The 71,354-nt window shown below is 36.4% G+C and overlaps 5 protein-coding genes and 3 long non-coding RNA genes across 25 annotated transcripts in view; 4 read left to right on the forward strand and 4 right to left on the reverse strand.

Annotated features, from left to right (window-relative positions):
* Positions 1–9,480: 9,480 nt before the first annotated feature.
* Positions 9,481–10,949, reverse strand: LOC110892034. Its single transcript, XR_002565781.2, has 3 exons — positions 10,701–10,949; positions 9,965–10,032; positions 9,481–9,797 (listed from the first exon to the last, which is right to left on the reverse strand). It is a non-coding gene; the product is annotated as an uncharacterized LOC110892034 (long non-coding RNA).
* A 2,720-nt stretch (positions 10,950–13,669) lies between these two features.
* Positions 13,670–15,350, forward strand: LOC110892033. The gene is made up of 2 exons (XR_002565780.2): positions 13,670–14,129; positions 15,152–15,350. It is a non-coding gene; the product is annotated as an uncharacterized LOC110892033 (long non-coding RNA).
* Positions 15,351–17,072: 1,722 nt separating this feature from the next.
* LOC110890313 lies at positions 17,073–30,248 on the reverse strand. 13 transcript variants are annotated; one of them, XM_035979269.1, is made up of 22 exons: positions 29,857–30,247; positions 29,571–29,787; positions 29,357–29,440; positions 28,667–28,741; positions 27,864–27,933; positions 26,956–27,256; positions 26,770–26,835; positions 26,608–26,703; positions 26,372–26,501; positions 26,101–26,205; positions 25,897–25,985; positions 25,424–25,818; positions 25,215–25,334; positions 24,248–25,104; positions 23,719–23,953; positions 22,778–22,947; positions 22,319–22,461; positions 22,027–22,204; positions 20,577–21,153; positions 19,596–19,708; positions 19,220–19,463; positions 17,073–17,539 (listed from the first exon to the last, which is right to left on the reverse strand). In XM_035979269.1, exons 14-22 carry the CDS (start codon positions 24,436–24,438, stop codon positions 17,312–17,314), a joined length of 2,079 nt encoding a protein of 692 aa, XP_035835162.1. In that variant the 5' UTR covers positions 24,439–25,104; positions 25,215–25,334; positions 25,424–25,818; positions 25,897–25,985; positions 26,101–26,205; positions 26,372–26,501; positions 26,608–26,703; positions 26,770–26,835; positions 26,956–27,256; positions 27,864–27,933; positions 28,667–28,741; positions 29,357–29,440; positions 29,571–29,787; positions 29,857–30,247; the 3' UTR covers positions 17,073–17,311. The 13 variants fall into 13 exon arrangements, with proteins under 13 accessions (XP_035835162.1, XP_035835158.1, XP_035835164.1 ...); XM_035979265.1 differs by having other exon boundaries at positions 26,372–26,542; XM_035979271.1 differs by having other exon boundaries at positions 25,424–25,529; positions 25,627–25,818; positions 26,372–26,835; positions 29,857–30,248.
* A 4,829-nt stretch (positions 30,249–35,077) lies between these two features.
* LOC110890312 (probable helicase MAGATAMA 3) lies at positions 35,078–44,042 on the forward strand. Of its 2 annotated transcripts, none has more exons than XM_022137902.2 (21): positions 35,078–35,566; positions 36,385–36,492; positions 36,575–36,728; positions 37,406–37,554; positions 37,651–37,842; positions 37,929–38,120; positions 38,275–38,310; positions 39,063–39,148; positions 40,518–40,568; positions 40,720–40,831; positions 40,898–41,003; positions 41,091–41,188; positions 41,557–41,670; positions 41,749–41,841; positions 42,371–42,424; positions 42,514–42,572; positions 42,656–42,740; positions 42,822–43,190; positions 43,265–43,387; positions 43,471–43,557; positions 43,678–44,042. In XM_022137902.2, the coding sequence occupies exons 2-21, from the start codon at positions 36,391–36,393 to the stop codon at positions 43,864–43,866; spliced, it is 2,451 nt and encodes an 816-aa protein (XP_021993594.1). In that variant the 5' UTR covers positions 35,078–35,566; positions 36,385–36,390; the 3' UTR covers positions 43,867–44,042. The 2 variants fall into 2 exon arrangements, with proteins under 2 accessions (XP_021993594.1, XP_021993595.1); XM_022137903.2 differs by having other exon boundaries at positions 35,078–35,546.
* Positions 44,043–54,117: 10,075 nt separating this feature from the next.
* LOC118483738 lies at positions 54,118–55,662 on the reverse strand. The gene is made up of 2 exons (XM_035979272.1): positions 55,299–55,662; positions 54,118–55,236 (listed from the first exon to the last, which is right to left on the reverse strand). Exons 1-2 carry the CDS (start codon positions 55,627–55,629, stop codon positions 54,752–54,754), a joined length of 816 nt encoding a protein of 271 aa, XP_035835165.1. The 5' UTR covers positions 55,630–55,662; the 3' UTR covers positions 54,118–54,751.
* Positions 55,663–57,669: 2,007 nt separating this feature from the next.
* On the reverse strand, positions 57,670–59,064 carry LOC110890310. Of its 3 annotated transcripts, none has more exons than XR_002564407.2 (4): positions 58,554–59,064; positions 58,320–58,478; positions 57,912–58,193; positions 57,670–57,827 (listed from the first exon to the last, which is right to left on the reverse strand). It is a non-coding gene; the product is annotated as an uncharacterized LOC110890310 (long non-coding RNA). The 3 variants fall into 3 exon arrangements; XR_002564406.2 differs by having other exon boundaries at positions 58,813–59,062; XR_004871296.1 differs by having other exon boundaries at positions 58,320–59,062.
* A 6,624-nt stretch (positions 59,065–65,688) lies between these two features.
* On the forward strand, positions 65,689–66,744 carry LOC110888279. The gene is made up of 2 exons (XM_035979273.1): positions 65,689–66,023; positions 66,658–66,744. Exons 1-2 carry the CDS (start codon positions 65,708–65,710, stop codon positions 66,675–66,677), a joined length of 336 nt encoding a protein of 111 aa, XP_035835166.1. The 5' UTR covers positions 65,689–65,707; the 3' UTR covers positions 66,678–66,744.
* Positions 66,745–70,896: 4,152 nt separating this feature from the next.
* Positions 70,897–71,354, forward strand: part of LOC110892032 — a 7,771-nt gene continuing 7,313 nt past the window's right edge. Inside the window, exons 1-2 of one of the 3 annotated variants that reach the window (XR_002565779.2) lie at positions 70,897–71,045; positions 71,205–71,251. The gene's annotated coding sequence lies outside the window, so the exon portion shown is untranslated. Of the gene's footprint in view, positions 71,046–71,185; positions 71,252–71,354 lie in introns of all 3 variants that reach the window. The other 2 variants (XM_022139417.2, XM_022139416.2) reach the window with 2 other exon arrangements.

The following is a 71,354-nucleotide window of genomic DNA, read 5'->3' on the forward strand; positions in this document are numbered from 1 at the left end:
ACGTTGATAATTGCTATGGACATCAGCAGCATTGATGATAACCGCTTGATCAATGAACACATACCGATGGTAGGATGATGAAATTACAGGAGTGAAACTGTTTGATGCGGGTACAGGTAGTGTATGATTATATCTGTATGGGTATGTGTTCATATCCATTGAAGCAGACTAGAAGAAGAAGTTGAAACAGACGTTAATGGCGGAAATAGAAAAGAAAGGTTGAGGAGATGGTGGTGAATGGTAATCGAAGCAAGTTAAATAGGATATTTCTCGAGGGTTTTTGTAACAAGTTTGAATATTTTTACCGTTGAATATTTACCGTTGCGAATTTCAAACTATGAGTGGGCTTAAAAACTAAAAATATGGGCTGACTTTGAGAATTGATCGGGCCTCCCCATAGCTATAAACTTGGACACCATAAAAGACTTCATAATTTATCCTATTTGATTTCCAGAAAAAAAAAAAAAAAAAATTCTTGCAGAGGATCTTGGATGCCAAAGGTTAGTTGATATAATCGATATATAGTAATTTTTAAAAGAGTAAAATGTAATTTTAGTCCTGTGGTTTGGGTTATTTTAAAGTTTAGTCTAAAGGTTTCATTTTTTGCATGTGGGTCTAAAAAGGTTTCAGCGTTGCTATTTTAGTCCATTGGGTCAACTTCATCCATTATTTATGTTAACGAGAATGGTAATTCGGTATTTTATATGACCGAATTGCTCTTCTAGTTAACAGAATTATATATATAAAATGACCGAATTGCCCTTCTCGTTAACAAAAAAATTGGATGAAGTTGACCCAGTGGACTAAAATGGCAACAGTGGAACCTTTTAGACCTACAGACAAAAAATAAAACTTTTGGACTAAACTGGGAAAATGACACAAACCACATGGACTAAAATGGCATTTAACTCTTTTTAAAATATAAATGTAGGTTTAAGAGTAAAATACTACTTTAGAGTTTTGTGGATTTGTGGACGTTTGTTGGAAAGAACCTGTAGAAAGAGGAATTATTGGACAACACTTTCAATCGTAAAGGCCCCAAGTTTTTAGTTTGCTTTAGGCCTCCGAATTTATTGAGCCGGTCCTGGTGTTCGGAGATAATTTGAATATAATTTCGCTATCTTTGAGTCTTTCTCTTGGCAACTCCTTGTAGCTTGTATGTTAATCTTATGATAGAAAGCCATTTTTTGTTACAAACTCTAGTCGTGAGTAATAGCCCATCTTCTAGAAGAAAACCGTTAATCATGGGCAACCTACTAGTAATTGCACATTCTTCCATAGCTTTGAAAACACAGTAAAATAATATTTCTAGAAGACACAAATATGGAATTAAAGAGGTCAAGTTTAAAAAAAATCACATAAGACTGTGGGGTGTGGGGGGCTTAGGTTGGAGGTATTGCTCGACACGTGGCAGGTGTGGTGTGGTGTGACCAACTATGTGTATTTTCTTAGTTTTTTTAAACTTTTTAAAATTTTTAAAAACTACACTAATTAAAATAGAAGATTACATATAAATATTTTTAAAAACTACAAATAAAATTAAAAAAAACTACATAAAACTAAAAAAAAAACTACATAGAATTTAAAACTTCATTAATTCTACATGTTATATTTTTTCATGATTTCTTCTTTCATTTCCAACGTCATAGCCAATTGTGGGCCGGTAAGGTGATCGACGAGCATGGCGAGAAATTTCATATCCTCGCGTTTTTCTTTTAGAGATACATTTTGTATCGTACGACTCTTGGATATTTTTTCTCAACTCAATCCTTTGTTGTTGGAGGAAATTAAATGTATCAATTTTCGTCCCAAGATCTTCCAACCCTTTACCCGATGCCGAACCCGATCTTGTTCTTTGAATCCCTTTTTTTGACATGTCTTTGTCGGGTGCGCGGGAAGGAGAATCATCAAAATCATCCAAACTAAGATCAAACTCTTGATCACGAGCATCGGACTGAGCTTGGGACAAGGGTGTTCTTGCTCTTTTGGATGAGGTTGACTCGCTAGCAGGAAGGACTCTCGCCCATTTCGAAGCATACCTACATACATCCCAACAATGCATGTACTTGAACTCGTTCTTCTTGTTCTCTTTATATGCTAGCAAGGCATTCTTGAACGCAGTGATGTGGGTATTTATGTCACCCCACTTGTATGAGAGGCTATCATTTTCACGATACACCTCCACCATTTGCATTTGCGTATGAAATGATTTCTTTATGGAATCCCAAAAATCTTTTTTGTGTCGTGAATTCCCTATTCCAAAAATATTTTAGACATTATAAAAAAAAATATAATGAAACTTAAAACAATAATATTGTAAACCTTAAATATGTTATATAAAAAAATACCATGAATCGGATTTTGTGATTCGTCGATCCAACGTCATGTCAAAGTAGTTTCTTCCTGAACCGTCCACTTTAATTGAATAGCAATGTCTTGGGCCTAAAAAACAATATATAAAATGAATATTTAGGACCCCAGGGTTGCGGTGAACCATTAAACAGACAAAAAAAAAACAATTTAAAAACGTTGAACCACGCATGCACGTTGCGACGTGTTCTTGCAAAATGCAGACCGATTAAACCGAAAAAATAGTCATAACTAAGGAAACGGTGGTTGGAGGAGATGCATTTTTTGGTTATTAACTAGTAAGTCATGACGGTATTTAAATGTTATTGTTGGTTGCGTTATGGTGGGTCCACCACTAACAGGGTTTGAGATTAAAAAGAATGTATTTTGGTTGTCGGGTCGTGACGGACAATGAGTTTATTTTCCGGTTATCCGGCTAGTGAAGTAACCGCCGATAAGAAGATAGAAAAGCACGATTAAGAAGAAATCGGAAGAATATGGATAATATGCAAGAGACTCACAATGGTAATAAACTAATGACAGTTAAAGAAGAAGGCAAAGTAGAAGAGAAATTGGGAGAAGGAAATTGTGGAAATTCAGGCGAAATCAAGAGAACAAGTGACAGAAGGGAAAAGTTGACAATTGATTTTGGACGATGTTAAGTTGGTTTTTGTATATGTATATAACTAGACTAAATTGTAACGGGTAATATTTTATTTCTTAAAGTACACTAGATTATTGTAATGGGCCTGACAATCTTAAATAAACTATACAAAACACAACACACAACGTAAACACTTTATAAACGTTAACCGCTCCCGCATGCTATACGTGATTTGTTGAATGCTTGTTACTATGCTTATACAGTGTTACACTACACCGCCTCTAGCAATGATAAACGAAAATGGGTTCGAGTATACTCACAGTGTGTGTTTATCAAGTAAACACAAGCTGGATTGGATTGAAGGGAGCGCGTTGAGTTAGCCTGTGCACGGAAACAGAAGCATAAGTCTTCTTCATGGCTGAACAGAGTGTAAACAGCGTGTCGAGCGGGTTGAGTGTTCAACAGTCTATCCGAACGGATAGATTCCATCCGAGCGGATGGTCATCCGGACGGATGGTCATCCGAGCGGATGGCCATTCGAATGGATGGCCATTCGAACAGTGTGCGGGTGTTTATAAATCGTTAAAACTTGAAGTTTCGTTAAAAGTTCTCATTGTTTAAACGCCTTAAATAAGAGTCTGGTCATCCGGTCGGATGGTAATCTGGACGGATGGCCATTCGAGCGAGATGATCTGTAGTTGAAGTTTTTATAAAATTTTCTAAGTAACAAGTTTTAAGTTTAACGGAGACGACGTGATGACGTGTCAAACAACGGAATATACCAAGTCCAGTTCATTCGGCCGGATGGTCTCAGCCCATTCGGACAAATGCACTGTTCTTGATGATGATTCATGCCTGGCCCGTTAATCGATCCATCTCTCCAGTGGAAATCCGTTTTCAAGCCGGCTCTCGACTAAGGTTATCATGTTTAATAGCAAACCGTTATTAGCAATGTTTTTCAGAACCGGACCAGACGTCGAACTGGTCTTCTTACCGGTTTCCCGTTCTAACCGTCGGTTATTAGACAAAAATAACAAATTTTCTAACTTTGAAAAGTTGTGTTTAAGAAACAGAATAACTGAAATAACCTGGGTTTCAAAACGAAATATTTATGACAATTTTGTAAACCGACATGGGAAGCGTCGAAGTTTTTGGGCGTTTAGGTTCTGACCACATTCACATATCAACACTAAATTTTGAGCAGGTCAGATTCTATAACATCTTTTTTTATTAACTTTATATTGTTTTGTTGACTCTGTTTATGAGCATTAAGTTGTGATAGATTGATAGTTTCTTTGTGATAAGTGTTTGAAATATGCGTACCTAAATATAAAGTTGTGTTAAATTTGAAAATTGGTTGGTAGTCAGGCCAAATAAATGATTCAGTTGTGGTTGGGATTTATTCTTAGGTGTGTCTCTGAATTCATGATAGTTTGCACATTCTGTTTAATTATATTTTGGGATTTTAATATTTTACATTATGATAAAAAACATTATCTATACAAACATCTAACGGTGACTTATGAAGGTGAAGAGCCTCAATAATTATGGACTAATTATTCTATACTTATGAGATAATAAAGACTATTAGTTACAAAATTTATAAACCTTTAAGAGAATAATGAGTCACAATCAACACCCATCATCTCTAATCCATTAATCTATATATAGAGCTATTTACTCATCTTTCAATCCTCACAAAAAACCCTAGAATTCTATGCACACAAGTAAGACTCTAATCCCATCCTCTATGTAGACATTATGGTCAATTATATTATTATAGGTATGATTTGAGGATTCTTACTCTTCCTTAAATTTTAAAACAGCTAAATGGCTACAGCAAACATATCCTTTGTAAGTGAACTTTATGTTCATGATGATGATGATTCTACTATAAAAGTCCGTATCATCAGAATGTGGAAGCAACCAGTCTACAAAAACCCGACTACAACACTATATTATGGGAGGTCTTCGTTGATGAGCAGGTAATAAATTAAAAGTTTAGATTTTCACTAATTTTTTTATTATTGTTGTCAATTTATGAGAATGGTGAGAACGCTCAAAAGTGTGAGAACGGTGAGAACGCTTCCTGGCCCAACACGTGTCACGCCACTTAGAAAAGGGCGGATGGGCTTTTTTGTCCTTTCATCTTCTGCTTTTCCAGTTCCGCTTTTCCCAATGTTTTTTTAATTTTTGGTTTTTAAGATTTTTGGCGTTAACCAAATTCAATAATTAATGGCGTTTTAATGGTTTCATTTTATCAACATTTTGGCATTTATGGTGTTTATTCACATCGTATGCCATTGGAACCCAGGGGGCAGGAAATCTATTTGAATGACGTTTTCCAAGGGGTTTTAAACAAGATGGCCTATTGTTCTATTATTTTTATAAACATTTTGGCGTTTGTGGTATCTTGGCCTTTTACTATTATTAAATTATATTTCAACCACAGGAAAAAAAATACAAGGGAAGGAAATAAATTAAAAATCCTAATCGGATCTCTTTTCCCAATCTTCACTATCATCAGTCTCTCTCTTCTTTAATAGTACAAGAACTGTCACCAAATATATGGCGTTTTATGTAAAACTTAACAAACCCATCGGTTTGATTTTTTTTGCCTGCTCGTCTGTTGAACTGGCTTTTTTTGTGGATGTTTGGGGACATAGATCTATGGCGTGTGAGTGGGTTTTTCGCTTTTTCTTTATCTTTATCTGGATCTTCATTTTTATAGTGAACCCACTCTTCAGTGTCATTGACCTCTTCTCCTCATCCAAACCTTCTTCAAGAACAAAAAATACAAAATGCCATATGACTGGCATCAATATCTTTTTCTTGAAATTTTGTCCATCTCATTCAGCAAAATCTTTCTGAGTTACTCCCCTCTGATAACAATTCATTCAGTTTATTTGTTGGCGTTTTACAGTGGGTGGTATTTAGTAGTATTGACGTTTATTTTATTGGTTTGATCAAATGGAAGTTGCTGAGATGTATCATTTTATAGGATGTCTTTTTGGCGACTAAATTAGGCGGTGCATTATTATAATAAAGTATTTGTCTTTTCCGTTACTGTTTTGTAATTAATGTTTTTGATAAGCTTTATCTCTGAACTCTGTAACACGTCCCATCTTTCAAGTTTGGCGTTTTAGATTCTTCAGTATTACTGATTTTGTATTTACTGTTTCTAGTTACATTTTTAAGTTTGCTTTTTATTTTTTTTTTGTTTTGGGTTTTTTAAAATAATTTTTCAAAGTAATTTTATTATAGTTTGGGAGTTTTTTGGTGGCGTTTAACTGGATGATATCCTTTAAACAAGCATTTTGGCTGTTTTGGCGTTTTTATTATATATGGCGTTTTTATTATATAACAATTAACTGAAAAGGAAAATAAAAAAAAAAGAATACATAAACAATTGATCTTCCAAATCTTCTCTGTCTCCGGTCTCTTTCTTCTCTTTTTGAATCATGTTAACTGGCTGGTTTGACTTTCGTATGATTCATTTTGTTTTTTTTTTTTCAAGTAGTTTTTTGTGTTGCTGTTTGGAAGCACACAGTCTGACATCAGCATCTTTTTCTTGAAGATTTTTCCATCTCATGCAGCAAAATGTTATTGAGTTTATATCCTTCAGCCGACAATCTTGAATTTTTACAATCAACGATGTTTGATTTTTTTAACTTTTTTGGCGTTTTTACCATAAAAAGAACGCCACGAAATAAGATCACCTTAAACCTCAAATTTTAATCATGCTAAAATCAATAATGTTTTGTTGTATGAGATGGACAACATTGTTAATCCTCGGTTAAGAAAGATAACTGACAATGTTGTCCACCCCATACAGCTAAACTTTATTGACAACAAACCTCAATAATGTTTTTGTATGTTTTGGCGTTATAAATTGGATAGAAGTTTATGATAAGTCAATAAGATTTTACTCAATGAAATGAACAATATCCTCACTTAAGGATTTTGTCTATTTCATTGAGCGAAATCTTACTGAGAGCCAAACTGAATTTCAAAAAAACGTTTTGGGTAGAAGATATTTGATGTTTGGGTTTTTTGGCGTTTCTAAGGCGAATGGGTTATATGAAATAGGGCGTTTGGGTTTTTATGTGTGTTTTTAATTGAAGGTCTGAGATGTTGTATATATAAGATTTTTTGGCGGTTTTTTAGGCGGGATTTTACTATAATTAAGTTTGGCGTTTTATATTTAATGGCGTTTTACTTAGAATGGTCTGTGATTTTTGTTTTTGGCGTTTTATTTCATGATTTGGCGTTTTGTGTGGAGTAGTCAAAAGACCCTTTTACCCTTAATGAAGCGCGTCCACGTAATAAAATTGATGTTATTTACGAAAACGCCACCGCGCCAATCTAGTCCATAGATTGTTTTGATCGGACGATCGTTAAGCGTTCTCGCCGTTCTCACACTTTCTATCGTTTTCTCTAAATCCCGACCCTATATATATATAAATATAGTGTGAGGTTCATTGGGGAACACTAAAAAAGTAGGGAACAGTGGGGAACCGACTCAAACGAACTCCGATTGGACTCATTCCAGCGGCGTTAGAACCGGCTCGTCGAACCCTAACTAGGATCTCTTAACCCTAAATCCTAAATCATAACCCTTAGACCCTAAATATATTAGGGTTTGGCTTTTAAGGTTTAGCTTTAGGGTTTAGCTTTAGTGTTTAGGGTTTATAGTTTAGATTTTACGGTTTAGCTTATGTTTTAGCCTTATTTTTTAGCTTTAGGGTTTAGAGTTTAGGAGTTAGGATTTAGGGTTAAGGGTTAAGAGATCCTAGTTAGGGTTCGACAAGCCGGTTCCAACGCCGCTGGAATGAGTCCAATCGGAGTTCGTTTGAGTTGGTTCCCCGCTGTTCCCCACTTTTTTAGTGTTCCCCAATAAACCTTCCCATATATATATATGTTCAGGTAAACAAAATGCAAGCTAGTGTAGTTGAAAAAGGTATAAACGGTTTGCAAAGTTTCTTGTGGAGAAGGACTGTTTGATTATTAAAAACTTAAGGGTCTGTTTGGTATGGGGTAATGGAATGAACGAAGGAATGGAATGGACGAGGTAATGGAATGGACGAGGGAATGCAATGGATCATTACCATTCCATGTCTTGTTTGGTTACCATGTGTGAATGGAATGAGTTATTATTGTGTATTGTTCGGTAGGCAAGAAAAACAGAGTAATAAAATCAGCGGTGAGTGGTGGTGGTGGTGGTGTGGTCGGTGGTAGTGATTATGGGTGGTTATAGGTGGCGGTGGTGGGTGTCGGCGGCGGCGATGGGTGGTGGTGGTGGCAGCGAGTGGCGGTGCGGTGGCGACAACGAGTGGTGGTGGTGGTGGCAAGGTGGCCGTTGGTGGTGTGGCAGCAGAGGTGTTGGTTGGTGGTGGCGGCGGTTGGTGGCAGCGGTGGTGGTGGTGGCGTCGACGATGGTGGTGGGAGGCGGCGGCGAGTGTCGTTGGCGGTTGGTCGCAACTGTGGGTGATAACGGTGGCGAGTGGGTGGCGGCGGCGGCGGTGGCTGTCGGGTGAGGTGGTGGCAGGTGGCGGCGATGGCGTCGGTGGTGGGTGGTGGTGGTGGTGGTGATGGGTTGTGGCGAAGGTGGTGGGTTGTGGTGTTGTTGATGAATGGTGCAAGAGGGGATGGAATGGAAAAAAAACATGGGGGGTGGAAGGAATGATTTTGAGGGAATGGAATGCATTTTGGAATGGGTGATTCCATTACATTGACCAACCAAACACCCTTTTCTTCATTCCCTCGTATTCATCCATTCCATTCCACCTCTCATTCCTGCATACCAAACACTACCTAAGTGTCATTCAAGATTCTTCAAAGTTTGACAATCCACTTAAAGGAACCTTTACATTTAAAACCGTAGTAACCCGTTGCACTGATTTTAGCGGTGTGCTATATGGTTTTTCATTTACTAGCTTTGAGGTGCTTACGAGATGTGAACTTTCTGGAAACACACCAGTTGGTAAGTAAATATATATGTTAGGTGTATATATAAAATTATATACATCTTAATTATTTTCTTTAATCGGTAACATGTTCTTGAATCTACAGATTTCGTTGCCTGTATTTTATCTTTACTTCCCAATTGGTGATATCCAGGAAAAAAATGGCACAAAAGTCGAAGAAAATGACTCTTCAACTAAAAGATTTAAAGTAACCACAACTTATTTCCTTTCAACTTATACCTACTTTATTTAATAGTTAATGTTATTAATAGTTACTTAATGAATGAAATTTCTTATTTATTAGGCTAGAGGGTATGGTAATGGTCCTCCAAGATAGGATGATCTGCCACGTAGGCGTCACATCATAGTCCTCCCAAGGATGGTCCATCCCACAAAAGTAGAGGGTATGGAGGATGGTCCTAGACGATTCTACCCCACCACTTTTATGTTTTTTTATTTTTTTAATCTTCTACTTTTTTTTAACATTTAACAAATAAACTAACAAAATATTTTCATTAATATTAAAAACACATTACATAAACTTAAAAAGAAAACATAAAGTTAATAAAAAAACATAGACTTAATAAAAAAAACATACACCAAGCACAACCAAAAACAAAAAATACACCAGAAATTCATCCAAAATCTAAATTGTCAAAATCGCTCCAGTTCTCCATGCTTAGGCTACCAATTCTGCATCTCTTCGCCATCCACCAGTAGGATCCGCTCTTAATTTCCTCCAGTAACATGTTGACTGACTTGTGCTTCTGATTAAACACTTTATCGTTTCATTTGACCCATAGTCTCCAAACCGTCTTCATAAAGATTGCTTGAGTTACCAGCTTCCTATTAGGCGTAATCTGTAAGTTGCTGCAGTGCTGAAATATGGTTTGAACGGGTCAACATTTACTCAAAGTGTATTTCAAATGCATAACTCAAAAATTAAGATCTTAATTTACAAAAAGTTTGAGAAGCTTGGACAGAAAGTGTTTCGGGTCAACACAACCCAGCTCTAATCTTAAATCAAGTTGTTCGGGCACACTACCATTTTGAGGAGGCTCTCCATGAGTCTCAGAAGAACCATTAGGCGCGATTTCAGTTTCACCTCTTGACCTGGAAATTACAGATACAAGCATCCATTAAAATTCGGAATGATCACAACTATTGAATTTATCAATTATGATATAAACAGGGCATTAGTCCTATCAAGAGGGAAGCTGAAATCACATATTTATAGTTGTTTAAAGCTCATTTACGCTATGTTTTTAATTTGAACTAGGAGAGATGATCAATAGTGTTAGCGTCACTTGTTCTAAATATTTTGAGGGGAGATCAAGAAAGGAAAAACACAACAAGGGTTCAACAAGATCTTTAATAAGCAAAAGATACATTCCCTCGTTACTTCACTTGAAAGCAAATTCTTACTAGTTAGATATTATACTATGAGTGTCAAACCATTGAAGAGAAAACTTTAATTTGTTTCATGAAGCTTATTTCTGTTACATCAAGCCCTTATGCAGTGGTACCTCCAAGTGACATAATTATATTTTCAGGCTTTGTATCACAGCTTTTACAATTTTAACACAACTTTTATCATTAAACTTTTATGTTCACCTAACAATCTCATTAACATCTAGCAAAATACTTAACCCATTAAAGAGTCCCAATTGTCATCAACAATCACACAGTAACAGACAAGAGCCCCAATTTAACATTTTAGGTCAACTGAACTTAAAAATCATCATTAAAGTGCCAGATATTAGGAGATTTTGACAAATTACCTACTGATCCATTCGGCTGCTGCTGTTGCACTTCCTCCATATCCAAACTCACCTCAAAATCTTCTTTCTATTAGTCAACTACAACAATGAACAAACTCACAATCAAATTACACAAATCAACAACCGCAAAACAAAAATCAACATAAAAAATCAGAAGATTAAACGACGCCGGGCCACGACGGGGGTGGGACGAAGCCCACACCGTCTAGCCTTAGAGGCAAAGAACCATAAGTTTTAACTTTACGTGACTCTTATGTCGTTCTCTTTATAATGGAAATATTATTATATCATCATTTGGTTTTATTCGTCAAACCGTGTAGCACATGGGGCTATAAACTAGTGAATAATAAAACAACTTTTTTATGTTATTATATTCAATTTTTTAATTTCTAATTTCACTTCGGTATATGTTTTCAATTCACTTAGTTTTTATTTTATTTAATTTATCTTCGATAAATCTCGTTCATTATCTTATTTTAAAAGTTGAATACATGATCATGTTTAACATTTTTTATCGGCGTTCTTGCATAAACTTTATTCCAAAATGATACAATGACAAACCAAACCGATTCCGATATCGGTGCCAATATCGTTTTGTTATTATCAGAATCGGTACCGATATTCGTTTTAATGATTTTTTTCGACATCGTACAGGTATTGTTATTACCAGGACTGGTATTCATTTTTATAGTTTTCAATGTAAAACACATTCCTTTTTGTGTATATCATTGACGTTAAATAGTATGTAGGTACCATAACGATATTGTCACGAACCGAACTGACCAAATTCTCACGACATCGCACTTGGAATACATTAACTTAGAACCCTGATGAAATAGTAACATATTTTTATGGTATTATATGAATTTTTTACATCCTAATTTCACCCCTTATACTTTAAATAATATATGCTTTTAACCCATTTAGTTTTTATTTAATTTGATTTTTCCTCTCTGATAACTTACGCTCATTATCTTTTCTTTAAAAGTTGAACACATGATTGTGTTTACTGTTTTTTTTTTCCTCGACGTTCCTGTATAAACTTTGTTGAAGAAGATTTCAATCGAAATAGTAGCATGACGAACCGAACCTGTACCGACATCGGTACCGGTATTCGTTTTATGGTTTATTATCGACATCGGTACCGGTACTGATATTCCTTTATATATTTTCAATGTAAAGCACATTCTTTGCGTGTATCATGACTTTAAACCAAATGTTGGTATCGTCACAAACCCACCCAATACCGGTCGAATTCCTGCCGCATCACCGGTCGAATTCCCACCGCATCGCATAGAAAAATCTCACTAGTCTTCATTAAACCTTGTAACAATATCATATTTAGTGAATATGTTCCAAAATGTGAGTGCATGGTTATATACAAGATATCTTTATGAGGAAATTACGAAAATAGCCAAAGACCAAACCCACTTGCGAAAATGGCCAGCTCATGCGTCATTGGAACAGGGCATCCCCATTCTTATGCGTCCTTCTTTCTTAAATGGACACGTGTGAAAGTTGGAATTTTCTACATGTGGGACCCACCATCTGCCACCCCACCCTAGCCCCTACACCCCTATGTCTTGTCTCCTTCAATATTGTCTCAAGTTTCAATAAATGTCTTGTCTCTTTCAATCTTGTCTCTTTCAAATCCCCTACATACATTCATACCATTACAAACCAAAACCAAAACCAACTCCGATCACCACCTTCGTTCATCTTCTCCGATCATCTCCATCCCAATACATCAGCGACCACCACCTCCGTTCACCATCACATCACCTCCGGTTACCATCTCCGATTGGTATATCGTTTGTATTACGACATAGAGACACAGGGAGAGAAACGAAGAAGGCGGAGATGGAGGGTGGCCGGAAAAACGATCTGAAATCGAGCCCCCTAGTTGCAGGTGTCGGAGACGAAGCCAGAGGCGTCTACAACTCGCCGGAGGTGTCGGAGACGAAGCCGGAGGCGTCTGCAACCTGCCGGAGATGACTGCAACTTTCAGACGCATCCCGTGCACTTTCAGACGCATCCCGACACTTCCCAGACGCATCCCGGCACTTCCAGACGCATCCCGACACTTCCCAGACGCATCCCGGCACTTCCAGACGCATCCCGCGCATCTGAAAATTTAAGACGCAACAAGGGGCTCTGCAGACGCATAAACTACCTCGGGATCTGTGATGCGCTGTTCCAAGAGCGCATAGCAAGTGGGTTTGGCCTTTGGCCATTCTCGTAATTTACTCTATCTTTATTTTTATGGAGAGATTGTATATAGAAAACAAGTCAAATAAGTTGACCAAGGCAGAAAACCTCCGCATAACTAATAAATAATATAGATTGTTATTATAATATAACGAGTTAATACTACTCGCGCATTGCAGCGAGATGTTAATAATGAAAATGTTTAGTATGTCAATTATAATATTGAATTAATATATCACATCTTAGATGAGTATACAATAATTTGTAAAAATCTATTAAATGATTATCGTCCGTTCTATTTAATAAATATTATATAATAATGTATGCTTATTCAATATTCAATAAATAATAAATTAGTAAATAATTCTAATAACAATAGTATTAGCTTTAGTTTTATTGGTTATATAGTTTTCTAAAACTTAAGGGTTTAATATAATTACGAATAAACATAGGGTGTAAGTTGTAGTTTCTTAGATCTTAGAGGTTCATTTAAAAATTTAAATAAAATGCTTAGTATTGAGGTTGTTTGTTTCTTTCATAACCGCCACGGATAATGGGGGCGTTCAGTTGGTGATGTTGTTTTGGTGTTAAGAGTATCACACACACAAAACACAAATTACCAATCTTGCAAACAGCATTTGGTCAAAACTTTTGGGTTAAATCAATTGGTTGATGAAAAAGAAATAAGGATTTGAATTATATTATATAACTATACAAAAAGCAACTTGGGTTGCCTCTTTAGAATGAAAAGTTGTAACTCTTAAAAATCAAACATACATACCCCTTTACTTAATTAAATTATATAATAATACTACAAAAACTAAAAAGCCACCACATGCTACCGAAAAGTCACGCTTCATCAATCACACTGTTTATTGAAAACCTTTTCTCTTAATACTATAGATGTTCGTCACACTCGACCATCTTTTCCTCACAAGTCACACTGTTTAAACAAACCTCATGAATTAATAAAATAATATTTGCTCTCCAAAGACAAACCTCATGAATTAATTAATAAAAAAATATATGCTCTGACCCCTCTATGTATTCTGCTTATATTTAATTAATCATAATCATCTCATACATTTCAATCCCACTTTATTCTCAAAACTGTTTCATATTCCCAGTTTCTACAATCACATTTTCCCCATCATCTTCTTCTTCTTCTTCTTCACGTCTTTAACCGCTGTTCATCCAAAAACATCTAATTCGCCATCCAAGGTACATGTCTCTTGCCTCTGTTGATTCCATTCAATCATTAAATGCTTATCATATTTTCTCTAATTGATTGTAATTTCAATCGCTTATGCTTATTCTGAATCACAGTCGCTCAACTTGAATGTTAATTGGGATATTATTTTCATTTGATATTCTTTCCGTACATATGATGAATATGTGTTCTCTTTTTTCATTTCTGTTTTATTTCATCGTGTATTCCATGCTTATCAGTGTCCCCCTTTTTTGATTCTCAATATGGTGCACTTTGCTTCAATCTCATTAGTGTAGCGTTCACATGCAATATTTAATACATAATCACTGGATTGATCAATCAGTGGGTTTTATTATATAATCGTTTAAATTTAATATCTTCACATCGTAGTATCCTATATTTCCTTAGGATGGTGTGGGATTTTATAGGATATGTGGCACCTGTTGCACTTACTTATCCACTTGAATCACATCTGTGTAAATTCCGCATCCACTATTCATGTGTTAATATATTTTTGATGATTCTGTATGAAACTTTTTAGCCCACTTTGTTCCTTCTCAAAAATTGAATTACAATTATGGTGCAGTTCACATTTGATTGTTATACGATTATAATTGTGGATCTATGTTGATTTTTTTTGTCTAAAAATCACGTTTTCCGTGAATTTCTTGATTGCTATTCATGTAATGAGAAAAAATTATACTACAAAGTTAGTAGATCATTAACTTATACTTATTCTATTGTGTTATATTTTTTGAATTCAGCACAGATAACTAATATACTTTAAATGTATTCTTTCTTTTGTCTTTGTTATGATTTAGAATTTTAGATTACCAAATTTATAACTATTTAGTGTTGTATTGTCCCTACATTCTTCACTTTTGTCAATGAATTAAGTGTTTATTTACAATTTTTACTGCTTATTTCATTCATTTATTCAAATCTATTTATTCAACAACCGGTACTTTTTTCTTATATTTGACCATTTATATTTTATCATTGTATCTCTTTTTACCATTTCATTGCATCACAGGAACCTCAAAATGAAGTTCATTGAGATATCAACGATTTGACCACATGATAATGAAGAACCCCTTCAAATAAGAGTAATAAGAAGATGGATACCATACGCAAAACGACAAGATCTTTGATAACTTTTTGTAGATAATCATGTAAGCTTCAACACATAAATATCAATTGGTTAATATTATATTGCTAATATTTTTCACACACTCTGACCTTCCTTTTAAGTTAGACCGTGGTCACCCCCTTCAGGGGTTATATCACATTGATATGTAGTGGGGTTATACCCTTCAATGTATATATATATACGTGTGTGAGAGAAGGAATAATGTTCACACCGTTATATTCTTCACGGGGGAGGGCAGAGCCCGCCGTATGGCGCCGCTCGGGACGGTGTGCGACGGCGCTATGGGGCGTTATAAAGGGGGAGGCGCAATATCACCTACGAGTAAGGATGGACTTAGGGAGATGCAATAGAGGCAATAGCCAACTTAAACCATCAATGACAAGATATGGTTTGCGAGTAATACTCAAGATGATTATTAATATTTGTTTATATGGTTTGCCAAATGTTGAGTACATTACTATGGTTAAATAACATAACCTAGAAATATGTTTTTCATATATAAAGAATATTCGCATTTGATTATGAAAACTTTGATATTCAATTCCCGCTGCAACGCGCGGGTAGCGTCAACTTGTTATATTAAATAACGTAAAATGTAAATAATGATACATGGTGGAATTAGGCTTTAATGGTTTTTTATTTTGAGTAGAGCACATAAAATAAAAAGTATATAATAAAAATAACTCAACATTCTCATAATCTAATTATCAATCAATGAAATACGTAAAAATACCATATAAAAAAATAACCTTCTCATCGGTCAAATCTCCATACTCCCGCCAAAACACCCCATATCACATCTCTTACAGAACCACCCCAAACCCATCGGAAACAACCAGTCAACCACCACCATCAAACACCTCCACACACTCGACCACCAATCCGGCCCAACCCCGAAGGAGCCAATGCCTTCGCACCCGCCCCCTTTCCCACCATCCACACATGGACCATCCGCCACCGTGGGGAATGAAAAATTCCGTCTACCACCGCAACCGTTTTGAGTTTGGTGATTTTTATTCGAATCGTGATGATAGAACAATATTATAACCGTTACATAAAACACCACCACCATCCCCTATTGGCCTATTCCACTTTCTCCCATCTTCCATGAAGCATCAGTTTCATCTTCATCCTCTTAACCCCAATCATCAATTTCGCAAAAATAACCAGACCACTTCACAACCCCATCATCATCATCCCCATACTACTACCACCCATCCCCCTTCACGACCCATATACAGTGACCGCTTCATCCCCTGCCGATCTTCCTCCAATTTCGCCCTCGTAATTAGTGAAAAACAAACGGAGTGCTTGCTATATATAGGGATGTAGGCACCCTTTGGAATTAGTGAAAAACAAACGGAGTGCTGGCTATATATAGGGATGTAGGCACCCTTTGGTAAACGTTGTAATTCTTTGTGTCGTACCCGGAAGTGATGCATCGGGGAAGTGATGCATCGGTTTATCAATGCAAAAGTTGGTTAACGCCAACTATCTAATTGTGTGGTTTTTTAAACGTTGCGTTGCTTATCTGTGCGTCAAAAGAAGCTGAGTAATGTGTGTATGTATATAGTATAGAATTAAATAAAGGGGTATGTGTAAAATAAAGGGTATGTCATCTTGCTTTTGTGTTAAATAAAGGGGCATGTGTGTCAAACAAAGGGGTATATGTTTTACATGTTTAAAGGGGTATGTGTGTTAAACAAATGGACATGTCATGTTGCTTGTGTGTTGAATAAAGAGGCATGTGTGTGAAACAAAAAGGTACATGTTGCTAATTGTATAAGAGTATAATATAATGTAATAAACAATTTAACAGATTAGTTATTTATAAATAGATCTAAAAACCTATACAAAAAGTGTTTCGGGTCAACCGTCCACCAAACCAGTTTTGACACAAAAAAAAGGTGCCCATTTTGATCCAACCTGACCTTTTTGCCACCTCTAACATGAAGCAACTCCCAACTCAAAATTACAAACCTGTGGTTTATATACATACACAAATGCTTGATGTGTGTTCAAGGTACACTGCATGCAATTGCGTTACTTCTTCTTCTTATCTTCTTGAGCTCTTTCGAGTACCACCGGAGCTGCGGGTATGCTAATCCACCACTCTCTCATCCTCCGCATGATTCTTTCTGTCTCTGCTCTTCTCATAGGCGAGTACTTGGTAAATTCTTCTAAAAAAGTAAGTAGGAGCACGTATTTGAAGGGTATAATGGTCATAAATAAAGCTAAACCCACAAGTGCTGCTGCAAATCTATTGCTTGCCTGTGCACAAGCATGAAACACTAGGTTAGTCTTTTCTGTGGCGGTTTTCGACTCATTACGGGTTGTGTTTTATCTCCAACGGGTCAAATCAAGAAAAAATAACTGAAAAGAAACAGGCTAAATGGATTGAAAGTCGGCCAAAGTGTACTTACAATAAATACAACGTTCTAAATTGTTTTATTTTGACAAATTGTACTTTTAAGAAAATGGACAATAAAGTGTTCCAGGTCTACCCATCCTGACCGTACAAAAAGCTACCTGTTTCATGTGTTAGTCAACTCGCCCTATCCGCCCAATTTTCCACAGCTAGTGAGAATAAAAATTGTCTCTTAACTTTTCAATACAAGTAATATGTTTTACTTCTGTTTTTTCAACTTCTTACCTTATTATACAATTTATGATATGTAAAAATTGTGTCTAATTTTTCAATACGGGCAAAATGATCAAAATCACCGTTCCACCATGCTAATCTTTCGTCCATGGTCAACAAGGTCAAACCCCCTTTTCAACCATCACTTGGTCATGTTCAGTATAGTTAGATGGAGGCTAAACCTATCACAAATGTCTGCTATTCTCAATTGATTGCCAATTAACAAAAATCGTACCTAGTAATAAATTTATTGGTAGGTCAGGGGATGGTGGGATGTACGTGAACCTTACCTCTATCCCTGGGGATAGTTCCAGAGACACCCCAACAGCAATAACAAACAATTAAGCCTAAAATTATAGAAATAGAGAGCTACCAAAAAGCAAAAGATGTGGTGTTGGAGTAACATAGCAAAATAGAAACAAATATATAAAATCACATATAGACATAGATGCATAAAGACAATCACATGCAAAAAGCCTCTAAAACAAAGCTAAGACACAAAAATTCCTAACCTTAATCCTAATTATCCACAAACCCATATCCTAGACCGTGTCCTCATAAAGGTGCAACTCCATCAGCTCATCCCAAGTCATTTTGGGCCTGCCCGGTGTTGTCATTTGCCTCCTCTTTACAATGCCCAAACCATCTCAATCTCCCATCCTTTATCTTATCCACATACTAGCAACTCCTAACTTTTCCCTAAAAACCTCATTTTCTATTCGGTCTAACCTTGTGTGCCCATACATCCGCCTTAACATCCTCATCGCTTCTCTGCTGCCTCTATCTTGCGCACCTATGTCTTCTTGATGGCCCAACAATCTCAACATGTCTAACTACAACCCTATATAATTTTCCTCAATAATTTGATTGGGAAGGTCTTGTCGTATTTAATTCAATCGGTTGCCAATAAAAAAACAAATTCAAAGCAATATCCACCAATAACATTTAAGATATTTTCATAGTCACCATAACAGGTGGCAAGGAGATGACAGATCAACCCGACCCGGCTAAGACTGCTTGGTTTGACCCAGAACACTTTTTGTCCAAATTTTCATAACTTACATATATTTGGTGTGTTAAAAAATCAAAATGGATTTAGGAGGTCGTATAAAATACACTTCTGATGCCTGTGTGACCCATTCCCTTTTTAATTGTTTTATTTTTTGGATTTACCCGTTCGAGAGTAAACATGACCTACATCAAGCCACTAATAATTGCCACATCTAGGAATCCAATTCTATATTAGCTATTATACAAAGTAGCATAGCATGCCTTTTAGGAGTTAGGACAAACATTGCGAGAAATATTACCTGTGGAAATATGGATAATAGCAGGCCATGTATTTTGAGAAGAATAACATTACCCTCTTGGACTAGCTCTTCAGCTTGAGAAATTGCATTTTGAACAGCCAAAAGCTGTTCCATTTTGTTCATCGGTGGAGGCACTGTGACCTTAAGTTCACTGATTGGATTTCCTCCACTAAAATGTCGTGCAAGCATCATATTAATTGCAAAAAATATGAGTAGAAATGCAAATACATAAGCCATCCATCCGCTGCACAAGGAACATGGTATAATTAAGACCCGTAACCAATATTTACTATGTATAGAAGCTTCAAACACATAATGAGATGACACAGATCCCAAGTGATTATGAGAATAATACTCTGGCAGGAAATAAGCTCACCAGTAAATGATGCCTGCAAATATGAAACAGAATACTACGGATTTTGCAGGTTCTTCCCAGTACAATAGTGCAAGAAGACGATTACCAAGGTTAATTAAAGGAACAAGCAACTCCTGAAAATAACAAAAATAAAAATCAGTATTTCTAATATGATGGACACCATGAAATTTCAATACAGTTTAATGAATGCTACAAATTTAGAGCACATAAGTCGAGCACGGTATAATTGGTCTAGCATAATTGAGCAGTACACTAGTTGGGTTGACCCACAAACACTTTTTGTCCTTTTTATACTTTTAATAAACAGTTAATATGTTGGTTACCATATTAATACAAAATCTAATTTTTTTTAAAACACGATTTAGGAGAATGGCATGCATTAAAAATTTATAGTAAAATGCCATTTTTGTCCCTGGGGTTTGGCCAGTTTTGCGACTTTCGTCCAAAGGTTTGTTTTTTGTTTTTTGCATCTGGATCCAAAAGGTTTAAAATCTTGCCATTTTCATCCGGCTTGTTAACTCCATCCATTTTCTCCATTAAGTCGGGGGTATTTTGTTAACTTGAAGGGCAATTCGGTCTTTTGAACATTCGTACATTATGCTAAATGCTTGTACATGAAGTAAAAAGGACCAAATTGCCCTTTAAGTTAACAAAAAAAAGACAAAATACCCCTGACTTAACGGAGAAAAATGGATGGAATTAACGAGCCAGATGAAAATGGAAAGATTTCAAACCTTTTGGATCCAGATGCAAAAAAATAAACCTTTAAACGAAAGTCACAAAACTGGCCAAACCTCAGAGACGAAAAAGGCATTTTACTCAAAATTTTATTTTAGGTGACTTTCAATCTGTTTGGCCTGTTGCCCTTTTAATTATAAAAAAACTACTTGACCAATTTAAGATTAAAGCGACTCAATTTCTATAAAACACACATGCGAATGAAACAAAAATGCTTAATTTTTATTTTTATTTTTTGCAAACCTTAAGCACAGCTAAATTGGTGTCAAGGCCTTCAACTTTAGCTCCATCAACTGTTGCTTGTGCATCTGCAACCATCTTATAACTGCTTCTAGACTCTTCTACAGCTTTCTCTAAAGGCGTCATCTCTCCAACAGTTATCTCACCAACATTAATCAGTGATTGTTTAGGCATATTAGAATTTGTGCCAAATACAAATCCTAGGCTAGAAGCCATGGTAGTAGCCGATACCGAATGCATTCCATCACCAGATTTAGTATTATTCTTTTGGGTCTCTTTGGAAGTCAACATTGTAGCAATTGTCTCCAGTATCCGGTCGCCACCTGGCAGTTGATCACAGGCATTGTACATAAGTCCTGCCTCATAACACAGTGGTACTATGGAATTCATGTTACTTAGAGCTTGTATTCTTAGAATTCCAAATACTGCTTTTAGCAGTGCTTCATCGCGTTCAACACCGGTAATACGGTATTTTCTAATAAATCTGTGGGCATACAAAATTTCACGCACAATGGCTAGCCAATAGTCACGCCTCGCATGCCCTTTGAGCTCTGGAAGCTCCAGAATTACCGGTTCTGATCTACATTGGAACCCAACATCATGTCAAATGGGTCACATAACAAATAGTTATGAACGGAATGCTACTTAGTAGAGGTGTCAATTTCGACCCATTTGCATTTTGTCTTGTCACAGTTCTTAAAAGAGAGAAATGAGTTGAACATGTTAAAAGTCATCCGAAGTCTGCTAAATTGTTTCTTCAAAGATTAAATCATTATTATGGTAAAATAGACTTTAGAGTAAAATGTCATTTTCGTCCCTGAGGTTTTGCCACTTTTGCGACTTTTGTCCAAAGTTTGTTTTTCCGCATCTGAATCCCAAAGGTTTGAAATCTTGCCATTTTCATCCGACTCGTTAACTCCATCCATTTTTCTACGTTAAATGAGGGGCATTTCCGTCTGTTTAGACATTTTTATTTAAATAAAAAACACTATAAAAATAAAGATCCACATTTGTTGACTTTCTCTCCACCCAAACCCTTTAATCATCACAAAAAAATGTCTAAAAAACAAAAGTACCCTTGACTTAACATTAAAAAATGGATGAAGTTCACGAGGGGATGAAAATGGCAATATTTCAAACCTTTTAGATCCAGATGCGGAAAACCAAACCTTTGGACGAAAGTCGCAAAAGTGGCCAAACCTCAGGGACAAAAAATGGCATTTTACTCTAGTTATTATGATCATAATCGACACATCAGCCTGCTATTTATTATTTCTTCAATAACAAGCACAAAACGTGTGTGGGTCAGCCCAACTTAACCCACTTTCTCTAACCTATACTAAAAGATTATCCATTTTGATCCATTACTGAATGTGCCCAACCCAAGCAACTTGTCATCTCTACAAATTATAGTGATAAACAAGATAACAATAACATATGACTTAAGACTTACAAAGCATTCGACTTATACAAGACGGCCTTGTCAAAAAGTCGTGATCCCCATGGGCCAGTCAACTCAGCCTTGACAACCTGCTTCAAGTCATCTGCTAAGTCATAAACCGTGGGCTTATCATACGACACAACACGGAGAGCTTCAAAGTACAAAGCATGATCTGTCAGAGTTAACCGACCTGACATCATAAAGTTATGCATGGACACATGTAAGAACTTCAGAAATTTAACTAGTACCTTATATTTATCAATTTAAGGAAAATTAAATGGTGAAGATTGGCTAATTGACCCACCAGGCCAAGTTGATATCCCTAGATGTTGAAGAACTGGCTGTGTGGTGACGGTACCTTCGAGTTCTAGAACCCTTTCCCCTCTTCCTGATCGTTGGGATAAAAGGAGAGATGACTCTGAGTTAGATTTAAGTTTTTTAACAGCCCTGTGAAAAAGGTCAAATGCGGTCAACCTTGTTGAGTATATTCATGAAGTTACTAGCTTATCTTTAATGGGTCAGATGAACAAAATTAAACAAGTTTGCTAAAATGGAAATGAGTCGAATATCGTTCAACACGTATTCAAAGTGCATAAAACCTTCTTAATAGTTTATTCAGAAAATTACATGAGGAATTTATAAACAGCTCTTGTAATCGTAATAAACAAAATAATTTTACAATTTTTAAAAATAGACAGAAAGTGCTGAGGGTAGGCCCAGCCCAGCCCGTTTGACCCGTACTAAATGCAGAAGTATTGAGTACCTTTCCAATCCAATAAGGTATTTTTCAAAGGTAGAAAATGGAAGTCGGCCTCCAGTGGATGAAGTAAGAAACTCAAATATGTAATTACTTATTATTACATTAGCTATAACAGGCACTGCTGGAGCTATTCGAGAGAAAGCCTCTATCCCCACGGTTGCATCCTCATCTATCTGCATAGTGAATTTTGCAGCAAGTCAAATTTTTGTCAGGAATGCATTTGACCCATGTCTGCTTGTATTCAAGCTAAAGAGGGAAATCCATTAAAGATGCTCATACAAATTCAAGTTTTAAAGTTCTATAAGATCAGGGAGCCCTTGGTAAAAAAAAAAAAATACTAGTTCTCATACTCCATGTAGATTATACGAATTTCCCAACTCATTAGGGCTGCAAAAAGAATTCTTTTTTCCCAATTTTATATGTTAATCAAGCTCTTCGACAATCAATCATGTTGTGGAAAAATGGGGGTAAATAAATCTAATTATGGTCTGCATACAAGGTAAGACAAGGTTGTTATTTACCATTAAGATGCTACCACCGCATTTATAGATGCAAACCACCTCGTTTACACCGCTTTGCAAAGGATAAAATATTGGCAACGCAAGAACTACCTTTTTACTGTTCCATATGCTGGCTTATCATCATTTATATCAATGTAACAAAGTGTGATGTCATAGGTACACCATCTGAGATCATTAGATGGGCCGTATGACAGGCGAAAAATGGTATATGGACATACGGACCGTACAACCTTGTCAATGGTGTAGCCTGTCACGTCAATCGCTTTTGTGTCGGTACAGCACATCAATACATCATACGGCCCGAATGATGTGTCATATGACCATTTTTCGCCTGCCATACGGCCCGTATGAAACGTCAGTGATGTCTATGTCGGTGTTTGTCTGTGGTGTTTGTGTAGCATCACCTATAACAAAAGAACATACATCTATGGAAGGCTGACTGGCAACATCCGGAACTTCCCAAGCAAGCATCATATCAAATGTCAATCTTCTAAACCTTTTGTCTTCCATATAACCACTAACTTGCGTAGTTTGAGCAAGAGCCCTGAAACATGAATACTCTAAAAAATTCCGAGCATACCGTGACGGCGTTTTGGTGACTTCAGATGCCACCTCTTCAAAGTTCTCACGAAGATGATCCACAGAAACATCAAGGACTCTGCAATCAACATATACAAACTAAACTAGCTTCCATTTTAACAATTGCACGACCAAATCATCAAATAAATTGAACTAACAATTCAGTAAACCACACACAATTGCAAATAATAGGAAGGTTTCTGCAACAAAACTTACAGTGAACATCAACACAAATTCTGCAGTCAACATACATACACTAAACGAGCTTTCAATTTAACAGTTACATGATTACAAAATGAAATCAATTAACCTAACAATTAACTAAATCACACACAATCGCAGATAATCATAAGATTTCTGCAACAAAACTTACTTGGAACATCGACGAACAACAGCATTGGCGACTGCAGATAGCTCGTAGATCCAGTTTTTCTCTGCAGCAGATGGAGATCTTTTCATCTCGTCAAACTCTTGATGAGATGAATTCTGGCTCTTATTGAGCCATTTTATTGATCCGTCTCGAACAAAGTCGATGATATTTTTGGTTTTGTTAACTGCAGCCATTGGGTCAGGCTTGCGATCGAATTAGGGTTTGAGATTCTCGATTTCGAACGAAATTCTCATTCTCATTGTTTAGAATATAATAAAACAGTTGAAATGAAGGGGTGACGACGCGAGTGCATTGAAATGCTGCCACGAAGATCGTTGTATGAATCAGACATACGTGTTGGTTTGAAACGAACATGCACATCGTTTGATGTTGATTTTATAATATAAACTAGCCTAAGATACCGCGATTTTCGCGGGTGGCTTAACACAAATATATAACTTAAGGATATTAATATTTTATTAATTTTATTACAATGGTCCGTTTTATAAAATTTGTGGGGATATATATAATATGATTCAATGTTAATCGTATATAATAATATATGCAAACAATGTGATTTATCAATGGTAACAATTACCATAATGGTACGATTTATGACATTGCTTCTTATTAACAAAAAACATAACAAAGAACAGAGAGCAGCATATGTTTACAAAACAAAAATGAATCGGGTAAAATGTATGGATCATGCACCAAAACTTGCCTTTATGAGGGACTTATCATTATGCGTATATCGCATATGTTGAAGTCAACTCATATTTGACTCGAATCCCTCCCAAAGATGAAACGCCTCATCCAGTCTGACCACCAACGACCTTGTACGCCAACTGACTTGTTTGCTGCATATGTCAGGTCAAACAAAAGTAAACAAATTCAAACTACTGTCTTAGGTCAACTCAATATTTAAAATTCAATGGTGTCATATTACTCAGGTGGGGGGGGGGGGTACCTTGCATACACCGAGTACCAAAGCCACTAAGAGCTGTGACCAATAGATAACCAATCACTGGGGAGTTGTGCTGCTGTTTGCTCTCCTCCTAACAGAGCAAATTGACCAAGATGCTTGTACCTGTATAATAAATCATGAGGCGTTAAGTGTCCGATCCCAAAGTCAGACTTCATATTGACTTTCAATAGTCAAAGATGTCGAGATCAAACCTGAAGGGATGGAATCTATGCCTGCCAGACTCTCTGAAACGAATAGGACCTTCGGGATTTTTGGTGCATTCTTCCATGCGGTTGAAACAATCAGCAAGATAAGAACCTTGCTTCCCGGGCTCAAGAAAGTTACTTTTATTAAAAACTATTTATGATTAATATATAAGTAAAATCATACAATACTTCATTCTATAAAAAAACACCTTCGATGAGAAATAACTTCCGGCAATATCTCATTCTTCCTGTGTCTCTCGTGCTCCACTCTATAGGCCAAAATCAATACTTTACTCGGTACCCATCTGTTTCGCTTCACCACATATTCTGGAGGCGAGACCCGCTGAGTTAAGAGGCTATGTTTCACACTTTTGACCGAGTCATCTGAAACCTGCAAGCGTCTAATTTTGAGAATACTTGCTTCAGTTTCTCACAAGTCATGAATAAAATTCCAATGCAAAACAATGCATACATCTTACCTATTAAACTGCCAGTAAGATCGTGCTGTGTCATAATATCTTGTTATCAAGTTTCTGAGCCATTTCCTCATCTTTAAATCCAAGAAACCCTGCAAAAAGCATTCAGCGCGTAGTGAGTACACACTTGGTTGACTATTAAAAACATGATATTTATACCGAAATGGCATTGCTAACTGCATTTGCAATGCAAAGAGACTTCCTTACCTGCATAATAAATTGTCCTGCATATATTCCAGTAATGGTTGAACTCTGGCCAGAAGCTAGCAGTGCAATAGAATAAAGAGTAGAACTGGACTTCCCCAAGACATTCTGTGTAGCAAAATTGGGAGAAAAGTAAGAATATTTTATCAAATTCAAAGTTCTTAGTAGCTATAAGATGCACATATAATTTAACTCATACTTTAAGAAGAAATGAAGCTGAGTCAAGCGAAAGATCGCTGCAGACCATTCACAAGTAAACGGGTTAAACAATTACCTTGACTACAGACCAGATTATACAATCGTCGATCTCAATCTTGTTAAATAATTGAGCTCTCTAGTATTCCTTCGAAGGCAGCGTGCCTGAGATATCTCGTCAACTTCCAATCACCAATTAGCCATTGAACCTTCTTTGCAACAATATTAATCTATCAACACCACAACTTTACTGCTGCGTAAACAACAATATTAATCAATCACATCAATATATAACTTAATAACTGGTATACTAACCTTGAATCTGGAGATATTATGCCAAAACCAATCTGAGATGTAATATTATGCCGACACGTGGCCCAAATTATTAATGTTTATTTTAGGTAATAAAACCTAAAATAGAAAAAAAAACAAATATTATTTCATAAAAAAAACAGTTGGGTAAGTAGAAAAAAATACTGGTTGATTTCATCAGCCTGAGTTCCCCAGTTCCCACGGCCCGCTCCCTCGCGCTTGAATACATTCCTGCACATAAAATGAAAAAAATCACGTTAAGCCGATAAAACGATGACAGTTCAAAACATGAATTTTTAAAAAAATTGTATCCATAATTTCAGATTAAAAATAAAAAGAAAAAGATTTTACCCACGCCCTGTGCCGCTATGACATTCATATGTCCTACGTCGACGTTCTCCATCCTCACCACCATCACCATCACCATTAGCAAAAGACACACGACGGTCACCACGAAAACCACCATGAGGACCACCATAACCACCACCACGTCTCTCAGAAGACTTTCCATCAGACTCTTCGATACCACGGTTACCAAACGAACCCTCATTGTTGGCGGAATCTCTATTGTATCCACCACTTCCACGCCCACCACGACCGTACCCACGACCATCACGCCCGCCACGCCCACCTTCATTTCTGGCTTCTCTCACTACATATATATAAATCCAAAAGATAATCATGCACACATAAGACTACAAACAGCATCATCAAATATCCGTATACATAATCATTCTCAAAATAGGATATTAATTCAAACATTACAAAAAAGTATCAACCAACCAATCAGGCTTCCAACTTAGTAAGTGTACATCAAGAAAACATAACTCAACAATACGGTAATCTCATTAAGTCATGCACGGTTAAAATGACCATCTCATTATCGCGGTCTCGATAAATAAACATTGCATATGATTATCCAGGTATTAAGGGGTCAAATAGTTGCATATATTACTTCTACCAATAATAAAATTTTCTCACTCAACCTATAGTTGTTAATGGCGAATAGCGATAAGGTACCTATATGCTAAATAGCGAATAGCGATAAGCTACCATCACAGCCTCAAAAGACATAAGAACACCCAAACACCATTACCTACTAAAAGTTTCAATGTTTCATCACAACTAATTATCTAATTCTAGTACAAAAGTGGTAGTCTTTAGGCAATATCTGTATAAATATGAATGTAGTTATTTATCACATAAATTAGTCTAAGTATATAAAAGTTATAAAAAAACAAATAAATTGCTAAACATACTTGCATACGATGGCATTCATTTTGAGGCAAGCAAGAAAACCGGGGACCATTTTGTCTTTGTTTGATCGACCTAATGACAAAAGAAACATCAAATTAAATGTGTAAAGCATTCATCATCATAGGGCATAAAAACACCATAGTTTATTAAAAAAAAGATAATGTTTAAAGGTAATAATAGTTCATAGTGATGAATATATGAAAACCCACAAGTAAAAAAACCCATTAAAAGAAGTAATTTATAGTTTTGTGGACCATCAAAATATTATTTATCTGTACACAGCTCTACTTTAGTGGGGATGTAAATGTATTTGATTAGGGTTACACATGTGAATTACTGAATTACTAATGTATGAACAACAGATTCTGTCAAGTCCATTTTGCTACCACTTTTACTCCAAGTCCTGAATCACGGTAGGCTAGTGGTCCTAGTCCTGATGGTGTTTTAAATGCTAAATGCGTGAAACTATATAAAAAAACTTTCAACAAATGGATCTGTTGAATCTATACAAAAAATCACCAATAAAGATTAGACAATTTGAGCATCTACTCACTTGTCAAACAAAGAAGATTATCAATCTGTTCACTAAATGAGCTGTTGAAAGCTGTTGAATGCCATGATTAGGTGCTTCCGGATAGCAGCGATTTGAAAAACCCGAAACCAATTTGTAGTCTTATTTTAATGTTGAATAGCATAACTTGGAAGGAAAACAATAGATTCAACCTAAGCACACAAATAATATATAAAGAAAAATTGGATTTTGACCTCGCTTAACTATTAGGGCAAGAGAGTGATTGGTCATTACCTTCTTCGCCGGAAACCCTAGCTGATAGGAATCACGGCTATAGCTCCAACCACCATCTCTGTCATCTTCATCACCCTAAATCATAACAAACACTCAACCACCCCCAAAATCAAACACACAAATCAAAAGGTATACCCAAAATACCAAAACCCTAGATGAAACACACAAACCAATACCTGTTGGTTTCAGATCAAGCACTTGAACAACATTTTCTGGAACATCTAATTTGGCTGTTTCCTTATTTTAAACGTTGTCATGGAAAGCAATGCCTATGTATGGTGTTTAATAACAACAATCCAGTGCAAAATAACATCATGTATTATGTTACACCACCATTCATGGCTCTTTATTGCTGAAAATCCTTCATATACATATCATAAAAAGCATGGGCTCCACTATGGACGGCAAAGTTGATTATCTTTCAGATGGTTTTGTTATTTCCGAATCGATCAACATACATAGACAGAAAATTCTTGACACAGATAATAACATAGATTGGGTTCGATATTCGCATTATTGGGTGAATTATCATAACGAATATTCCAAAGTCAGTTCATATAGCATCAAACAAAAACAAAATAAAATGCCTAATAAAGTATAAACCCAAACCTTCCACATAACAAAATACTTGCATCCAAATAACCACATAAATTCACCTCGTATATCTATATTATTAAAACAAAATAATACCTCAAAAAGTTTACCAGTTCCACCATCACCGACAATTACAAGCTTGAAACTCAGGTAATCAACAGTTTGCTGATTCGACAGAGCCTAAAACAACAAAATGAACAAACAATCAAAAATTAACGCAACATAAAATCACCGTTTTTGGTTACTGAATACGAAACCGATCGTTGAAAAGAATAAAGTAATAACAGATCTATTAGAATGAAATACATACCATGCTGTATATGAGAGGGAGTATAAAGATGGCACTGGTGGATGATCGGTTTTTACAGCTTTCAGCGTCTCTATCAATCGAACAAAGATTAAGATTTGGAAGAGAGAGAGATTGAGATGAAAACGAATGTATCAAAATCCATGAGTATGGTAATTGGTAGATCAACAAATCATATCTTTGGCAGATAGGTTCTCGTCTCCAGAGGAATAACAAAACCCTAAAAGAACACAATAAGTAAGAAACGAAACATATAGATTGAGATTCTGATAATCAATCGAGCACTTACATCTTTTAGTCCTCATCGATTTCAAGCTTCTTGTAGCATCCAGATGTTAGATTCTGAGCTTCTTGTACAAATCCCTAAATTCTATTCAATCATGTACACAAGTAGATTCATTAACAACATAAAAATCAAATAAAAACGAACGGACCGTATCATCTTCATCACCATAATTGCAATCCTCAAAATCGTATTCATCATCTTCATCACCATGGTGGCGGCATTAATGTGGTGGTAGAGATATGAGATCTTTCATTTCAATTGGGAGGATAAAGGATGAAAGGAAACGCTAGATGTAGGGTTTTTGATTGTAACAACCCTCAATCAATGGGAGAATAAAAAAGGTAACTCCGCCATTGATTGAATTCATTTATGGGTGAATTAAAGATAATTGGCGTAGGAAGGAAGAAACTGCATTAGGGTATACAGGCTTTTGTTTTAGCGCCTAAACACAAAACGCGTGGCTTAAGAGGAATACACGTGGCAATGAGTGGTTTAAGTGAATGCCAAGTGGCATAAGTTTGTATTGTTTTAATATAGATAATAGATTATTAGAATGAGGATACGTTTGGTCCTTTTACTATTTAATGATTTTCAAATTAGCATCTAGTTTAAATTTAAATTTTATGTAGTTTGGACTACCATTTTTTTTACGACCAGCAGAATCAATCCTGAGCATTTTTGGGACACCCATTGGACCAAACGGAGTTCTCCGAGAGTAACCCGAGTCCACCACTAATTACGAGGAAAACCCGGTAACCCACCCGCCTGTAGGCACGACAGTGAAATTACCAGTAAAACTCGTTTGACTCAAGGATCGAACCCGTTTGGACTACTACTACTAAGCCTACAATTACTACTGGCTAGCATTCATGTACATGTATTTTTTGTATTGGTTCAAAAATTACATCTAAGCACATATCTAGGCTTCTTAGACTAACGTCAAATACACAACTCAAGCCCAATCCCTTGGCATCCCATTTTGGCGCCCTCATTTTATCGTTTGGCGTCAGAAATGATAAAGTGACGAGGTCCGTGACTCCACTACGTATAGTCGAAATAGAAGTTACTTATATTGCTCCTAATCAATATATAAACTAGATGGTTTTTCCTAACCAAATAAAGTTGGTTAAAAGAGTTTTAACCTAACAAATGACGACTTATGTCATGTATGAAAAGAATAAAACATGTACAAGGAGGTGTTGAAAGAGCACACTATTAGAGCATTTCATTCTATTTAATTAGGGTATACTATTCAATGTTTTAAAAACCGGTAAATACCGGCCGGTTATACCGGTATTACCGTTTTCAGATGTAAATCCGGTACGAAACACCCCGGTAAATAAGTAAAACGGCATAAGGTTTGTACCGGCGGTAAAATCTGGTATACCGGTTTGAAACGTAATACCGGTATCGGCGCGGGATTCTTTTAGTTTGGGTTGTTACTTATTTTTATTATATATGTTACTTATCTTACGTAATTTTTATATATTATGATTATTCGTAACTAAAAGTTCTTATTTAATATTGTATGAAACGAAAATAGTTGATGTATTCAACACTCAAATGGCTTGGTCTGGATTGAGTGGAAAAGGGATATATGAAGTTCGTTCTGTTCCTTTATGCATCTCTGTGATGGGTAAATCTCCATGAAAAAGGGGCAACTTTCGTGTAGTTTGTAATTGGATGTAACTATTCAGATTTTTTCGAGAATAAATCATTCTCTTAACAGATCTCGTCTTGTTCCTCAATCTTCGAAGAATGCGGCGTTGTATTATTGTAAGTTCCCTGTTCCAAACATTTCCTTCAAGTAGACGACAAGTTTTAAATCTTCGATTCCCATCAGGTTTGGAACCCTACCTGTCTGACTTTCTTACTTAAGCGCCCTTTGTTCCAGGAGGTGAGGAACGAAGTAGCTCGACTGAAAGGAGAGGAATTGCTTTTTCTCTCCTGATTGGGTTCTTCCTCATCAATCTTCTCTTTCTACCTGGTCTACAATCAACACTTTTGCTTCTGGTCTGATCTTCATCAGCAGCGGCTTTGGCAGTCGTTCCTGAGTTGCCCATTGGGAAATCCCCTTGGATCGCCACAATCAAGAAGCAAGCTAAAAGCTGTTGTTTAGATGACTTTATGTTATGAAACAACCCAGAAAAAAAGTAATGATTGGAGTAGCTCGCCCAGTAGAGGCTTTCTTAGCGAAAAAAGTATATTCATGGATGGATTAGGGGAAAGAGTCTTCACCTTACTTTCAAGTGTCAATCATTTTTATTGAACTTTCTTTCAGGCTAGCTCTGGGCAGGGCGCATACACACGAACTTTGAGTCGGATCCGAGCTCCAGTAGACAGCGAGACAGCCATTGTGGTAAACGGGGGCAAAGCAAGGGAAAGAGAGGTGAGTGACGCCAAGGGGAATTCCAGCACGAAAGCAAGTGTTGTTATCACACGTCCGTCCTGTCTGATTGATTCACCTTCGATTATTCAATCAAGGAAGCAGAGTCAACGACCTTTGAAGAAAGATGACTTCTATTTTAAGATGATGACTTCTATTTTAAGATATTGAGTTGGACAGTCAAAAAGCCCAAAGGCCAAAAATAAGAGCAAAAACAGAGGAGATGTCTTCCTCATAGGCCATTCTCCGAGTTTTGCAAGAATAATAATCGTGAACATGAGACCTTCGTCGACATCATACAAGAACTGACCTTAAAAAACAAGATAAGCGAAAGCGATGAACTTTCGCGTGAGGACTTTATTCACATTTTACGGACTTCATACGGCTTACAGAATTAGGAGATAGTGGGGATAGATAGGCTAGGAAATATGAAGAGCTAACGGGATGCTTACCGACTGAACGAACTTCGGCAAAAGGAAATGAAACGGGCGGGAAAAAGAATGTTTTTGAGACGCTTTCGTTAACTCAATCGTGGCCTTCTTGTCTGTGCATTGTAGAGTTTCGAGAGCGCTGCTAGGGGGCGAATTGGGGCAACGTCCGGAATGGGTTGGAGAGGTGACTACCCAACTCGCCTGAAAGACTCGCAACCCCGTCTTACACTCTCTACTCCTTTACAAAGCTCCACAGTTTCCACGATCACTTAAGATATTTCTCATTTGAACCTTTTTAGGTGCTCTCTCTCTTCTGTCATGTTATTTTGGAATTGAAACTAAAAGTAAAAACTGATCGATGTGCTATCTCTCTTCTGTAAGGTGCTCTCTCTCTTCTATAATAAGTAAAAAACGGTTCTCCCTTGCTTGCATTCAAGCTATCTTTCATTCTATGTAGTCTTTCGTTCATTCGTTTGGCTATTGTGCCGTGCCGTGGGCAGACCTTCACTATGGATCTAAGCCCGTCAAACAGTCGCTAGAATGAATAACAACAGAGATCAGACTCTTTGAGAAAGTCGACCCATACGATTATTACCCGCGCCTTATGTTAGGCTCTAGAGCGAGAAGTACACTTTCATTTAAAAGAGCTTGTTGGAAAATTGAATGATTTTTGATTATCTTTTGGATTATTTTTATTATGGATTTACTTTTGGATCATCTTTTAATATGTAATCATGCATTCTTGGATTAACTTTTGAGTTAATGTTGTAATTTATGAAATTATAGAGTTAGCTAGTGAACTCGGTTGAACTGCTCGGTACAACCTGGTTCAACCGGTTGAACCATTTTTTTTGCCTAATCCGGTTTGATTTAAAAACCGGTTTTTAAAACATTGATACTATTGTTATAAATTCACAATACTTTTAGAAAAAAATTGTCGACATACCATGTGTATAAATGTGTGAAAATTTCTAAACTTGTTTGTTGTTGTTATATATAATGGAGTGTAATTATATACATAATTGTTCGTAACTATAAACATGTGATGCCGACTTTTATACCCGTTTTGTATGAAAATGATTTTTCTACGTTAATCGAACCCTGTGTATATATATGTAGAGAGAGGGGTTGGGGCGGGGGGCGATTTGATACGATGACTAAATGTTTTCATAATAAAAACTTGTTACGTTCCACATACACAAATGTTTTTTTTTATAATGAGTAAATTACAAAAATCGTCATTTATGTATGCTACTTGATGCAAACTGTGTCCTTTGTCTTTAATAAGTACAAAAACCGTACTCAATGTTTGGAAACCCTTGCATATTATATTCTTTAGCCATAACTCAGTAACTTTTTATGGTTAAATATGACCAAGTAGACCCCACATAAGGGTATTTTAGTCATTTTACATGTTCGATTATTATTTTTAAACAAAACCCATTTAATCCCACCCGGGTCATGTTAGGATCTCGTTTGGTGGTCTGGTGGAGAGTGAATGTCGGGTCAAACCCTAATCCCTTTACCCCCAGAAATGGCTCAGTCCAAGCAACGAATGTCGTCGTGGAGAAGATGAATTAGGGATTAGGGTTTGGTGTGGAGAGAAGATGAGTTGGGGAAGAGGAACTTAAAGGGGATTTAATATAATTAATTTAATTAATAATATATTATAATAAATTCAGATGGACCATTTTGCCCTTGAAGAAAAAGACAAAATAACAAGATTTTATTAACCAAATAATAGGTGATTTGATTTTTGGACCAAAATGGCAATAAAAGTGAAACCACAGGGACCCAGATTTAAAATGTTTGATTTTGGACTAAAATGGCAAAAATGACCAAACCTCAGGGACCAAAATGACAGTTTACTCTTATTAGAAAGTTGTAACCGTGTATTCATGCTTCAAATTTTTGTAAATTATAATCCTTTACTAAATTTGTGAATCTACGAGTGAGATGATAAAAAACGTACCTGGTGTCTTGTAGTGATGGACACAAAAACCTATATGGATTTCCAAGCCGATTCGTAATCCGACCCAAACCGGTTTCAACCCAACGATAAAAACAATTTCCTTTAAATACTGGTTTATGACCCAAATTGGTTTCAACCCGACCTAAATCGATTTAAATAGGGTTCGAATACTTTTCACCTCAACTTGTGTTTATGACCTGAACCAGTTTTGACCAAAGTTTACCAAACCGATACGGTTTATGACCCAAACCCGAACCGGTAAAAAAAAACCCGGTTTGTACACCTGCCTCTGGTGAGATTCCCATTTAGCGTATTTTGTTATTATCATTAGCCCAGAAGTCTTGGCCCAATGTACATAATATATTTTTTTAGCGTAGAACCCAAGTCCCAAACCAATGCTTCACAGTTCACCCTACTTCACCCAAACCAAAACCACTGTTGGGCCCGGTTCTGAGGTGTGTTAGAAATAGTGGTTGTGGGCGGCAGGTTTGCAAACCAGCGAGGGAAATCAAGTGATAGTCGAGAATTGACCGGTTTAAACGGTTGCCTGCCATTGATGCAGCCGGTAGTTACGAAAACCAAGTGACGGCATTATTTTAGGTTTACAAAATTATTTGTTAAAAAGTTATAAATTTATTTTGATTTAAAACCCTTGGGGCCTAAAACCCTATGGTGGTGTTTGGCTTTTTGAGAATTCACGATTTCTCGGTTCTCAAACCCCAAAAGTCCTGAACAAAATCCCCATTAAACCCCTCCACAACTACCAGAGACGTCTGTTCATCAAGCAAGCGACACAGCAGCTTACCAGCGACATCGCGCCCTTCTTCTTCCACACTCCAACAGCGACATCAGGTCCTTCTTCTTCTTCTTCCACGGCGGCCCTTCTTCTTCCACACTCCAACAGGTCGCATTTACAATCTAAAGGTGCTTTTGATTTGATTGATTGTGATTTATAGGGTTGATTGATTTTGTGAAGTAGGAAATTTAAGTTTTCTGGTTGCTATTGTGTATTAAGACATACAGGAATTTAAGTTTATTAGGTTTAGAGTGTTTATTTGTTTAATTTTATGTGGATTATGAGAGGGTGTTATTTTATCAGATGATTTGATTCTGTAAATGTTACAAAGGTTAAAATTCTAGGGTTATTTGATTTATTAAGTAGGAAAATTAAGTTTTCTGGTTAATACTGTGCATTGAGACGTACGGAAATTTAAGTTTATTACAATCTAAATGAAAGCACATTGAGTTGTTATTTACCAGTCATGAAACCTCCATAATATCCTCTCCTGTTCTAAAAGACGATGGAATATCTAATTTGAGGGAATGATGATCTTGTAGATTATTTCTGTGCCTCCTATTCTTCAGATTTGATGTCTAATTTGTTTAGCATATATGCTTTAAGTTGCTATGCCATATGTGGCCATATATTGAAAAAAAAAAAAAATTGTTTAGCATTTAACTGATGTTTATCGGCATTCAGTAAATGGATGAAAACCGCCAAAAAGTCGTTGGTTAAATAAGCTAAATCAAACACTTTTTAAAGGATGTCCTTTTTGGTCATTTTACACGAATAAGTTAAACCAAACACCTTTTAGAAAAACTACTTATTGACTTATTGGCTCATAAGCTAACCCAAACACTTTTCTAAAAAGTCCTTTTCAAAAAGTCATAAGTAATAAATCCTTCTCACGAAAAGTTCTTTTTAACTTAAATAAGCTAACCCAAACACCCCCTATACTTAGGGTTCAATGGCTATAGAAAGAAATCTAATCGAAGAAGAAGGATGCCTGCATCGATTCTACAGAATTGTTCTTGGTTGGGACTACTATCGTCTCCTCACAGAATACTCTGTAAGCTCTCTAACCTTCACTTTAATTTAGCATCAGTACGGACATTTGTCGTTAATTAATTTGAATGAATGTGTTTGAGCAGAAAGATGGCAAAAGTAGTGTAAAAGAAAAGGATTTGGGACTGAAACAGGTGAAGGAGACGTATAAAGATGTTGATGATTATCTTGCTACGTTTGAGCCTCTTTTGTTTGAAGAAGTTAAAGCTCAGATCAGACAAAGAAAAGATGCGGAAGAAGGTATACATGTTTGATCATTTTGTCTTGCTTTTGTTCCAGCATTTAAGTTCAAAGTTTATTATTAGTTTGATTTTTATTGAGGAGAATAATATAATAGCTAAATAGATTTTAGTATGAATGATTAGATAGATTCAAGTATGACTGATTAGATTATTTGATGTGAAAAACTAAAACTAATGGATAGCTTTGCCATGAGAGACGTTAGGAGGCATGTGTAGTATGACTAATTAGGGGCTGTTTTTTAGCTGTTAATGGTTCAGATCTCTTATTGGTTCAGACTGTTTGTTTCGCGAGCAGATGTCTGAATGGTTCAGACATTTGCCTCTGAATGGTTAATACCTATAATCTGAATTGGTCAGACATTTGCCTCTGAACGGTTAAGCATTATACTGGCTCTTAATGGTTAAGACCTCTTACTGGTTCAGCAGTTAATGGTTCAGACCTCTTGCTGGTTCATTCATAAGACAGAAGAAAATTAAGTATTTCAGGTTGAATTAAGTTGTAAACTCGAACATGTAATTTAACCCGTTGAGTTAAATTGGTTGCAATCAAGTTGTAAACGTGCTCAATGGGTTGATCGGTTCTTAAATGGGTTAAATGTCAAACCGAAATTGAGATGTTTATTAAAACAAGTTCGACATGACATCTCAGAACCTGATAATTTTGTGTGGTGTCAGGAGTTGAAAGCACTTGCAATGGAACGGAATGGAAGATGGGTGTTGTAGTTCAATGTCATGAAACCGACGGGTTTCACTTAATAGAATTATTCGGTGAAGACTGGAGTTTCGTATCACAAAACGACCTGTTGCTACTATCAAATGAGAAGGTGAACATTATATTGACTCAATCCCGTGTTTGTTTTGTCATATATTTGAACTCTTGTGTTACAATTTGCAACTGTAAACCGATTACATCTTTTCAGTTTGAAGTTGATAAGCTTTCCACCGCTTACGCATTTGCATTGGTTGAGCATCGCTTGCCAGATAAGCTTAGACTCAGATTGCACTTAGACGGAGAAATAAAAAGAGTACATACAAATAAGGTCACTACCTCAAAAAGTCTTTCAAAAGTGCGTTCTCGTATTACAGAACAAAAGTCGTGGTACATACAGAAGGTGAAATTATTCATCTTTTACAAAATCTTCTATTCTTCAGAGCATAAAAATCAATTTATTTTATCGAAATATTTTGTTACGTGCAGATCTGCAGTTTATCAACCATAGCTCGCGAATATGTTGCTATGCGTTCAATTAGCTTCTTGCCTTACAAAGACGTGATTCTAAAAGCCGCTGATAGCATTCACAATTCCGAAGATGAAGCCTGGAAAATTTCTAAGCCTCTTATGGAATATATCCAAACGAACCACAATTCTACACAGCTGGAAGCTATACGTGTGAGTATTTAACAGTTTTTTAACTCTCAAATATAACCTATTTGTTTTTTGCTCTCATGAGACATGTCAATTAATTGTCTTGATTGTAGACTGCTGACATCATCTTTACACATGAGCGTACAATAACTCGCATCTATATATTTGTTTCATGCAGGCAGGTCTTTCACGCAGAAAATTTGTCCTGATTCAGGTATTTCTGATTTTATGTTTTTTTGGTCTTAATATGAGTTCCAATAGATTACTATTTTTCTAAATCTTTGTTAAGGTTAAAACTAAATGATATATATATAGAGAGAGAGTGTAAAATACATTACGGCTTAACGTACATCACGTAAGCGACCAAATTACGCAAGTTATGTTGAAAATCACGCACGTTATAAACTCAACAAAACCTAATCACGGATGTTGAAACAAATAATCACGCACGTTATCACACATGCCCTACCTCCTAGTTCAAAAATCGCATCCCCTGTTCTACGATCTGAAACAACTGTTACTGCCATCTGACTCTAATCGAATCAAAGCTTGGTCATGTTCATGCATCCTCTGTTCTACGGTCTGAATCAAAACTTGGTCATGTTTCTTTATCCTCTGTTCTACGGTCTGAATCAACGATTGGTCATGTTTTCTTCATCCTCTGTTCTACGGTTTGATTTCGATGGTCGATATTTTGATGAAACTTTTCAAAATCAACGATGAATTTGAACCCAATTAGATGAAATTGATCAAACCCAGGCTAAATGAAAATTTGATATAATCACGCATGTTATATGAAATAATCACGCATGTTGGTTTTTTGAGTTTATAACGTGCGTGATTTTCAAATGAACGTGCGTAATTTGGTCGCGTACGTGATGTACGTTAAGCCGTAATGTACGTTAACCTTCCTCTATGTGTGTATATGTCAATGAGCATGACAACATTTATAAATATGCTTTCCAGGGTCCACCTGGAACCGGAAAAACACAAACAATTCTCGGGCTTCTTAGTGCCATACTACACGCGACTCCCGCTCGCATACAAAATAAGTGAGTAACTTTATTAGAGGTTGTTTGGTTCGTGGGATATTTATGAAGGAATTGGAATATAAAGGAATTTGAATTAATTCCAACTAGAATTAAGACCCGCCGCAATGCGGCGGGGATTCTTTAGTGATAACTAAGTCGATTTAGTGCGCGCACGTTATGTTGAACCTATCAAACAGGAAAAAATAGACGATGTAAAAACGTTCACCCGCAAAATTTAGAACGAAACGTAAAAACGTTAAACCAAAGACGCACGTTGTGGTGTGTTAAGTCACAAAATTTAGAACGAATGATAAAGCTAAAAATTTGCGGAAAATGAAAAATATAAAGGACCAAAGTTGAAAGTAAAAAAAGTTGTGAGGATAAATTGCAACAGATTAAAAGTTTTGTGTTAAAAGTAAAAAAAAAAAACAAATAGTTTTGAGTTAAAAGTAATTTATAAAATACTTTTGGGTGAAAAGTAAAAAATCAATTTTTTTTTTTGAAAAACCTCCAAAGCCAAGGTTACAACAACCATATGCATAACCATTTTTTCTTTGAAAAACCCCCAAAGCCAATATTACAACACATAAGTAAAAAAAAATCAAAGTGGTTAAATCGCAAAAGATGGAAACTTTTGAATTAGAAGTGAAAAAATCAAATTAATCAAAGGGGTTAAATCACCAAAGATTAAAACTTTAAACTTAAATTGTCAAAGATTAAAACTTTAGGGTTAAAAAGGAAACAAAGATTAAAATTTTAAACTTAAATTGCCAAATATTAAACTTTAGGGTAAATTGTCAAAGATTATAACCTTAGGGTTTAAAAGGAAACAAAAATTAAAACTTTAAACTTAAATTGTCAAAAAATTAAAAGTTTAGGGTTAGAAAGGAAAATTTCCATTTTTTTTTTTGAAAGCCTCCCAAAGCTAAAGTTACAACATATATATGCACATATAAGTTGCTTCTTTATAAGGTTTTAATTTAATTAATGAGAATTTGCAAGTTGTTTGGTTTGTTGATTTGAGAAAAGAATTGAACTTTATTTAAAATATTTTACTTAATTACACATTAAAAAAAGCAAAATATTTATGTAACTAAAATATGATAACTGATAAGAGGGTGTTTTGGTAATAATTCAACATTCCAATGGAATGTTTTGAATTCCTTCACAGTGAAGGAAAGTTGGATCACCTTAAATTCCATTCCATTGATTGAAGGAGTTAATTCTAATTCAAATTCCTTCCTTATCCAACCAAACATAATTTATATTGAAAAACTATCTAATTCCATGGAATTCTACAAACCATACGGACCCTTAGTGATTGTTTGAGGCTGTCATATGATATATCATGTATATCTTCGGCTTCCTTTGTTCATAACGTCTTATGCAGGGGTAAAATAAGTGAAATAAAACGTGGGCCAGATCTACACATTGAAGACAAGTATGTTTTCTCTCATTTTTTTTTGTATTTTATTCATTCTATTAGTTTCTTTCATTATCTCTTTTAGTCTTTTCCTTGACATTTTTTATCACGCATCGTCGCATCTTGTTTTGTCAAACCACAATGTTTATTTTCTTTTTTCTTTTGGTAGAAAAAAGCAATGGGCAAAAGCTTCTCCATGGCTAACTGGAATTAATCCTCGAGATGCAAAGATGCCTGTAGATGGTGATGATGGTTTTTTTCCCACTACTGGCAATGATCTAGTAAGTTACTAATACATATACATATATGTGTGTGTGTGTCATATAATCTTTCTTATGTCTACACAGAAACCAGAAGTCGTTAATTCCAACCGTAAATACCGCGTGCGTGTTTTGGTGTGTGCTCCATCAAACTCTGCACTTGACGAGATTGTGTTGCGACTTTTAAGCACCGGTATTTGTCAAATATATGCCGATTTTACTTTTTAGTTTCTTCATCTTCTTTGTTGTGCTCTTATGAGACAATTTTTTTTTGTTTTAGGCATTCGTGATGAAAATGATCATGCTTACGCTCCTAAAATTGTTCGGATCGGTCTCAAGGCACATCATTCTGTTCAGGCTGTATCTATGGATTATTTGGTATATACATCGACAATATAGTTTCTAGTTTTCTACATAAATTACTGAAAGCGGCAATGGTCCCTGTGGTTTGCACTTTGTAAAGCATTTAGTCCCTAACTTTTGCCAAAAGTACATGGATGGTCCTTGTGGTTTGCGCTTTGCATTTTGCAACGCATTTAGTCCCTAACTTGGACCTCTTGAAACCTTTAGAATTGTTGACTGGCGACTAAATATGTTACAAAGTGCAAACCACGGGGACCATCCGTGTACTTTTGGAAAGCTAGGGACCAAGTCCAAAAATTTGAAAAACCACAGGGACTATCTGTTGACTTTACTCTTTTCAAAAATTGTAGTTGAATGTTTATATGGGAGGTTTGACTTTTCAGGTGGAACAAAAACTTGCAGGCATGGATTTCCAAACAGCTGACAAGCAAAAGCAAGGTGGTGGTGCAAGGGACAGAGACACTATTCGTGCTTCAATCATGGATGAGTCAGCAATCGTATGTATTTTCAACAGTATGGTGATTGATGAGATTTAGATTACCGTATGGCGTTTGATTTTTTTGGTTTTCTGGCAGGTTTTTTCCACTCTTAGTTTCAGTGGTTCAAGTCTTTTCACTAAACTTAACCGCAGTTTTGACATCGTTGTCATTGATGAAGCTGCTCAAGCAGTAAGTCCTACTGGAATTTGATTTTTCAAAATTAATTTTACTAAGGGTTAATATCATAAAAGTGTATATTAAATGTCTTTCAACTTGTAAATGTATATGAAAAAGTCACTAAAGTAACTTTTGTATAATAAAGTCCCTTAACTGGTCTAAAATACGTGTAGTATTTTTTAATTAAATGATGATTTGTAAACTTTTAAATCGGTCAAATTTGATAAAGTGACGCTCACCGTTTTTGCCCAAAAAAAGGAAAAGAAAAAGTTGTGTCATCTTATTTTGACCATTTAAGAGTTAAAACAAGTCATTATTTAAAAACGTTCATAACCCACATGCATTTTAAAAAAGTTTAGGGACTTTAATTTAATATACAAAATTTAGTTTAGTGACTTTTTGTGTATTTTTAAAACTATATCGGTTATTTATGGTATTAACCTTTTTACCAATACCAAATATATTTGATAATTTATGACATCACTGGTCAACTGTTACCTTTCTTGAAAGACATTCGCTTTCTTTGTTTTTCGTTCAACAGGTGGAACCAGCAACACTAGTCCCCTTAGCCAGTGGATGCAAACAAGTATTTCTGGTATGTGCACTATGTTTTTTCTAAACATGATTTATGTAAATACGGTGACGTTTTATATGTTTTTTTATATATATATTTTTATTTTCTAGGTTGGTGATCCTGTTCAGTTGCCAGCAACGGTTATTTCTCCTGTTGCTGAGAAGTTTGGGTAAGAACTTGATGAGCGAAACAACACTTACTCTCATCTTTTCGGTCAACTTCTAACTTTGACCTTATTTATCTGTACTACAGTTACAGCATGAGCCTGTTTAAAAGGTTTCAAAAGGCAGGATATCCAGTGCAGATGCTGAAGACACAATACCGGATGCATCCCGAGGTCCGGTTTTACCATCTGTATTAGTTATTTAGATGTTTTTTACGTTCCAAAATCGTAACTGCAGCAGCTTATTTCTCACAGATACGAAGCTTCCCTTCAAAAGAATTTTATGATGGAGAATTGGAAGATGGATCGGATGTTAAAGACAGGACGAAGCGTTTGTGGCATAAATACCGTTGTTTTGGACCGTTTTGCTTTTTCGATATACATGAAGGGGAGGAAAAACAACCTGATGGAAGCGGATCGTGGGTAAACGATGACGAGGTTGACTTTGTGTTGCTAATGTATCATAAACTGGTCAGCAGTTATCCAGAACTTAAGTCAAGTTCCCGACTTGCAATAATATCACCTTACAGACATCAAGTGAAGCAATTTCGTAGAAAGTTTATGGAAAAGTTTGGTGTCGATTCAGAGAAAGTTGTGGATATTAACACTGTGGATGGTTTTCAGGTTAATATTATATGTTTGTTTATGTTTAAACCTTCATAGCACATGAACAGTGTTTTTAAACCTGTTAAATGCAGGGCCGAGAGAAAGACGTTGCAATCTTTTCATGTGTTAGGGCGAGTAAAGAGAGAGGTATCGGATTCGTGGCTGATTTCCGTCGAATGAATGTTGGTATAACTAGAGCAAGAGCTTCCGTCCTGGTATGATTTGTCATTATATGTTAACTTTTTAAATTTAGAGGCAGTTATTTTCTAATGTCATATTGATGTTCTGATTCCTGTAGGTGGTTGGTTCAGCCGATGCACTGAGAAAAGACGAGCACTGGAAAAACCTCATCACAAGTGCAGAGGAAAGAAATTGTCTCTTCAAGGTAGGTTTTCTTATGTCGGTTCAGCCGGTTCTGGTAGAATTTCTCAAACTGGCTGACCTGCTTCAGTTGAACGGGTTGGTCGGTTCCAAGGGTTTATGCCTCATCAATTTTTTTTTTCAGGTTTCGAAGCCCTACGCCGACTTCTTTAATGACGACAGCCTTGCATCAATGAGAGTAGAGGAGGCTGTACCAGATGCCCCTGATGACGTGGACCCTCTTTATGATCTTCCCCCTGAAATTGATCATGCTCCACCAGATGATGATTATGGAGATGATGCTGGGGGAGATGATGGGGGCATGGATGACTAATAGTTTTATTTTTCTGATGACATGGACCCATGCCAATTTTATTTTTTCTGTTTAATTATAGTAATTTTATTTTCTTTTATATCTTTTAAAATACATATCTATTTTTTGTCTACACTTAACTATAGACTTTATTAAAAAATTGTAGTATTCAATATAATATATTTTTAGCCTAGAAATGTTTGGTTTAAGTTTTAAGTGCGTCTCCTATAACTTTTAGCATATGATATATATGTTTGCTCTAAGATAGGGTATAAAGAGAGCTCGGCTTATTAAAAACGTGATTTGGGGTGAGCTTAACGACCACAGACCTGAGTTTGAGCTTTTGTTGAGGCTTATTTAATAAACAAGCTTGAGCTTGCTTGTGAGTCGAAATGAATTTTTTTATATAATTATTTAATATACTTATATAAACTACTAAGTTCACCCCACACATTGCGGGTATAGTTTAATTATCTGTATAGTACCGGCACTCGGTATAGCAACAAGGTAATGGCGAAAAGAACATCAAAACGTCAAAGTAACGATATTGTTCGGTTGGAGTCCATTTGGTTTGTCACGTTAGCAAGAAAAAAAACATTAAAAGGCGAAATACTAAAAGGAATAAAAGTAGAGCGCCTAAACATGTATGTTAGCAAAATTAAAGTAGAGGGGCCAAATATGTATAACCAAAGTTAACTAATGGGGAATAACTTTATTAGAGTGACTAAACATGTATATCAAAAATGGTAAAGTATAAGGACTAAACATATAAATTACCAAAGTTAAATGTAAAAAGAGTAAAATTCTTCTGGCCAATCACAAGGTGACACATGACTACGTCAAATTAGCCCACCGGCATAGCCTTTTAAGTATACCTGTAATAATTATAAAAAAGTTAAATAAAATATATTATATTATATATAAATTATAAGTATAAACTTATATGTAAACAATTATAAACGTATACAAAGAAATATTCAAGTCACTAATAAATAATAGATGAGCTTAAGGTAACATTTAGTAATAAAGCTCTAAAATGAGCTTGAGCTCTAGCCGAGCCTGAGCACTCTTAAGTTAAAGCGAGTTGAGCTCGAGGCTAAACGAGTTCGGGATGAGCTCCAATCTATTACATTTTACTCTAAACTTATACTTTTATTTTATATGGTTGATAAATAAAAAATATCGTTTTACACTAAAAAAAAGACATAAAATTAAATACGTGTTAATTCTTTATAAACTTTAGAGTAAACCAGATCTCTGTGTTTTTGGGGTGCATCACCAAGATTTAAACTGAAAAATGATGTCTGTTAGCAGGAGAGATGCAAAAAAAAGGTAAAGCACTAAAGCATACGAACTCAGAATGCGAGAGTTTAAAAGGTTAAAGGATGGACAAATAGTGATCTATCCCCTAAACCACAAAGACGCAAATTGCAGTTTACTAACTTTATATTGAAATACAGATAAAAATAAAATAGTAATAATGTATTCTGATTTCTATAAAAGCAATATACATTATCTATATCATACAAAAAGCAAATAAAGTTGTGTTTAAGATAAACCGTAACCGCTCAGATAAATGTGTGGGTGCTCTATAACCGTCACAACTCATGAGACATCAAAAATTATTTTGAAGGTTCACTCTCAAACGAGATTCAAATTCTCTGATATGTATTATCAATCACAAATAATAGATTTCAATTCAAGTTCTATGATGATGAACTCATGGTAAAGAATTAAACATCAATCCAAACCAACGTGCCGGACTACATGCTTACAATTGGATAACAATCCAAACCGACGCGCCGAACAAAAATATTCAAAAAAAAACCCCGACGAAAGCTTTCAAAATAACCAAACGAACACAACTTCACAGTTGACAACCAATGCAACGCTCCTTTCGGAAAAAAAATTATAATGCAAATCAACACGTCTCCTCCAACCACCGTTTGCCACCGTTTTACATGCTATATAATTATTTTTTTATTACATAATTAATTAGTTCACAAACAAATAATATGGAAAACAAATGTTTATATTTGCCTGATTATGTTCTTGAATGAATCTGAGATTCAACTGTGATCTTGGATGAAAGTCACATCAAAAATTTGACTATAAATGATAATGTTAATTAAATGTTAATAAAAAAATTGAATGATGAATACAACTTTATAATGATTATTCAAAAAAACATTTGTTGTAAATTCCTTAACCTTTCTTTTTGCAATCTGCATGAAGGACGACAGAACTTTGGTAGCATTTGGAATATTAAAAAATGCAACAGGAAAAGAAAATAAACACATAATCAGGGTTAGATTGTTGGGTTAAAAACTGTGAGTATTATTCAATGGTTAATGATGTGCTGTGGTATACTATAATTTGTACTCTTATTCTGTACATCCTCACTAAAAGATCGTGACTAGTGATAACAGTCTAACACCCTAGGGATTAAAACCTATGTGCCAACACTATCTTTATGGTAGTATTAAGTGTGTGTTATTCACCGGCCATAAGAGCTTCGACATATCTTTAACCAAAAAGAACTCAACATGCGTCAACGACAATGGGTGGAATCGCTCAACTACTATGATTGCGAGATTCGCTACCACCCTTGTAAAGCGAATGTCGTGGCTAGGGGTGCAAACGAGCCGAACCGAGCCCGAGCCTTACCTTAATCGAGCTAGGCTCGTTACAACTTTCTGAAGCTCGAGCTCGGCTTGAAAACTCGATCTAAGCATCTATGGCGCGAGTTAAAACAAGCTAAAACTCGACTCGAGCTCGTTTTTGGCTGTTAATGAGCCAAGGTTCGGCTTGAGCTCGACTCAATAGTTTGAGAACTCAAATAAAATAGAACATCTAGATCATTCAAAAAGTAATACATAGTTTAAACCCTAAAGTATACCAAGCTCGATAAGGCTCGTCGAGCCTAAACGAGCTACTACCCGTACAAGGCTCGAGCTCAGGCTCGATATCTAGTCGATCCCAATTTCAAGCTCAGGTTCGGGCTCGAGCTCGATAAGGCTCGGCGAGCTTTTTATCGTGCCGATCGGCTCGTTTGCACCCATAGTCATGGCCGATGTCCTTAGTCGAAAAAATCATGTGAACGACATTCGTTGCTTTCAACCCCAAAGCGACATTCAAACTCGTTAGTATATATTAAAAGTTATAATTTAAACAAAAAGCGGAAAATAAATTATAGCATCAACAATAAGAGATTTTTTTTTTTTCATTTTTAAAAGTCATGTAGAAGATAGTGTGGTGAGGTGGAGGAGAGAAGATGTTGATTAGTTTGTTGTGAAATATGAGAAAAAGCGAGTTTGTGAGTGGGAGGAGCAAAAGAAAGAAAATATGTTTTTATGAATTGTGAGAGGGGAAGAAAAAGAAACTTTGTTATTAGTTGCCTATTAGTTGGCAAATACCACAACCCAAAATCATTAAAACGCGGATGGTCTTAAAAGATAAAAAAAAGTCCATCAAGTGGTAACAAATCGGGTTTTATAAACCGGGTCGGACCATCTTTCTCCAGACCGCCTTTTAAACTTGATTACTTCGGTTATAACTGAAAAGAAACCGCCAAAAATCAGTTAGTTTTCCGGCAACAATGGCATCCACTTCCGGCGTATCAACCGCCGCGCTCATCCCTACCGTCATCATCCTACTCGCCGTCATCAACACCGTGATCGTTACCGCCGTACGCGAAAGCGAACTCACCGTGATGTTCGGCGTGTTAAGAGCCAGAGGCTACCATCTCTTCGCCAACGCCATCACAACTTCCGACGTCCACTACGATCTCAGATCCGACGGTAACTTCACCTTACTCGCACCTATCAATTCCGCTTTATTCGCTCTCGATATGACCATGCCGGCGACGAATTACGTCACAACTCTCCGGTACCACGTCATTCCACGTCGTATGTCGATGATTGACCTGCTGAGCCTTCCGCCGTCGTCGAACACCGTTCCGACACTCGTTCCTGGTAGAGATATTCGCGTTGAGCAGCGGCGGTCGGCGAGATCGTTGATTACAGTTGGAGGTGTTGATATTGTGGTTTCTGGAATGTTCTACGGTACACATCTGGCTGTACACGGATTAGGAGGTATTTTGGAGTACAGACATCATACGAGACGCTCTCCGGCGAATTCGACGGTTACAGGTGCTTCGCTGTCGAATTTCTCCGGAAATTTCACTTTACAATCGCCTCCGGTGTACAACATCACCGGAAATTACACGTTTCAGTTTCCGGTGGCTATAGAGTCTCCGCTTTCTTCGCATCAATCGCAAAATCAGACGGTGACGTCACCTGATGTGTTACAAAATCAGGTGCCGATTCGATCTGAATCTTTTGAGGTTATGGCGGATGAGCGTATGCGAAGAGGTAAGTTGTTAGAGATGAGATCTGATGGTGAGTATAGCGGTTTAGAGGCGACTGATATGAGCGGTGATCATGTGCAGCAGTTAGTTATGGAGGATGATGAAACCCTAGATTGCTCATTGGCTGATGATGTTGGTGAATTGATGAATGCTGGTATTGATCTGAGAAGGCTAGATGTTTGTGCACAGAAATAAGGTGACACATCAGGTAACATGTTGCAACTTACTAGCTAGTCAATATTCATTCATATGAATTGTTGATAATAAAGGTAAATCTTTGTTTGTTCCCATTTGATCATGAATTGCATTAGTTTTTCTCCACCTTGACCTCGTTCAAGTCACAACTAGTTTAATACCCGTCCGGTCGACGGGTTCTTTATTGTCATAATCTCATAACTACACTTCCTTGCTTTTTAAACGAAAAGAGAACATGTAAAATATGATATTAAGACATATAACCAAGGTGGGGTTTGGTTTTTAAATGTACTGGCAATGTGTACACAAAAGGAGAGAGAAAAAGATATAAATGTTTATGAACTATTTGTTTTATGAAGGTTGCAATCAACAGTTAACTTGATCAAATATAGAAAGCAAAATGTTATCGCTTACAACCCTCTAAACCCATTGCTCTCACGCGTGTCCGCCTTCCTTTTTCATCCTTGCTTCTAGCGACCTCTTCGCTCTCTCAATTGTGCTTTCTAAATTCTTCATCTGTTTCATCTGCGTATCATGTCAGTCTCGTAAATAAATCCGTCACAACACGAGATATACAATGCTTAATAACTACTGTTTGCAATCCTGTTGTGTATGAACATCCCGTGAGCCCGATATAGAGAACCAAACTATAACTCACGGCACTTTCTTTATGTATGTGGCCATCTTAACTATTTCACATTTATACAAAAAAATATATGTTATGTATTGAAATTATATATCAAGATTGATCATACCATGGCGCTTTTGCAAGAAAGTGGAGTTAGAGAACTCGTGTGCCTGCCTACGGTGTGAATAATAAATTGACTTTGAGCAGCTAGTCTGTCATGCTCTTCTCAAGTCATTTTCCATCATTTTGCACCCCTAAATTTGGGAATTTATAATAAGAAAGTGTGATGTAAACTCATGAAAACAAAATGACATTGTATGTTATGTTTAACCTCAGTTTCAAAAATCTTAGGAAAAAATAACATAATATTCATCCTTTAACCATCATACATAAAGTTTAGATATCTTTATGTATGATGGTCAAAGGATGAATATTATGCTCATTTTTTTCTTACCGCTTTCTAGCCCAAACATAGGATGAGTACAAACCAAATCTGAGTCCTAAAAAAATTATCTTAATCGTATTAATATCTACATTTAGTCTTTAAGTGGACCCAGCCTTAAGTAGCGTAATCACCTGTAATTGCTACCCAAACCACCTGTAATCTCCGACTGAAAACTGAACAATCAGCGCCGATCGCCGAACCTCCTGTAACTGCCGCCAAACCACATGTAATCTTCCGAACCACCTGAAATTGCGGACTGAGAAGAAGAATGAACAGTTGGGCGTTTGATCCTACCTCGCATCAACGCCTCTTTAAAGCCTAGAGGGGAGTTCTTCTAATGTCTGAAACCTCATCCCTCAAGGACCTGATAAAATGATCACCATCGTCTGTATAGTGTATAGTAGCTGCCAATAAAAAATTTAAAATCTTGAATTAGAACATGTAATTTTATGCTAATGATGCTAATTTAAATCCAAAATGATGAATTTGTCTCGTAGAACCCACATAAGCATTTTATCAAACACCTTAAGTGCATAAACATAAACTTGCCACATTCGATGACACACATCGATGGATATCTTCAATTGTCAAATGTTAAAAAAGGTATAACATTCAGAACAATAAGAACCGATAATCAAGTAACTCAAAGTGTAGAAAACAAACATTTTAAAACAAATTGATGTCAATTGCAAAAAAAATAATAATAATAATAATTAAAATAAACAATACCTCCAATGTATACTATACTGATGTTAACGTGGGAAAGGAGGTTGTGGTTGTAGCAATGGAGGTGAACTGGCATTCGGCAAGACGGTAGGTGACTGCAACTTGTGATTCTCGTCGTCTACATCAACACTGTCTCTACTCTCTCTACCACCGATGGTTTTCCGACGAGTTCTACATCTAGTAAACCGTCATTCAGTGGGCAGCGTCGGTATCATCATGCCATCCGGAGAGCCGTCGTCGCCGGCTGGAACGGACGCCGGAAACGGCGAACCCCATCTCGAATTTGATCCAAGAAAGCCATGAACGGAGACATCGTCATCTCCTCTCTGCATCTCTCTCTCTCTCTCTCTCTCTCTCTCTCTCTCTCTCTCTCTCTCTCCGTATCTGAATGAACCTATTTTAGAACCCACTAGAAAAAAGATAAACAAAGGCTGGGTCTATTCGCACACGCTGTTTGTCTTTTTGCACATCCAAAGCGCCTCGCTATGGCCAAAGCGGGGCGCTTTGGCTTTGGTCAACAGACAAGGACTGACTTCTGTCAGTCCTTGTCTGTTGACCAAGCCAAAGCGCCCCGCTTTGGCCATAGCGAGGCGCTTTGGATGTGCAAAAAAGACAACTGGCTTGGTTGGGGTTTATTTGGGTTGATGTGGGTTAGTTTGGTAGGGATTTTTGGTTGAATTAGTATGTTAGAGATTTTTGTAGTAAAAAAATTTTATGTGAGATTTGCCGTTGTGAATGGGAATTTGTTTTTGAATGATTGAATGTTGCCTTTTTTGAATTAAAACGTTGTTTATTTTATTTTATTAAATTTGCCGTTATAATTACGTCGTTACGTCATTATTTTTATAGAAGGTGTATAACATAAGTTCAACGAGCGTTAAATAAAACGAACACGTTATTTGTTTTTGAATGATTGAATGTTGCCTTTTTTGAATTAAAACGTTGTTTATTTTATTTTATTAAATTTGCCGTTATAATTACGTCGTTACGTCATTATTTTTATAGAAGGTGTATAACGTAAGTTCAACGAGCGTTAAATAAAACGAACACGTTAAATAAAATATACAGAAAGCCATAAGAATTAAACGTGATGTAAATAGAAGATTAACTGCAATATATATATATATATATATATATATATATATATATATATATATATATATATATATATATATATATATATATATATATATATATATATATATATATATATATATATATATATCAGTTTGTACATACAATACACAACAAAAAGGTACAACTGAGTACATAATACATAACAAAACACTAAACAAACAAACTAATGTACTAATCCTCGTGCGGTGGGGACGGTGGGAGGGGACGTGGAGGCAACGCAGCGAGCTCTCGTAGCTCAACGAGCGTCTGGACCATCCAGTCAATGAGTGCGCCCTGACGTCTGAGGCGCCGGTCGAAGTCCCGAGCCACCTCACGCGCTACCGGAGGTAGGTCAGCGTAAACGTGCTGCGGGTACTGTGGAGGCTCAGGAGCTGGCTGAACTGGTGGTACGTGGACCTCCTCGACCCGGTCCTCCTGCGCCGGATCATCCTGAGCCTGAGGCTGAGCCTGAGCCTGAGCCTGACCCTCAGGCTGATCCTCAGGCTCATCGATGCCCAGAGCCTGTCGCTGAGCCCGCCGAGCGGCCTGCTGAACATCAGGAAGGGCTAAGATCCCAGGCCTCACCTCAATAACAACCGGGATGACCTCCGGCAACACCACTGGCTGAAAAATCAGCCCGTCAGCACCCCTGAACCGCAGACCGACATCAAAGGTACGGGTGATCTGCATAGCGGCTACTGACGCGCGACCCAACCTGGATGACGGGACCGGATCGGACAGCAGCGGATCAAGCTCGGGCACGATCCCTAGCGATCGTGCAATGGCGGTGATAAACGAGCCACTGTGAAGATACCCGCGGAGCTGCCGGTGGTATGCAGTAGCAAAGTACTCTGCCAGGCTGGCTGCTAGATCGCAGGGCTGGCGGCGTAGTAGGCAGTAAAGAAAGAAAAGGTCACTAAGGTTGACCTTCTCCTTGCTGGAACCCCGCGGCACGATAGTCGACGCAATCACCTGGTGCAGGTATCGGTACAAGGGATCTATAATGGTGGTGGCCTTTTGCCAGGATTTCCCAAAGGGAACCCTGGAAATGGCCCTCCAGAAACTAATAAGCGTCTGCCTGTCCATCATCGTAACAGCCTGCGTATATAAATCAGTATCAAGCTCAGGCTCAGTGTACAAACCTGTGTGGACAGCAAACTCCCGCACACTCATCTCAAACTGCTGACCGGCCAGACGGAATGTAACCTCGTGTACCGAAAATAAAGGGTCCTCCACGTAATCCGCCGGATGCGGCGCATATGTAAACGTAGAGCAAAACTCGACCGTAAGCTCAGGGTACGAGTCCTCCATCGCTAACTCAAATAGGCGCGACCAAGGAGTATCTAGCCCAACTATCTCACGCGCCCGCTCGATCTCCCCCACGGTAGATAGCAGCTCCCAGTCTATGCCTACATGCTCCCCAATCGGTATGGTGCGCAACCTAGCGCATCTCCCCCTCGCCCGTGACCCCACCGGAAACCGAAGATACGGACATGCCGGCTCCTCCTCGTCCCCCACCAAACCCTCATCCATATGCTCAATCTCCTCATCGGATAAATCCATCCCTGCACGTTGATCAATTAAACAAATATTAATAAAATAATAATAATTAAACAAATATTAATAAAATAATAATAATTAAACAAATAATAATAATTAAACAAATAATAATAATTAAACAAATAATAATAATTAAACAAATAATAATTAAACAAATAATAATAACTAAACAAATAATAATAATTAAACAAATAATTATTAAACAAATAATAATTAACTAATAATAATTAAACAAATAATAATAATTAAACAAATATTAATAAACAAATATTAATAAACTAATAATAAATAAACAAATAATAATAATTAAACAAATAAATATTAAACAAATAATAATAATTAAACAAATAATTATTAAACAAATAATAATAATTAAACAAATAATTATTAAACAAATAATAATAATTAAACAAATATTAATAAACTAATAATAAATAAACAAATTAAAAAAAAATCAACATGAACCAAAGCGCCCCGCTATGGCCTCGGCGCGGCGCTTTGGTTCTTCATTCTGAAGAACAGAACCCACAGGGACAGCGGATCAAGCTCAAATCAACAACATACAACCAATAATTTTGAATGAAAAGATAAACGAAAGATTAAGGGGTTTAGATCTAACCTTTATGCGTTGAAAAGCTCAAAAAATCGTCGAAAATCGCTCGAGTGTGTGTGAATCGCACCTAGTGTGTGTGTTTGGTTGTTTGGGTGAAGTGGGGGGAAGATGCCCCGCTTCAGTGTATAACGAGGGTCCAAAGCGCCCCGCTATGGCCATAGCGCGGCGCTTTGGGACCAAAACGCCGCGTTATGAGCATAGCGGGGCGTTTTGGGGTTTTTTTAAATTTTTTAAAATTGTATTTAATTAACAAACGGATCAATAAATAGTCTAAATTTGCCGTTTTTTCCTTTATACATCATTTTTTAATATATATGGACTATACGGCAAGTTCCGGATCAAATCGGTTACGTGTGATGTCTTATTCCGTTATCTCGTATCATTTAGGTTTGAAATCACAAGTACTCCTGTGAGAAGTGTTATGTGTATCAGCCGCCTACCGTACATGAACATGACGTATTTTTTCATTAATTGCAGTATTATGATGTATATTGTCATTTCGGGTCGTACAAGTGCGTATTGAATCCGATTGGGTCGTGTCGGTGACATTCGGTTTTTAACGTGATGTAACGCGTATATTGAACAAACACAAACGTGGTTATTATTAGACACATTTAAGATACACAAACACAAACGTGATTATTATTAAACACATTTAAGATACATCGTGAACATATGGGGTTGCATTAAGGTCAGGGGCACGATACGTAAGCATTTCGTACGTGTTGATCTGATCCATGTATAATGTATGCCAGGCTGCTGCGCGCTCTGTTCTGTTCGCTGTCCAGAGTAGGTTTGGGGGAGGCATTGGATAACAACCTCCAAGCTCTACATGTATGAAATGCCCCTTGTCGACGAACACAACCGCAACTACCAGGTGAGGTTCCTCAGCTTCGTTTGGGCCGCCCAACATAGGGAAAATTGTATCGCTCCCACGAATGTCGAAGGTGTGAACAATCACACCGTATCGTTGGGCAATAAGAAACCCCGTCTCAGGCATCGACATGTAATTTTCGATACCTGCTCGTCCCACCCCCTTGAAATCGATCCGTTTAACCAGCGCATCATAATGTCCTACATTTTCCGGATCGAAAACCTGCCTCCAAAGCGATTCGTTCATACGTAACTCCTTTAGAAGCTGTTCCCGGATCTTCAAATATGAATTTTGTTTCACTCCTAACCCAACAGCCACCGATCTAAATCCACAATGACCATCTGGTTTCACGTCCTTTATTTTAACGATGTATGGATGGATCACTTTGGGAATCTGAGATGCGTAGTTGCGATCGCTATATCCGTCTTAGGACCGAGCTTGATATTCGGGAAATCAGGGTGTAGGTTGAGCGGTTTGGTATTCTTTCCTCTGCAAGAATCTTCGGCTGATATGTACGAGCTGTGACGGGGAAGATCGTCTGAGGCATCGACCCAAGTTTCTTCTGACGGAATGTAAGAGCTTTGTCTAGCAGCTTCAACCCTTCTTTCTTCCTGCGTTTTCAGTGTTGGTCGACCACGAGTTTTCTTCAGAACAGCAGGAGGTTTTTTGTTATTGTTCCCTGGATTGAGGATTTGCTGAAACTTTTCAAAGAAGCTCCTTTTCACTTGAGGGGGTGTTGGATCGATCTGTTTTTTCAATTTTTCAAATTCCGCGTCTACATCAATATCCTCTATTTTATTCCTTGCAGGCTTGAAGTCAAGCTTCTTCCAAAACACGTCTATGTGTGTGATCCGGATTTGCTGACCTGTGGATGAAAACAAATTAGGTGGCAAAATCATAACGAGAAAGTTCAAAAATAATAATTACCTTTATTTTCCACCTTTTCCAAACGACAGACACATGGCAAACCACAGCTGGTAAAAAGTTGGCAACCACAGCTTGCACCGTAGGCTCTCAACCCGTCTTCCTTACGTTTTAGTTCGATACTCAAAAGCTCAATCGCATATATTGAAACCTTTCTGAGAATATATGCAAGCATGGGCTGATTCTTGTGGTGCGTCATCACTTTTCGGAGGCTTGTTTCAAAGGTACTTCTAATCTCGGTGTATTGTTTAGCAACAACATGATCAACATACAGTACAAGTTTATCCAGTGTGTTGTGATGACTTGGAAAGTGACTTTTTAATGTTGCATGCATGCTCTCAACCCTGTTGGTCGTAGTCTGGTGAAAGTTGATAGTTCGGTTAATCCAGCAAGATACAAACTTTTCACGGTACGGATCCAACCAGGATTTCTTCATATAATCATAAACCTCTAAAATTAAAAAACGTAAATAGTCAGTTTTTGTTATTATATAAAATTTGAACATAATTATGTAAGAAATACTCACGTTCACGGACAGCTTCTTTCAGCTGTGCTTCAAAGTTTTCCAAGTTATACATGTATATTTCCTCGGTCGTAGACTCGCACAATGTCCAAAATGTACGTACGAATTCTTTCCACTCCTTGTCAGAGAATTTCTTCTTGCTGTTCTTATTAATATTTTGTTGAATATGGAACCGACAAAGATACTTATGCGCTTTTGGAAAAACTTGTTCACACGCGTTCATTAGCGCAAAATCCCTGTCTGTTAAAATCACGCGCGGTTCCATACATCCTGCCAGCATAGACTTGATCCTCTGCAACACCCATAGGTAGTTCTCTGACTTCTCGGCGGAAATTACAGCACATGCAGCCGTAAACGATTTGTTTGTCGACGTCATGCCTACGACCTGAACAAATGGCAGGTTGTACATGTTCGTTTTGTATGTGGCGTCAATCATTAGCACATGCGGGAAGGCACACCACATAGTGAATGATTTTTCGTGAACAAAGAAGACGTCTTCAACTTCGTTCGATATCTCATTCGTGCGCATGTAATAAGTGTAATTTTTTTCGATAAGAATGTTTTCAAGTTTTTGCATCGGAGACTTACCGACATTTTTTTCGGCGTTGATCTTCTGAACAGCGTTGTGTATATCTTTCGGAATAAGCTTTCTAGCCGGATTGTTTTTTGTCAGCGTTCGCCAAATACTTTGGTTGCGAATATCTTGCTTTGCCAACTCCTTAACCAGTTTTTTGTCCTCCGAAGAAAGCCTTCTCGCATACGCGTGACCCTCGAAGTTTTCAATAGGAGTGTGGTTATGCTTCGCCTTCGTCACCTCGATCCTCCAAACACTTCCGGATGATTCCGAAAACCCGATCATCTCGAACGGGCAGCCTATTTTCTTGCTACCCGTTTTCCTCTGTGTAGCTACACTCTTATGCTCCCCACCAAAAGTACATTGAAACCAAATCTTGTAATTCTCTCCTCTTTTATTCGACCTCTTTGTCACAATGAGGTAACCATTGTCTTTTGCCGTGTCTTGTACCCAACGCACCAACTCTTTACGTGACGAAAAGGTCTGCGTTGTATCAAACGAAAATGTAACCGGGTAACAACCTTCCTCGTCAACAGACACATCCTCCGGCTCACCATCGTCACCGAGATTCGAATAGACTTGATGTTCAAAGCTCTGTTCACAACCGTAACTCTGGTTTGGATAACACTCCTGCTGTACAAAGCTTTGCTCGCCACCGTAACCGAAATTCGAATAACCTTGTTGACAACCGTAACTGTCGTTTGGATAACACTCCTGCTGTACAAAGCTATACTCGCCACCGTAACCGAAATTCGAATAACCTTGTTGTGCGTAAGGGTCCTCCACAGGGGTATTCAAATCCAGCTGCACCGTGTTATCACGATAACGAATGCCAGATACAACCTCTGTCTCCCTCAAGTTGGACGACACCGGTTTCTCAAACGAGTCAGAAATAGCGGTCCCCTCGTAAGAATCAGGAACAACCGACTCGTCAGAATAATCACCGAAAAGATAGTTACTGAACCACGACATCGTTTTTTCAAAAAAATTAACTAATAGAGCAAAGAAGATCGACAGAAAACAATTCGAGTGATAAATCTGTTGTCTGGCCAGTGATTTAAAGCCAGAATTTGGGATCGAAGCGCCGCGCTATGGCCAAAGCGCGGCGCTTAGGGTTCACGGGGCAACTGAAACCTAGGAAGCTTTATGTCTGTCAGTCTGTCACTCAGTCAGTCATTCGAAACCTCGTATCACCTTTTGTCGCCCTAAGCGCCGCGCTATGGCCAAAGCGGAGCGCTTAGGGGTGTGAAAATTATTTTGGCTGTGTGTGATTAGCATGATCCTAAACAAAAGGCCTTCAGAGAGGATGTGTGTTACAACCGTCCATATGAACCAATCAGAGATGACCACAGTATACAAACGCTATTCATTCCACTCCTCTTATTAATAGATAGAGATGTATTCCAAAACTCTAATCACAAGCCACTGCCTCAACCTGAATAATCAAAATCAAAATTAATAAATAATAGCAAGAAATAACGTTTTTTCATATATTTTTTTGGTTAAAGCATCCAACAACCTTGTAAAGTATTGTTAGCTTCCAATTTGAGGAGTCAATGTGTGTACTGACATTATAATTTGCTATATCAGAAGGTGACCAAAATTCTCTAGAGCTAATGCAGTAATGAGTAAACTCATGACAATGAGTAAGCAAATAAAGTAGGGGCTTTAATTACTTCAACCAAGTGCTCACATAAAGAACCAAAATTGGCTACCATGACAAAGCTTGCTCATCATTACAGTAATGTAGCATCCAAAATCCTAGGAGATGAGTCCTTGTAGCTTTAGCCCTTTCTGTTTGCTGTTTTCAAAAGTGACGAAAACAAAAGAAACCTATTATCCCCCCATTTTAGTTTAAACACGATCAAAACCGATGAACTAAAGATTGAAAGGTACAAACTTTCATATAGTATAGCGTGGGATATACCTTTCGATTGGGAAGCTTGTGAAAGGGCCATCAAAGGGTATCAATTGGGAAGCTTGTGAAAGGGCCATCAAATGGTATCTTACAAAACACCTCCCAATGTGGTCACACGTTCTTTTCGTGCCTAAGGATTCTTCTTCATCATCCTAACCGAAAAACCAACTACAGTCACAGACATTGAACAACAAAATTAGCACTGAAAAAAAAAACAGTTATAAATTTAAACTTTCAACATACCTGACATCTATCAATGGATTTCAGAAGATATTATTGAAGGATTTTGGGCAGGGCATAATTAGGGCAAATCGATTTAGGGCAGAAACTATTTATGACAGAAAATTACCTTCAACACTTCCATCAAGTAATTAACACAATGGATTTCAGAAGATAAGAAAATATTATTGAAGGATTCAATTAGAAGAAACTAATCAGATTTCAGAAGTTTGTTTGAGGGAATCAATCAAGTGAGCAATAAACAGGATTATAGACGCATTACCTTCAAGACTTCAAATCAATATTAACCCACAAATCAAACGATTGAAGGTACGACCTTTTTGATTCAAGGGTTTACATTATATAAGGCTGTTCAACAACTGCATTGAACCCACGATCCATTTTTTGTAGTTTGTAGGTAACGTGATTTGTGGAAAACATGGCAGGAAAAGGCGGAGGCTAAAAAACTGCCGTGAACTGCTGTGTTAGCAGTTAAAAAATGAGTTTAAATGGTCAGGATTTTATTTCACCAAGATCCAATGGTGGAGAAAGATTTGAAAAAACAGTTAGATTTAATGGGAACCATATATATATATATAATTTTTGTCATTCAATCTGATCTTCGACTCGGATTGAAATGCTTAACATAGAACGTGTTATTGTCAACGTAGAAAGTATCACTTGGACACAGACGTTTGTTACACTAGAGTAATAAGTTGGGTCTTGGGTGTGACAAATGAAAGTTATATCTACATGCCTACATTTATGAGTATTTTTCTATGGGGGATAGTGCACGGTCCTCCTAACCGCCGGAGTGATCTCACTTCGGGAGCCGCTACCCGACCAAGCTAGCTCCGCGATGACTTCCCCATGCCAAATTCTTACCCTGGGCGACATATGTCACTCCCAAGACTCGAACCCGATACCTCTGGGAAGAGGTGGGTGTCGGGGGCCAACTGGGCTACCCCAGTTGGTTATATTTTTCTATGGCCTATTATGGTAATTCTATACAAAGTGTATTTCCCAGTAAATTATAAAACCATTCATTCAAATTGTGACACTTAATTGTTAAACATGAAATCTCAATGGGATATGTTTATTAATGGTGGTCGCACCTTATGTTTGTGAGAGAGGGTGATAAGTTTAGGCTACACCATCCTCCAAAGTCCCTATGATCCGCTACCTAGACGCCACATCATAGTCCTCTTGAAGATGGTCTATTCCACAAAAACAATGGAAATGGGAGGATGATCCTACCCCACTAGTTTATTGTTATTTTTTTTAAATCTTTCACTTTTTTTAACATTTAACAAATAAAATAGTAAAATACTTTCATTAATATTAAAAAACAATACATAAACTTAAAAAAAACATAAACTTAAAAAAAATCCTAATAACTTAAAAGGTGTGAAAAATGGTGTAGAAAGGGTGAATGTATATAAATTTTGGTTGAATTTTGGTAAAAAAAATGGAAATATAGCCGTTTTTTTCTAAATTCGAAATTATTTTTTTTTTTATTTTCAAACGGTCACATGGGAGAAGGCAAAACTTTTGTCTTTTTGTGCTTCGTCTCCAACGTTTCAGGGGACGTTCCTCATACCGGTTATCCTTAGTAACACCCAATCTCAATCAATTTACTCAAAGAACCCGATCTTGTACCAACATGAGCTAATCAAATTCTTTGCTTGAAGTTCCGAACTTCCAATGAGTCTCAGATTTCTTTTAGATTGGTATAATATATTTTAGATTTATAATCTGGATAACGCATTATTTAGAAAATAATAATTTCAATGATTTTATGTTGATTGGTTTTTTTTTACAAATTATTAGTAACACTAGGTTAAAACCCCGTATATTACACGAGTTGAATAATTTAACTTACATATTTCATAAGTTTATAAATAAAGGGAAAAAAAACTTTGGTCTGGATCAAGATGGGTTTGGTTTTTGTCCAATGCTTCTAGCATTCTACAGATAGTTTGTCAATCAAATAAAATTAAGAGTAAATTGCTAAAATACTCCCTTAAGTTTAGGTCTGTTTGTCAGTTTCAACCAAAATGATTTTTTTTCTACCAAATAGTCCTTCACCTTTGCCATTTTTTGTCATTTTCATCCAAACCACTAACTTACTTTACTTTTTATGTTAAATTAAATGATATTTGGATGAAACTGGCAAATATAAAACCTTAGGGACGATTTTTGCAATTTACTCAAACTTTTTTTAATTTCTTTTATTTAATTAATTTTGTCACATATATATAAAACAAAATATACATGCAATTTTTATAAAAAAAATTAATAGTTTTGTCACATAGTTATTATAAATTTTCATCAAAACCATTAACTCAATTTATTTTTTCTGTTAAGGTAAATGATGTTTTAAATTTTATAAATTAAGACATAAATTAATATCCAGTTTTTTTATATAGATCAGTTTTGCAAAGAGAAAACGATATATAAAATAAATATCAATGGTGCGCAGCACATAACAATCGATTACAACTTGTAGTATTTAACCAAGTGTAGAGATAGAAAAAATTGTAAAACGTAACATTTTTTTAAATGTATTAAGCACCTAAGAAATATGTTGGCAGAAATAAATATTTTTTTAATTAAGAATATGTGGGCAACTAACTAATATTTATTCCCAGTGATTTGAGTAATGAAACTTTTGGTTAATGACATTATACTTACTATTTGGTGGGTAATTTTAAGGTTTGGAAACGATACGTTGATAGGGGGCAGGCAGTGGCTTCTGTTTTTTGTTATTAGCGATTTAAAAGAGTAGAAGATGAATTACAAATTTGGTACATATGATAAGATTTGTTTATTTGCCGTTTTTCTATAAGGTCACTAGCATTTTAGTTCTATAAAATTTAGAGGTTGAAGTAGATTTTATTTTTATAAAACTGATGCATATAAAAAAACTAGAAATTAATTTTTTGTCTTACTTTATAAACTTTAAAAGATCCTTCACCTTAATAGAAAAAAATAACTGAGTTAGTGGTTGAATGAAAATTTATAAAAATCATGTGATAAAACTATTAATTTTTTTTATAAGAACTTCATGTATATTATGTTTTTTATGTATATGTGACAAAATTAATTAAATAAAAGAAATAAAAAGAATTTAAGTAAATTGCCAAAATCGTCCCTGAGGTTTTATATTTGACAGTTTCATCCAAACATCCTTCAACTTAACAGAAAAAATAAACTAAGTTAATGGTTTGGATGAAAATATCAAAGGTGAAGGGTTATTTGGCAAAAAAAAAAAAAGAAGTCAATATAAATGAAACTAGCAAGTAGACCTAAACCTAAACCTAAACCTGAGGGACAATTGTGTCAATTTACTCTTTATACAATTATTACTTAAAATAAACATATCTTTTATCTTCGAGCTTGATCTTCAATCCCCAAATTTATTTTCTAGGGGTGTTTACAAGACTTCAATAATCATGGAATAATAAGTTAATAACCATTGATAATGCACATAGTGCTGTAAACGAACCGAACGAACACGAATAATGCTATGTTCGTGTTCGTTCGTTAAGGAAATTAACATGTTCATGAACGCATACCGAACATAAGTTTATGTTCGTGTTCGTTTGTTAAGGTAATTCAGTTGTTCACGAACAGTTCGTGAACACTGGTCTCGAACACAAACGAACGCAAGCAATAAAAAACAATCGCAAACAAACATTTAACTTGAAAATAAAAAATAAAAACATTGTTACTAAACATTGGATATAAGTAATTAAATACAACCAACAAATGATAAATCAAAACACAAGAATTCTACTATACCACCAAATGATGAATCAAGTTTAACTAGCTTAGACATAATTATGCCCAAAAATATCTTAGAATGTCTAAACTTTAGCTAACTTGGAAAAAAGAGTAAACTGCCATTTTGGTCCCTGTGGTTTGGGCAATTTTGCCATTTTAGTCCAAATCTCAAATTTTTAAATCTGGGTCCCTGTGGTTTGCATTTTGTTGCCATTTTAGTCCAAAACTCAAAATCTCTCATTTTTTACTGTTTTAAGACCCCTTTTTGTCTTTATCTGCAGGGGTAGTTTGGTCCATTTAATTTTCATTAAACCAATTCATTTATTAAAAAACCCCAATATAAATACCCCTTATCGCAGGCAATTACAGTAAAAAATGCAAACCCAAACCCCCAAAAATACATGTTTGTTGCACCCATTAACCTCTGTGTAAACCCTTTATTAGCTGCTACTCATCAAGCTAACGGCAGTAGCAGCGTTAGGGCAAGACCCAACACCCAGATGGAGATCAGTGGGTTAGACAGTAACGGCCGCCAATTCAAGAACCCAGATGAAATGTGGCAAGAAGAAGTTGGTGATTCACAAAAAAACATGATTGGTACAGCAACGATGTTGGCTACTGGCAAGTAAGTTTGTATCTTTTTTTTTTTCATTTTGTTAAAGAAAGTTGAAAGCTTTTGCGTGAAAAAAGGGACTAGAATTGAAAAAGGGTGAATCTTGAATTTGTGGTTTTAAGGGTGTGGAAGCATCGGTGGAAGGTGTGCTGGGTGGATATGGGCAGGTGAATGAGCCTGATATTATACAAGTGAGGCTTTTTTGAATACCCTTTTGGCTCGTTTCTTTCCTGATGCTGGTAGAAATCAACATCTTTGTTAAATTATTTTGGGCTGACTATTAGTCATTCACTTCTTATAATTCATTCAGTGTTATTTTGGGCTTATAATTCATTCAGTGTTATTTTGGGCTGACTATCATTCAGTGTTGTTGTTGGGCTCATATAAGTTGGGCCGGTATAAAGTGGTTGTTTGGTTACTGTTGGAGATATTTTTGGTTGCAACTGATTGTGTGCCAAAAGTGTATTTCATGAGTTTATTAGGGGCTTGTTGGAAACTTTCAAGGGGCTCTGGTTAAGTCGGTTCATAAGCTGAGGGCTAAAGTGGAACTTTGATATTTTCTTCATATAAAAGGAAGGTTGTTGGTGTTTTAGGGTTTCCAGATCATTCTGTTCACTCTCTCACGTTTCACTTTCCTGTTCGTTCATTTCTCTGGATTTATGTTGAAGATCTGGAGCTTGTTGAAGATCTGCTGTTGATCTTGTTTTAGTTGTTTGTTGTATAGTTAGATCCTGTGGATCTTCATCTGTTTTTGGTTGTATCGTTTCATATGATCAACTGATTTATCATCAGTTGATCTATTGTTCTTGTATTGTTCTTCGATCTTATATTTTGTAAGATCAAGGGTGGTTGGGTGTTTTTCTGGGTTGGTAAATAATAAAAGTTTTATGTCACCGTTTTATCACTATTTCTGGTGTTATTGTGGTTGATTGTTTTGCATAAAACTGTTCATACCATTTTTACATGGTATCAGAGCTTCATCGCTCCTGATCTGTTATTTCCGCTGTTCGATTCTGATTTTTTGTTGTTGTGTGTTTAGGTTATTCCCTGGTGTTCTAGGGTTTGGATCGGCTTGATCTTGGGCATATTAGTTCAGATCTGTTTACTGAAACCCTATCTTAGGGTTTCTTGGGTTGTGTGAGGGTTCGTTTGCTTCTGGTGTTCATACTGCGTTGGTCTCTAAAACTCTTGAAGGTTTTAGGGCAAACTAACCTGTGTGACACTTTGGTCTTCTGGACATCAGGTTTAGTAGTTCTTGAAAACTACGAATCTGATATATATTCAAGGATTTGCACCCTCTGTAAGCTCGTTCTATCCTATTTTTTTTCTGTTGTTGGATAGTTGAAGTCGGGGTAGTGAGGACCGGCACATATTTGTATTGTTTGGTTTGTTTTTTTGGTTGATTATTGTTAGCTGTTGGTTTTTTATTAGGGTTCGGCTCCTGAGTAAAGGCTTGTCCAGGCACCTTGAGTGATGAACCTGGAATCTGGTCCCTGACTCAGCTTCGCCTGTGTCTTTGGTTGTTTGGTTCTTTGTGTGTGTTTTTTGTTGATAACCTGTTGTTGTCTGTTTGTGTATTTGGTGTCTATTGTTGCTTGTCATTATGCCTGCTGAAACTGCTCCTAGTACTTCTCAGACGTTGATTAGTAAATTGGATATAGGAGATCCGTTGTACTTACATCCTAGTGATTCCAGTAGTTTAACTATTGTTAGTATTAAACTCAAAGGAACTGAGAATTATGCTGTGTGGTCTAGTGCCATGAAATTGGCTTTAGAAGCTAAAAACAAGTATGGGTTTATAGATGGCAAGGTTGAAAAGTCTAAAGATGATGAAATTTTGGCAGCCCAATGGGATAGATGCAATTCTGTAGTGCTTACTTGGTTATTAAATTCTATTTCAGAAGAATTGTTTCTTGGTCAAGTTTTTTCTAAACTAGCTTCTGAAGTTTGGACTGATTTAAAAGAATCCTTTGATAAGATTGATGGTTCAGTTGTCTATGATTTGTATAAAAAAATAAACTGTATTTCACAAAATGGTAGTACAGTTGCAGAATATTATAACAGGTTGACAACAATGTGGAAGCAGTTTGATGCAATGCTTCAACTGCCTTCATGTTCTTGTCAAGCTGCTAAGGATTACAATGATTTTTCAGCTCTTATAAAGTTAATGCAGTTTCTCATGGGGCTTGATGATGTGTATCAGCCTGTGAGAACTAATATTTTGACAAGAGAATCTTTTCCCTCAGTAAAAGTGGCCTTCTCTATTGTATCTAGAGAAGAGTCACACAGGCTTTCTAGTAATGGATCTAAAAGTCAGAATGTGTCATTTGTCTCTAAGGCTAGCCAAAGTTTTGAGAATAAGAAAAGATCAACTAGAGGACCTAACAATCTTAAATGTTCTCACTGCAATATGTTAGGTCATACCATAGACAGATGTTTTGAGATTATTGGTTATCCATCAGGGTTTAGAAGAAGAAATAACAATAATACTAATAATAACTCTTCTAATAGAGTTAATTCCACTAGTGTTAATAATAATAATAATAAGTCTAATTCTTCTGTTGGTAAATCTGCTGCTTCTTCTGTGTCTGGATTGCCGTTTACTTCTGAGCAGATTACCAAGCTGTTAAATCTTGTTGGTGAAAGTTCTCAGTCAGAGTCACGGAATCCTAATGTAGGAGGAGAGTGCTTTAATGTGTCTAATTTTGTGAGTTGTTCTAGTTCCAATGTGTTTAATAATAGTCATGATTGGATTGTTGACTCAGGGGCGAGTCAACATATGGTTAAGTCTGATAAATATTTGATAAATGCTGTGGATGTCTCTGAGTTTAATATTACTGTTAGTCATCCAAATGGTACAAAGGTTAAAGTGTTAAAGATTGGTAATCTTGAGCTAACTAAAAATGTTGTGTTACAAGATGTTTTCTATGTTCCAGATTATTGTGTAAATCTGTTGTCTGTACATAAGTTAGCTAAGGATAATTGTGTGTCTGTTGTGTTTAATGAGGATAGTTGTTTGCTTCAGGATTCCAAGTCAAAGAAAATCCTGATGAGTGGTAGGCAAGATAGTGGGCTGTATGTTGTAGGAATTAATGGTAATTCTACTTATGCTTGCTTTAATAGTGCTGTGAAATCTGTTACTTGGCATACTAGATTGGGACACCCCTCTGATCAGGTCTTGGCTGTGTTGAAACAGTGCCTTAACTTAAATTCAAATGGTCATAGCCCTTGTGATATTTGTCACAGGGCCAAACAAGTTAGAGTCCCATTTCCTTTAAGTGAACATAAAACCAAGAGTGTAGGTGATTTTGTTCATCTGGACTTGTGGGGTCCATACAAGGTCACAAGTTATGAAGGTTTTAGGTATTTTTTGACAATTGTTGATGACTTTTCAAGGTCTGTTTGGTGTTATTTTATGGCAAGTAAAGCTGAAGTGTTTGAAAACTTAAAAGGGTTTTATGAATTGATTCTAACACAGTTTAAGAAAAAGATTAAAGTGTTTCGAAGTGATAATGGGACAGAATTTGTAAACAACAATATGAACATGTTTTGTAAAACTAATGGAATTTTACATCAAACAACGTGTTCCTATACACCACAGCAAAATAGTGTGGTGGAAAGGAAACATAGGCACCTTTTAAACACAGCTAGGGCTTTGATGTTCCAAAGTGGTGTTCCCTTGAGGTTTTGGTCGGATTGTATTCTAACTGCTGTATACTTGATTAACAGGTTACCCTCCTCTGTGTTGAATAGTAAGAGTCCTTTTGAGGTTATGTTTGGTTTTAAACCCTCCTTGTCTCATTTAAGGAACTTTGGATGTTTGTGTTTCACTACTGTTTTAAATGAACCTGATAAGTTTGCATTTCATGCTGATAAATGTGTTTTTCTTGGTTATTCTAACATAAAAAAAGGGTATAAAGTTTGGAGTTTAGACGTAAAAAAAATTATTTTTCAAGAGATGTAAAATTCTATGAAAATGTGTACCCTTTTAAACTTAAAGGAATAGATAATCAAGAAAGAGGCTTTGAATTAAATCTAAATCATTTAAATTTTTTTGATATAATAACATCTGAAGTTCCTAACACGCCCAATGATGAAGAGGGTACAAGTGGTGCACATGATCCAGCTAGTGATGATCAGCAACCACTGCAGCCCTCTACATCAGCCCCTGTATCCGGGTTTGAGTCTAGTCAACCAGTGGAACAGGCTGGCAGTAGTAGGTTAGGTAACAGTGGTAGGGCAGAGGACACTTCTGGGTCAAATGATGACACCAACCAATCTGAGGGCACTCAGTCTGTTAGACGTTCTTCTAGAAATGTTTCTATGCCAAAAAGGTTTGATGAATATGTTGTTGAAGGGAGGGTTAAGTATGGCATAGAAAAATGTGTTAATTACGCTAATTTGTCTGTTGAAAACATGTGCTTTGTGTCGAATTTAAATAAAACAGTTGAGCCAACTTGTTTTAGTGAGGCTGTTAAGGATCCTAGGTGGGTAGAGGCTATGAATAAAGACAAATGACACATTCATAGAAAAATGTGTTAATTACGCTAATTTGTCTGTTGAAAACATGTGCTTTGTGTCGAATTTAAATAAAACAGTTGAGCCAACTTGTTTTAGTGAGGCTGTTAAGGATCCTAGGTGGGTAGAGGCTATGAATAAAGAGATGAAAGCATTATACAAAAATGGTACTTGGGTTCTTGTTAATTTGCCTAAAGACAGAAAAGCTATAGGTTGTAAATGGATTTATAAGGTAAAATATAAATCTAATGGTGAAATCGAAAGGTTTAAGGCCAGATTAGTGGCTAAAGGTTTTAGCCAACGTGAAGGTCTAGACTTTGGGGAAACGTTTTCTCCTGTTGTAAAAATGGTAACCATTAGATGTGTGTTAAGCTTAGCTGTTAAAAATAATTGGCAAATTTATCAGTTAGATGTAAACAATGCATTTTTGTATGGGTCCATTTCGGAAGATGTCTATATGAAACTTCCACCTGGTTACTTTCCTGAAAATGAAACTCGTGTGTGTAAGTTGGTTAAGTCTTTATACGGGCTTAAACAAGCCCCAAGGAAGTGGAATGAGAAGTTGAATGATGTGTTGATTAAAATGGGTTTTGTTCAGAGTTTATGTGATCATTCTATGTATGTTATGTCTGCTGGTTCTGTATTTGTTGTTTTACTGGTCTATGTTGATGATATCATTGTTACTGGTAATTCAGAAGCTGATATTGTTAGAGTTAAATCTGTTTTAAGTGAAAATTTTCAGATAAAAGACTTGGGTGTCTTGAAGTATTTTCTGGGAATTGAAGTATTATATGTTGATAGTGGCATTTGTTTGAATCAGCGTAAATATTGTTTAGAGTTGCTTAGTGAGTTTGGGTATTTGGGTGTTAAACCAGTTAGTACGCCTATAGAGCAAAGTCATGTTATTAGTAATAAACTGAGTCAAAATCAAACTGCTGTGAAAGATGTTACTAATTTCCAGAAACTGATAGGCAAACTAATATATTTGTCTATTACTAGACCGGATATAAGTTATGCCGTTCAGTTTCTAAGCCAATTTATGCATTCGCCTAAAGAATGCCATTTGCAAATTGCATTACGGTTGCTTAAGTATTTGAAACAATCTCCTGGGAAAGGGATTTTGTTTAAAAGAGAAAATGATTTTGTGTTGAAAGGTTTTGTTGATTCTGATTGGGCGAAATGTTTAACATCTAGAAAATCTGTAACTGGATTTAGTATATTTCTTGGTAGTTCTGTTGTGTCTTGGAAGTCTAAAAAACAGAGTGTTGTTGCTAGGTCTACCGCTGAAGCGGAATATAGGGCTATGTGCTCTGCTTGTTGTGAAGTTATGTGGATCTTAAACTTGTTAAAAGAGCTATGTGTTGAAAGTGCATTACCAGTGAAATTGTTCTGTGACAGTCAGTCTGCCATATCCATTGCGTTTAATCCGGTCTTTCATGAACGGACTAAACACTTTGAGCTGGATTTGCATTTTTTAAGAGAGAAAATTTCAGCTGGTATTGTTATTCCAGAAAAGGTAAGTTCTGATGAACAGTTAGCTGATCTGTTCACCAAAGGATTGAATGGGTTACAACATGACACTTTGTGTCATAAGTTGGGTATGTTAGATGCTTTCACTGTATGAATTATGGGGGGATGTTAAATTATTTTGGGCTGACTATTAGTCATTCACTTCTTATAATTCATTCAGTGTTATTTTGGGCTTATAATTCATTCAGTGTTATTTTGGGCTGACTATCATTCAGTGTTGTTGTTGGGCTCATATAAGTTGGGCCGGTATAAAGTGGTTGTTTGGTTACTGTTGGAGATATTTTTGGTTGCAACTGATTGTGTGCCAAAAGTGTATTTCATGAGTTTATTAGGGGCTTGTTGGAAACTTTCAAGGGGCTCTGGTTAAGTCGGTTCATAAGCTGAGGGCTAAAGTGGAACTTTGATATTTTCTTCATATAAAAGGAAGGTTGTTGGTGTTTTAGGGTTTCCAGATCATTCTGTTCACTCTCTCACGTTTCACTTTCCTGTTCGTTCATTTCTCTGGATTTGTGTTGAAGATCTGGAGCTTGTTGAAGATCTGCTGTTGATCTTGTTTTAGTTGTTTGTTGTATAGTTAGATCCTGTGGATCTTCATCTGTTTTTGGTTGTATCGTTTCATATGATCAACTGATTTATCATCAGTTGATCTATTGTTCTTGTATTGTTCTTCGATCTTATATTTTGTAAGATCAAGGGTGGTTGGGTGTTTTTCTGGGTTGGTAAATAATAAAAGTTTTATGTCACCGTTTTATCACTATTTCTGGTGTTATTGTGGTTGATTGTTTTGCATAAAACTGTTCATACCATTTTTACAATCTTGTAGCTCTTGGTTAGTTCTCTTACCCTTGTTTTTTTTATTCAGTTGTGGTTGTGATTGATTGAGATGAAGAAATGGGTGTGATTTTAGAATATTTGTTAGAAAAAATGGAACTGATAGTGTGATTCTAGAACAAAGAAAATGGTCCTTGAGCTTGCTTCGTTGACTTGACTTGATTCAGGTAGGGTTTTTTTTGTTTGATCTCTGGTATTTATATTTGGGGTTTTTAATAAATGAATTGGTTTAATGAAAATTAAATGGACCAAACTACCCCTGCAGATAAAGACAAAAAAAGGGTCTTAAAATAGTAAAAAATGAGAGATTTTGAGTTTTGGACTAAAATGGCAACAAAATGCAAACCACAGGGACCCAGATTTAAAAAGTTTGAGATTTGGACTAAAATGGCAAAATTGCCCAAACCACAGGGACCAAAATGACAGTTTACTCTAGAAAAAAATAGGGTTTCAAGTTTTCAATATGTTTACATAAAATGTTTATTATTTTTTTTAATATAATCAAACGAACACGAATGAACATGAACGAACGTAACCGAACATATTACTGAACGATCACAAACGCAGTCGAACGAACGAGACATGTGTTCGTGTTCGTTCGTTTAGATAACCGAACGAAATTTTTTGTTCGCGTTCATTCGTTAAGCTAATCGAATGAACATAAACAAACTTCCCGCCGAACGGTTCACGAACCGTTCGCTGAATGTTCAGTTCGTTTACAGCCCTTATGGACAAACATGTTGATATATCAACACAACCAATGAATCGATACTTGAATCTCTATGGCCATAGGTGGGAAATGCTAGAGAGAAACAAAGCCAGGAACTTTAGGTTTAAAATATCAAACTTACATTTTAGATTTTTAGGACAACAGTAAAATTGTCGTCGCGAATTGAGATACGATGACATTAAAATAGTAGCTTCCTTCTCACATCTAACGAAACAATGAAAATTACTCTATAACATTTACGAATACGAATGTACAGTAGCACCAGGTGAAAATTTTCCCCCTTTTACTTTTTCTTTTTCCCACGTCTTATTTTTCCCTGACAACCACGTTGCATACCTACTTTGTGGAAGTTAGGTATAGTTATAACACCTTGCTTCTCCTTCATCCTTCCTTTACATCAGAGGTATAATTATAAAACCTTGCTTCTCCTTCATCTTTCCTTTACTTCAGACTTTTGCTACACTTTGCTCACACCACCGAAGGTTGCGTGAACGACTGCCGCTTACAGGTTGGTCTAAATCCCTTTGATTTTCAATATATGTTTTCCCTTTGATTATATTTTAGGCAATTTTCTCTTGGATTTGTTCCTTCCTCCCTTTGATTTTAAGGCGATTTTCCTTCACTTTACTTGGTCTTAATCTTATACAGTGTAACTGTGGTTTCACAGGAGTGTTTGGGGTTATGTCTAAAGGAATCAGCTGTTAATCTCTTCAGGTAAATGTACCTACCTTTATTTCAATCAGTACATGTTTTGTTTCTTCATTTTCCCATATGATTTATACCAATAAATATGCCTTCCAAAGGTTTTTTTTCCCAA

Source organism: Helianthus annuus, chromosome 11, assembly GCF_002127325.2.
Source record: "Helianthus annuus cultivar XRQ/B chromosome 11, HanXRQr2.0-SUNRISE, whole genome shotgun sequence".
NCBI classification, from domain to species: domain Eukaryota; kingdom Viridiplantae; phylum Streptophyta; class Magnoliopsida; order Asterales; family Asteraceae; genus Helianthus; species Helianthus annuus.

Coding starts and splice junctions, on each gene's coding strand:
- LOC118483738 (XM_035979272.1), bottom strand. CDS start 55,629: ATGCATGCAACATTAAAAAGTCACTTTCCAAGTCATCACAACACACTG. Junction 55,237..55,298: donor GGAAAAGGTGGAAAATAAAG/GTAATTATTATT, acceptor TTTCATCCACAG/GTCAGCAAATCCGGATCACA.
- LOC110888279 (XM_035979273.1), top strand. CDS start 65,708: ATGGTTAAGTCTGATAAATATTTGATAAATGCTGTGGATGTCTCTGAG. Junction 66,024..66,657: donor GTATGTTGTAGGAATTAATG/GTAATTCTACTT, acceptor CTTGATTAACAG/GTTACCCTCCTCTGTGTTGA.
- LOC110890313 (XM_035979271.1), bottom strand. CDS start 24,438: ATGGCTGCAGTTAACAAAACCAAAAATATCATCGACTTTGTTCGAGAC. Junction 22,948..23,718: donor CCAGTCAGCCTTCCATAGAT/GTATGTTCTTTT, acceptor TTCACTATGCAG/ATAGATGAGGATGCAACCGT. Junction 17,540..19,219: donor TATTATCCATATTTCCACAG/GTAATATTTCTC, acceptor GCTTGTGCACAG/GCAAGCAATAGATTTGCAGC.
- LOC110890312 (XM_022137902.2), top strand. CDS start 36,391: ATGGCTATAGAAAGAAATCTAATCGAAGAAGAAGGATGCCTGCATCGA. Junction 39,149..40,517: donor CCCGCTCGCATACAAAATAA/GTGAGTAACTTT, acceptor CGTCTTATGCAG/GGGTAAAATAAGTGAAATAA. Junction 42,425..42,513: donor GATGCAAACAAGTATTTCTG/GTATGTGCACTA, acceptor TTTATTTTCTAG/GTTGGTGATCCTGTTCAGTT.